The sequence below is a fragment of the Rhincodon typus genome, chromosome 19 (genome assembly GCF_021869965.1).
Source record: "Rhincodon typus isolate 14 chromosome 19, sRhiTyp1.1, whole genome shotgun sequence".
NCBI classification, from domain to species: domain Eukaryota; kingdom Metazoa; phylum Chordata; class Chondrichthyes; order Orectolobiformes; family Rhincodontidae; genus Rhincodon; species Rhincodon typus.
This window is the reverse complement of record NC_063350.1, coordinates 38,057,351-38,129,439: the sequence shown is the minus strand read 5'-3', so window position 1 is coordinate 38,129,439 and position 72,089 is coordinate 38,057,351. Positions and strand designations below refer to the sequence as shown.

The following is a 72,089-nucleotide window of genomic DNA, read 5'->3' as shown; positions in this document are numbered from 1 at the left end:
GTACAATTCTGGTCACCTTAACTAAAGAGGGACAAACTTGTATTGAAAGCAGTTCAGAGAAGGTTCACTGGGCTAATTCCAGGGATAAGGAGTTTATCTTCTTGCATTCATTGGAGTTTAGAGGAAAGAGATAATCTTATTGAAACAGAAGACTTTGAGGAGACTTAACAGAGTGGATACTGGCAGAATATTTCCTCCCAAGGAAGAATCTGGAATGTTGTGTTGCAGTTTCAAAATAAAGGCTATTGCATTTTAGAGGGAGACGATGAGGAATTTATTCACTTGAAGTTCTCTTCCCCAGCGAGCAGTGGAGGTTGGGTCATTGAATAATATTCAATGTTGAGTTGGACAGATTTTTGATCAATAAGGGAGCCAAAGGTTATAAGGGGTAAGTAGGAAGGGTGAGTTAAGTACATAATCAGATTTTTTTTTTATTCATTCTTGAGATGAGGGTGTCATTGACTACCATCATTTATTACCCATTCCTAATTGCTCAGAGGGCAGTTAAGAGTCAATGACATTGTGGATCTCAAGTCACATGTACTTCAAACCAGGTAAGGATAGCAGTTTTCTTCCCTAAAGGACATTAGTGAGCCAGATTGGTTTTTCCAACAATCCACAATGGCTTCCTGGTCGTCATTAGACACTTAATTCCAGACTTTTATTATTGAATTCAAGTTCCACTATCAGATGTGGGAATTCAAACCCAGGTCCCCAGAACATTACCTGGGTTCCTGGATTAATTGTCCAGCGATAATACCACTTAGCCATCTCCTCCCCAATTGATTGATGAAGCAGGTTAAGTGGATGAATGGCCTGTGTCTGCTCGCATTTCATATTTCTTACATAACTTTGAGCCTATAAATGCCATGATCATGATCAATCATTTCATTTGGCCACATTGACTGATTTTAAATCAATCACCCATAGATGTAATTCTTTCCCTAAAAATAAACAAACCAGAAATATGATTTTTATTTGCTAGAATAAGTTTAAGTGATCAGTCTAGAGAGGTCCTTTTAAAGCTGATAAATGGTAATGCATTTTTCATTAAATGTAAAATTATATTAACTCACTTTTATCTCTGGGATAGAGGAGTTATATTAGTAACAGCCTGATGAATCAAACTGGACACAGGTGAAATTACCTGAATTATGTTTGAGCTTTTTGGTAATATTGTTTTCTTAAAGGATTTAAAGTTTATGTATTGCCTTAAAAATGTTCAATTCTGTTCCTTTGAAGCACTGTCTTCAGCAGTTCAAAAGTTACATTGATCCTATTGGAATGCAGAGGCAGAACAAGTTAAGCTGCCATGCTGTCTTGCAACTGGACAAAAAAATTCAAACGCTTCATTTTCCAATTTAACCAAAACTTCAAACCTTCAGGAGCCACTAGATAACAATTCTGAGCACAAATCCTGATAGATTTGCATCCCCTTTCTCAATTCTCACATATCATCCTGGCAAAGATCATACCTGGAAGATTCAGATACCACAGAGTAAATTAGTTGAACATTTAGGTATGCAACTTGAGACAACTGTAATCATTAATACTCTTTCCCAACCAAAAGGCTTCAATTTCAATTTGTAATTTTCAATCAAATTAGTCTTTACAGTTCTTTTGAGAAGATAGTTTCCATTCTTTTTTCTATGATGAAATAATTTTCTGACGTTATGGGTGAACAACTTAGATTTAAATTTTTAGGTTACATTCCCTTGTCCTGTACTCATCCCACCTAAGAAGGCAGTTTTACTGTACCGTACCAATCACTTCTTTTAATTATTTTAAAATCCTCAATTAGATTATTTAATCTACTATATTAAAAAGATACAAGGCTAGTCTATAGAACCTACCTTATTAGTAAACCCTGTAGACTCAGTTTCAGTCTGATGAATATGTGCTGCTGCATCCCCTCCAAAGGCAATATATGTTCTTTTTGGGTTGTGGTGTCCAGAACCAAAAGCAGTACTCTGGATGAGATCAAACCAGGGCTCTGTCAAGCTGTTCCATAACTTTCACACCTTTATATTCCCTTGTGGCCCCAATAAAAGGCTATCATTCTATTAGTCATTTTGATTGTCTTTTGTGTATGTCATTCATTTGCACTGAATTTTTAAACTTGGCTCCCTAAAACTTCCAATTCATTCACTTCTGGCAATTCAGAAAATATCTATTGTGCCATTTCAACTTCCTGCTCCCACGTGGTGCACTTATTGTACTATTTAGACATAAAGCTCAATATTACTTTGTCAAAATAATTTCTGTAGAATCTGAAAAGCTGACTAGAACACTATACCAAAACCCCTCAAGTAACCACATGCTGGCAATTTGAGTACATACTTATTATCACCATTTTTTGCCTTCTACATCCTAACCAATGCCCTATCTAGGACAAAAGGTTGCCTCCCATTCCATTCTTATCTTTTTGTTAATAGTAGCTAATGTAGAACCATGTTGAATGCTTTCTGCAGTGCAATGTGCAAAACATAATTTTCAATAATTTTATATATTTAAGCATAACGAATAAAGCTGCATTTGGAGAGGTGGGGGCCATCTTTGATAGGTATTGGGAGAGGCATGGTGTCCTTTGGAATAGATTAAGGACATTTTGGGTGAGATCAAATGCTGTTTCATAATAATAATTACCCAATGTGATTGATGAATTTGCATAAAAATTGGATTAACTTATTGGAGCGATTACACTGTCCAGACATTTGAATCTCCAAGCACTTTTAGAAAAAAAAACAGATGGTTATCCACATAACCCTGAGGATTATCATTATATGATTAGAGTTGCATGACTGCTTCCTCAATCTTTCATTTTGACAGCAGGACGCCTGCAAGTTCCCCAGTTTGATTGATCATAAAGTCTTTGATGTGGAACTATGAATATATTTGATCGTTTTAAGGGATTAAGTTCTGGAAGGTTTTTCATTTTAAGTTATTTCCTGGGTTATCATTGAGGATGTTTATATAAAAATAGTGAAGTCATCAATAGACACTTAAAATTTTATTTTATGTCATCTCTGCATGTCTTCTGCGGTTTGCCAATGATGGATTAAAGCAGAAAATGAATGACAGTGGAAGTGCAAAGGGTGGGTGAAGGGTGGTGGAGTTTATGGATTGTAATGAGTTGACACTAAATTGGGAGGGAGCTCCAAGATTTTGATTCAGTGACACTGAAGAAATGGCGATATATTTCAAATAAAGACTCAGCCTTGATGATCAAAATCCTGAAACACCATTCCACATCGTCATTGAGTACGATTGTCCAACTGGGAAATTCTGCGTCATGAGTCGTGGGATCTGTGGACCCCATGAACTGCATCTCTGACCACACATTTGACAGGTAGTTCCAGGAGGTGGAAGTGATACTTGGCCTTGAGATCTCAGGCAATCCTTTCTCCAGTTCCTTTTCTGTACTTCCTCTTGCCATTGGCTGTTCTTGAAATAATTGTGTCGCTTCATACCCGAGTTTCCTCCAGGTCAGTTTCTTTTGAATGACAATCTCCAATGCATTGACATCTATCTTGTATTTCTTGACAGAAGTTTTCAAGGAATCTTTGAAATGCTTCCTTTGTCCTCCTCTCATTCGTGTGCTTTCCCTAAGCTGGGCAAGGAAGATTTGCTTTGGGAGTCGGAACTCAGGCATCGTAAGCACGCGGCCAGCCAAGCGGAGTTGGTTTCAGATGATAATAACCTCGATGTTGGTGCTATTGACTGTTTCAAGGATGCTGATGTTAATACACCTGTCCTCCTAGCTAATGCAGAGAATCCATCTCAAACAATGTTGATGATGCTTCTCAAGGGCCTTGAGGTGGTGTCTATTTGTAGTCCAAGTTTCGGAGCCACATGCAAGAATCAGAAGGATGACTGCCTTATACAGAAAGATCGTAGTATCAGCATTGTTGTCAAAGAAGCTCATCTTTAGTCATCCAAAAACGGGCTTAACAGATTGGATTTGATACGGGCAGTAGAGTTAGCACTGCTACCTCACAGTGCCAGGGACCTGGGTTTGATTCCATCCTTAAGCGATTGTCTGTGTGGAGTTTACACATTCTCCCTATGTTTGCATGGGTTTCCTCTGGGTGCTCCAGTTTCCTTCCACAGTCTAATGATTACATGGATTGGCCATGCCAAATGGCTCATGTTGTCAAGAGTGTGCAGGCTAAATGGATTAGCCAGGGGAAATATAAATTAAATTAATTTATTAAATATTTATTAAATTAAAGCAAATAGGTTGGTTCTGGGTGGGATGCTCTCCGGAGGGTTGGTGTGAATTCAATGGGTCAAATAGCCCGCTTCCACACTGTAGGGATCCTATGATATTGAATCTCTGCATCGAAATCAGCCTTAGACGAGAGGTAGCTTCCTATGAAGGCAATATGTTCCACGTTTGCAAGGATTTCTGCATTGATCTTAATAGAGGGATGGACCAGAACTTGGCCTGGGAAAGGTTGGTAAAGGATTTGAGTCTTCTTGAGGTTGAGGCTGAGATCAATTCTTCAGTATTCTTTCACTAAGGCATTAAGCAAGGCTTGAAGATTGCGTTCCAAGAAAGCAGTGGTGACGTTGTCAGCCGGATACTGAAAGTATCCACAGGTAAGGGTGGTGTCATTTTCTTCTTGGGTTTCAAATGGTTGAGATTGAAAATTTTACCATCTGTAGACAATGTCCACACCACTGGGAAGCTTGTTCTTGACAAGATGAAGAATGGTGGTGATGAAGATAGAGAAAAGAGTGGGGCAAATTACAGATCCCTGCTTGACCCCTCCCTTAACCTCAAATGATTCTGTCATATCACCACCACTGACATCTTGTCGTGGAGGAGACGGAGGATGTTGACAGGGTCTTCCATAGCATTTCCCCATTGACTGAGTCAAAAGCCTTGGTCAGATAAATGAAGGCCATGTAGAGTTATTGGAGTTGTTCTTGGTATTCCTGTTGGAGTTGCTGAGCAGTGAAAATCATGTCCATAGATCCACAGTTTGCTCAGAGGCCACACTGGATTTCAGGAAGAATTTCCTCAGAGATTGGGAAAAGGCGCCTAGAGAGGATTTGGACGATGATCTTCCCAGTGATGGAGTGTAAGAAGATTCTTCAGTAGCTGCCACAGTCCACTTTGTCTCCTTTCTTGAAAACAGTGGCAATGGCAGCATCCCTGAGATCGGGAGGGATTTCTACTTGGTTCCAAATTTTAAGGAACATTTGATGGAGATGACTAATAAGCTCTGCTCCTCCAAGGTTTGAAAATCTCCACTGGAATCCCATCTACTCCTGCAGTTTTTCCATTCTTGTGTCCGATGGCACACTGGGTGGGAGTCCAAGATCACCTTTGATGGGGAGTTGGGGGTTTTCCTCAAACATGTCTTCATCATTGACTGTATTGCAGTTTAGGAGTTCTTTGGAGTTTTCTCTCTATTGGAAACTGTTGTTTTCCCTGTCTCTCAAACGGGTTTATCCTTACTCCATACTGGTTTGAGGCCAAGCGTGTTGGGTCCATATATTGCTTTGGTAGCACTGAAGGAATCTCAGGTGATGTGCTTGTCAGCAAGGAGTTGCAGCTCCTTAGCTTTCTCAGTCTACCACCGATATCCCTAATTCTTCTTTGTAACTCTCCCTTTACTGTTTAATGAGTACTAATCTTTAACTCGCTGGTGATGCCGTTTTGCCAGGCATGCAGAGCTTTCCCTTCTGATCGATTCAATGATGTGGCCATGCTTGTCAATGCAGTCTTGGTGTTTCCTGGTCTTCACAGCATGAGATGACAGTTGTCCTTCGCTCTTTCCAGATTTTCTCCACTACATTAAAAAGAACTCTTTGGAGATTTTGGTGAAGACATTCACAGGGGGGTGGCACAGTGGCTCAGTGGCAGAGTGGTTAGCACTGCTGCTTCACACCACCAGGGACCCAAGTTCAATTCCACCATTAGGCAACTGTCTGTGTGGAGTTTGCACATTCTCCCCATGTCTATATAGGTTTCCTCTGGGTGCTCCAGTTTCTTCCCACAGTCCAAAGATCTGCAGAGTAGGTGAATTTGGCCATGCTAAATTGCCCATAATGTTCAGGGATGTTCAGGTTAGGTGGGTTGGACATGGGAAAATACAGGGGTACAGGAATGGTTTGGGATGGGATGTTCTTTGGAGGGGCAGTGTAGACTTGTTGGGTCAAATGGTCTGTTTCCACACTGTAGGGATTCTATGAAGTATCAAAACATTGTTGGAAATTTGCTAGTCTGCTTGATTCTTGAAGCTGTTCAACGTTGAGCTTTTTTCTGAACAATTTCTCCAACTTCAGCTGCTTCTAGTGGCACTTGATAGACATTAAGGAGTGGATGAGCTGGTGGTTTACATTGGTCTGCACTGGTCATTGCCTCGGTAATGAGAACAACCTTTCGGTCTCAGGATCGAACAATGACGTTGTCAATCATGCACCAGTGCTTTGATCATGGATGTACCAAAAGATCTTGAACTTGTCTTTTTGACAGACTGTGTGTCGGTGCTGAACAGCTGGTGTTCCACACATTTGGTGAGCAGGAGAATTTTATTGGAGTTGCAAATCTGGCTCCTTCCTTTGCGATAGTTCCTTTCCAGGGTTGAGCACCATTTCCAACCTCGGCATTGAAGTCCCCAAGATGATAATCTTACTCCCTCCTTCATGGCATTCTGAATGTACCTGCACCAAATGACTCCAGCAGTTCAAGAAGGCAGCTCACCACCACCTTCTCAAGGCACAGCAGCGATGCCCACATCCGATGAGTGAATAAAGCAAGCAATAAAAGAACCTTGAAGGTTGGATGGGGGTAAAAGTTGGCATGGATTCTATGAGGAGTCATGGGAAATTGGTGAGATGTATGAGAATAGCATGAGTTGGCACAGATAGGGCACAGGAAGTGTGTGGGCATGAAATGCTGGCATGAGAGGGCTAGAGAGCTGCTTTTTGCTTTTTTGTTAAGCTGCAACGAAGTCCTGGATCACCCAGGCAGGCCTTTCACACAGCCTGCCTTGGTATCCAGAACACCCAGTGGCTGCCTCTATACTGTTTTACTGTTATTTCAAACATGTTATAAAACTTAGTATATTCAGGTGAGAAAAGGGGAAAGACTAAGGCAGCAGGTAATACAGCACTAAAAAAATACCTTTGTAAAGACAGTGTCTTTTTAAAAACTGTGGAAGGAAATTAGAAAGAGCTGTTTTAGAAATAAGTGTTTGAAAGGATTTCTGAGAAGGGTCTAGGCCCAAAACATCAGCTTTCCTGCTCCTCTGATGCTGCTTGGCCTGCTGTGTTCATCCAGCTCTACACCTTGTTATCTCTCCCTATTTCAAAGTCGTTGGTTTTGAATGTTTCTTTTAACGAAAGCAAGAGCAAAGTCTTACTTTGACAAAGATATATCACATGCTGCATATTTTGACAAATTAATCCCCAGGTAGTAGGTTTGTTGAAGTTAGGAAATGGACTCAAAGCTCAACAATATGAGTCGACAATGAGAAGAAATATTTCATTGTCCCGTATATTTGTTATATTGACAGTTGATCAGAATGGGTTAGGAAGGATAATTTTGTCGTGCTTTACAGGTAACAATATGAAATTAAACATTTTTAAATAATGCTGTTCTATAAATATTGGGATTAGAGCAAAATAATATAATTATTTGAGATTCATTTATCTACTGTTTCAAAGGAAGGATGAATCTATTTGTTTAGTTGTTGTAGCATATAAAAAAAAGCTCCTATAATCTTCATATCATGTAGCAATACTCATACTGAATGTGTATTCTCCATGATAACAACTATGTGGAAAAATAAGAGGAAATTATACTCTAGGGAATCACACAAATATGTTAGTTGTTTGAATGTTAATGGTTTGCATGTTGCAACTTCAGTGTTTTTGTGTTTTTTCAAAGTAGATTAATTGAATTTTATTTGTTTTCAAGTTTTTTTCAGGAAGATTGATCATATCTACGAGGATCATACTTAAATCATGATTTTCAATAACGATTTTCAGTCACTACAAAGATAAATAAATCACATTTAATTAGTCTTTTTATAGTGTTCTATGTGTTGACATGACCTAATTTATAGCTTTGTACCTCTCATACATAATGCAATTAATATTTTGATTAATGAGTGTGAACATAATGCAATTTCCACAGAAGTTTGAAAAGGAAGCTTGAACCTTTACATCAAAAGATTATTGCTGTGCTGGCAGATCATGACATCTTTATGGAGAAAGCAACTCTTTTTTGGTTAAGTATCACATCAAGCTTCTTTGACAAATCAGTGGACAGGTACACTTTATACTGTGTAGAATCAAAAATACTAGCAATATTCAGAATTCAGTCCATATCCTGTGATGATTTATCTGCTCTTGAGTTGGACTACCAGAGAAAATATTACAATTACCCTGCAGCAGAGAAAGATGGAATCAGCAAGAGTTCCCACTCCTAATTGCTATTCAGGGAACCCTGCTGAAAGGTGTGGAGATCAGGTGAAGGCCAGTTGGCAGGGCTTTACAGTTATGTAGTTAAAATGGAATTAGTGGAATTTTATAAATGAGAACCTGCAGAATCTATACTTTTATCCATGCTGCATTAATACTAACTCTAACCTTAATTCATTTTAGTCTTAAAATTAACCAATAGGAAGTTTCCTAGCCAATAAATTGAAAAAGCTGGTTTAGGTCTGTGCCAGAATCATGTGTAATTTAGTGTACAGATGCAGCTGTCAAAATCAGATTGTTCCCCAGAATTTGACAGTTTAAATTAGATGAGGACAGAGATTTAGAAGAAATCTGAACGAAATATTTGATTACAATGAATGTTCTTTTTTGTTGAATCAATTCAGGCTCAATTTATACTGCAACACTGTTTTTCAAAGTCTTTAGATTCCCTAAGCAGTAAACAAACAAGACCTGTACATGCTGTGCAACTCTCCTGTGGGCCAGAAACATGATATCAATAGTTTTATTGTATGTTATATAAATATATCAAATTTTGACACATCTTATCACTGAGTGTATTCCTTTATCACAACTGAATTGTCTCTTATTTTATTTGGATTATTTTCTTTGCTAATTTTCCTCTGCTTCTTTATTGAAATTTTTCACTTTGTGCTGGTATTTGCAAACTAGATTTTTGCCTGCGTTGTTTGTTCTGGATCATTTAAACATACATTTCAGTAACAAAGGGGTTAAATCCATGTGGTTGACTGTAACCTATTCTCATGGTGGTTAACTATTGGCGAGGCAGTTAAAACAAGCAGGATGTTTAACATTTCGTACTTGACATTTTTCTGTCTTTCTGACTTAGGGCACAGGGTCTGCAGTTGATTAAGGTACTGCCTCAAACAGACAGGGACTTCATAGAAATATATGAAGCAGAGTTCTGTTCTATCACATTGTGATGAGGGATGCACAATTGCAATACGTACATGGTGATTGAATCATTCTCATGCAATTTGACCTCTGATGAGTAAAGTGGATCTCTTGTTTTCTCTCTGTATGTGGTCCAGCAAAGCAGTAGACTATACAGCTTCTGAAATGACTACAAGTTAATTTGTTATTTTATATGCTTAAACCATTGCAACTCTTTTTAGCAATCCATTGCTCTATTTAAAATGATATCAATACCTGGTAGCAGAAGGTGGCAATTTATTTAAGCTGATGTTCACTGTTTTGCTGGATGTCTTGGTATTGTGTGAGTGTGAAGGAAACCCAAGGCATTACAATCCATCTCCTACCGACCAACCTCATCCCGCCCCCTTGACCTGTCCGTCCTCCCTGGACTGACCTATCCCCTTCCTAACTCCCTACCTACACTCACCTTTCCTGGCCCCATCCCCGCCTCTTCGACCTGTTTGTTTCCTCTCCACCTATCCTCTCCTCTATCCCTCTTCTATCCGCCTCCCACTCTCTCCCTATTTATTTCAAAACCCCCTTCCCCTCCCCCTTTTCTGATGAAGGGTCTAGGCCCGAAACGTCAGCCTCTCTGCTCCTATGATGCTGCTTGGCCTGCTGTGTTCATCCAGCCCTGCACCTTGTTGTCTCGCATTACAATAGCCTCCTGGTCAAGCAGGGAGGCAATCCATCACAGCTAAAACTTTCCTGCTTAACTCCATTGCTATTTGCATTGAGTATAAAGGTGGCATAGGTGTTAATTCAAATTTTAATTTCACTTGTAAATAATTTGTCATACATTAGTTTCATATTATTCATATCCACATTATTTTTATTTGTTGAGACTAGCTTAGTTGGCTTTCTAAGTCTAAATGTTTGGCAGAAGGAAGAAAGTGGCATGGTGATAATGTTACTTGACTAGCAATCTCATACAGCAAGTGAAATTTGAATTCAAATAAGAAAAAATGGATTCTGAAACTAGTTTCCATAATGGTAAACATGATAACAATCATCAACTGTTGCAAAAACCTATCTGGTTCAGTAATGGCCTTAAATTCTGATTAGGCCTTTGTTGGATGTTGCTGTTTCACTCTACCCTATGCTTTGTATATGGTTATTGTGAGAACTTTATTGAAGTATGTTGCCTCACTTCCAGTACTACGCACAATATTCTGTGAGAAATACAAGAGATATTTGAAAGCAGACATCCATCAACAATTTTTATCCACAGGTTTTTCAGTGTTTGCCAAGACATAGGGATTTAAGCAGGTGATGTTATCATCTCACAACTGTAGTGCAATGACCATAGCTGAGATTTACTGTTGAGACTGTTGTTATGACCGCAGGCCAGATCACCAACCTTCTGTTTTGTTTGCGAATGAGTTTACCAAATTATCATACAGACATGTGTTGTGTTAGGGACTTTTATTTTTAAAATTGACAAAAGGTGAGATTTTGGGGGCTTACTAAGAGAATGAAGCCACAAAATTCCACAGTTTTGAACAAAGAACAAGACTTTACTATATAAGTTATAGCAATAATAACGCAATCTACGTTATGTATCCAACTTATTTACTACATGTTTATTCTGGTTCTTATAAATATGGGCAATATGATATGATAGAACACCCCACAGCACATACAAAAATATCAAATGTGATCAAGACAGATTCCATCGATTTCTCAATAACTTCCCCCAGATGATAATGACATTAAGGGTAACCAAATCTCATTAAACTTCACAACAGATTACAATCTTCAGATTTGCTGATCTAACCTTGAAACTTCCTCTCAAGAGTTGCTACATCATCGACTGCCTCATCGATTGTTCCTGTGCACAATTCCAACTTTTCACTCACAGCTAGTGCCACCAAGCTAAAATCTCTCCCTGGGTTTTCCCCGAGTTCTAATCTTGCTTGGCTGCATCAAGCAGACAGTGTATTTGGCTTTTCAACCCACGTTCTCGCACGTTTCTTCTGAGCCTCTCATGATTCCCTCGTCACACAGCTAGCAAACTTCCCAGATCCTCTAGATGACTACTGTTTCTTCACTCAACCCAGAAAGGCTGGATAGGCTGGGACTTTTTTCACTGGAGCATTGGAGGTTGAGACTGGACCTCACAGAAGTTTATAAAATCATGACAGATATAGATAGGGTTAATCCTCTGATGCTACCTGGCCTGGCGTGTCCCTCCAGCTCCATACTGTGTTGTCTCTAGGGTTAATGGTAGGTGTCTTTTCCCTCGAATGGGGGATTTTAAGAATGTGGGCGCATTTTTAAGGTGAGAAGAGAGAGATTTAGAAAAGACATGAGGGGCAGTTGTTTTACACAGAGGGTGGTTTGCATGTGGAATGAACTTCCTGAGGAAGTGGTCGATGTGGGCACAATTACAAAGTTTAAAAGGCATTTGGATAAGTACGTGAATGGGAACGGTTTGGAGGGTTATGGACCACGAGCAGGCAGGTGGGATTAGTTGAGTTTGAGACTACGTTCGGCATGGAATGGTTGGACCAAAGGGTCTGTTTCCGTGCTGTATGACTCTATGACTCTTAGCTACCTTCTAATTTCTCACACTTCTTCCTGCGTTCATTCTAACAGCACATCCAACCACATTTGATACCTCACTTCAGCTACCTTCCCTGCAGGACAAGTTAAAAATCATCACTGTTATCACAAGGCCTTCCGCTGTCTCTGTCCTTTTCTCCAACCATCTGAGACTCTGGAATTGCTTTTCAGTGATCCCAAATGTCCGATATGATGTATTGCAACTCTTGCAATAAGTTCCACCCCTATCACTGGGCAGATTTGACTGTTGCTACCTAACAACCTTATAGTCCTGAATATTACAATTTTGCCAGTTTCACAGAATACTAGCTTTCAGCACAAAGACAACTTTATAAAAAGAAGAATTCATCACACTTTAAGCACAAGGTACAATAAATCCAATCAGTGTTTCAAGCACGACTAGATAGCCACAACACCATGAAAGAAGATGAGAAGCAACCCGACAGAGAAACTTGTGTATCATAGAAGGACGATAGAATTCTGTGGCCTGGATGTCCAACAGAGCAAGAGACACAGGCACTTGTTGCCATGAAGCAATGTCAGTAATATATGAGAGATCGATAAACCATTTTAAGAAATACCTCCTTATGATTTGATACAGATGAACATGCTTGGCCAGTGTAATTGGAAAAGTGGTTCTTGTGCAAATATGCTGGGTGCTAGAAGTTACGATGTGCAATTTGGAGATTGATCTTAATGCACAAATTAGTGGTTTTTTTTAATCTATAGTGATGAGTCTTGTAAGCGGATCATATGAGTTTGAAGCCTTTTATGAAACACTGGCCCTCAGCAATTCTCTGACCTGTCCACATTTTGCAAAACAAGTGACACCAACAATGACATCAGTTATTCTGACGCCAATCACTAACCTTAGATCTGGAAGACAGTGTCAGTGTCCATCTGAAGGTTTATTTGAGTTTTATATAGTTTGCTTATGAACGTGTAATTTGATTTGGTTATATTTCTGAGTTGTTCTTTGTGTGCTTTTGCACTCTAAAATCGTTAGATAGTCCATAATTGTTTTTTAAGGGGAAAGATGCAATGCAGGGTTCCATTTTACTACATATTTGTGATGTTTGAGTTATTATCATAGGGCAAATCCTTTGTCTTTGGCTCTCACCCCTCTGTGTGCAGTTCAGCAAAGCAGCAGACTTGTGCAACTCTTGAAACTGCTTTTAGTGAAGTCGTTGGTTTATTAATACAATGTTAACACTCTTAAAACAATGCAGGACTATGTCTACTATTTAAAGACAACACAAATAAAGTGCCAGGGCATTTTAACCAAAATGGGAAATCCATCACAGCTTATCTGTTAGGTTGAAGCAAATCATCGTTGGAACTTGGTAAGGATGAAGATGAGTCAAAGAAAACTATTTTCTAATTAACCTGTTTAGAGATGTTAGTACCCACCTCTGCATCAGGGAGGATTTGAGCCTGGGCCTTTTGGCTGAGAGGTAGGGATACTACCACTTCCACAAGAGCCCTCTAACTTTCCATAAAGACTGCACAAGCAAAGCTACAGGACTTACTTCCCTTCTGCAAGATCCTTCTTTCCATTTGCTTGGTACCTGATAGGTGACTCTTAAGAACATAAGAACAAGAGTAGGCTAATTATCTCTTCAAGCCTGGTTGCCGTTCTGGGCATGAAGTTAAACAATCAAGGTGATTTCTTGCCAGAAGACCTCCCTGAGTTAAAATCCGCCTTTATGGCACAAAGTCATAGAATTGTATAGCACAAACAGACCCTTTGGTCCAACTTATCCATGTCGACCAGATATCCTAAATTAATCTAGTCCCATTTGCCAGCATTTGGCCCATATCCCTCTCAACCCTTCCCATTCATATACCCATCCAGATGCCTTCTGTCACCCATTAACTTTCTAATGATGCAGATGAGGAAGAGTTGCAGTTTGAGCAGTTCAAATATTGAGATGCTGGCACCATTGTTCTTTACTTATGTCAAGTGATGGGACTGCGAGCAGGAATCCTGAAACCAGTCAACTGGAATGAAGAGCATGTTAGGCCATTAGAAAAGGTTACTTGCATTCCAGATTCATGAAACACCATTCTGATTTATGAGAGGTGTATTGTCTACTCACAGTTCAAAGGGCACACCTTAGTCCGGGGTAATAACTTTGAATGTTTAGTTCTTTAAAGGACGGGACAGACCACAAGCTGGCTGACACAATAATTAATAGTTTATACAGACATTTCAAATTGCTGCTTTAAGGGGGTTATTGCCTGGAGGTAAGCTTTGGTCTGTCTCATTTATTCAAATTCTGCAGATAAAATCCCTGCTGTAAATATTATGAATCTAACTAAACTTCTCCTTCAAATTGAACTAGAAGAAGATAAACAGAGGAAACATGAAATAATTTGCATTTATTTATTACCTGTAGTGCCTCGGGATGTCTCAAACTACTTCAAAACCAATCATGAATTAATTACTTCTTACATAAATCGTAGTCCAGAGTCTACCAGTTTCTTCAGAGCTAGGAACTTGGACTGGCTCGTATATTCTGTTCACAAACCTGGTATCACATTATTTTCGGTTGGGTACAATGTCAAATCTAGTTTCTGATTTTGGGTTATTATGATCATAGTGAAATGGACTAACAATGTTCAACTTTCATCATTTGGCTTTAATGCCTGAGATATTCATGGATCAAAAATGATTTCGAAAAGGATACTATTGACATAAATTGATTGCTGTGATCATCTGATAAGTCCAGGCAACCCATTTGGAATACAAAACTAGCCACATTGGAATTACCATTTTAATCACACTTGCATGATAAATTCATGTTAGGAACTGAAAAGTCACCTGTGAAGTATTCAGTTTGAAAATGACAAGGGAGCAAGAATTTGGAATTTATAAAACTCAAATTTCAGCATCTTGCTTTAGAGCAGCAAAGAAAGAGAAAGTAACATAGACTTACAACAGCCAGCATACTGAAAGTTCTTCTCTCCCTCTCTCTCCCAAAAATAGAAACCAGTTCTAAAGCTTGCTGAAAAAAAAAGCAGCTTGGAACAATTGTCATTCACTTGAAATGAGAAGAAATTAGGTTCCTGAAAGGTTGGCAAATATCAGATGCCAAGCCGACGGACTGAACTGTAAGATACTGTTTCATGCTGAGCAACACAGAGGCTGTTTGCAGCCAGCAGTGAGTTGAAATTGCCAGGTCCTATTCTGACTTCCATCTCAAGAATTCTCGATGCCCAGCTTGTTTCACACATTGGCAAGATAGGAAACTGCATATTAATAAGGGAAGATGTGCAGTTAATCAGGCATTTAATTAGCAATAATCTCACTTAATAGGCAACTCGCCATTGCCTAGTGAGAAACCCACTGTGATGCCTGGAAGTTAAAAGATACAGCGAGTCACTCCTAATGTCATGATTAGGATTTGTCGCACGTCTCATGCGATTCTGTCACATATCTTACCACTGCTCATGTCATTTAGGCCCCTACATGATTCCGCACACTGTCTCTTGAAGGTATACTTATTATGGGACATTACACAACAAAATTTACATTTATATGCTTCATTCAACAATTTGAGTATTAGTGCCATAATTCTCATGACCACAGAGGTCATGTAATGCATTCTGATCAATATTCATTTGTCAAGTTCTCAGGCTCATTCAGCAATAGCAGAGATCAGTTTAAACAATTGTTTTGACTTCCCATAGAATTATTAAATCTATTAGCTGATTTATGTAAAGTCTTAAAAACATAATTTTGTACTGGATGTTTTTTTGAACACATGCTGTAAAAACTTTACAGATAAAATAATTTATGAAATGGTGTAACAATGACTAGAATTCTGTATTTTGTGGGGAAAAAATATTGTGAACTGGAGGATAAATATATGGATCCGATTATTTCAAAGTGTTCTGTTATTTCTATGAAAAGGATAAACCAACCATCAATGAGATGTTTTCCTAGTTTTCACCTGACCTAAATCATAGAATTCCCGTAGTGTGGAAGCAGGCCTTCAGAAGCACACCAACTCTCCAAAGAGCATCCCATCCAGACTCATGAACATACCCTATCCCATAACCTTGCATTTCCCATGGGAAATCCACCCAAACTACACATTCCTGAATACTATGGGTAATTTAGCATGGCCAATTCACCTAACCTGCACATGTTTGGACTGTGGGAGGAAACTGGAGCAACTGGAGGAAACCCACACCTGTGGGGGCGCAGCGAGAACATATAAACTCCACACAGGCAGTCACCCAAGGCTAGGATCCACCCTAAAGGCTGACTTCTACTGGAAAATTCTTTACAGGTACTCACCAGTCCCTCACTGACATGGCTATTTTTCATGTGGAAGGCTGGTTGATAATTGCTGCAGGCTATTTAATTATCGAGGCATTACAAGCAAATCCAATCCAGTCCACAGCACACCCTTTTCCAGTGGAGATCATTGTTTATCGATCAGAGGCTTATTTTCTTGCACTTAGCAGAGTGGTATTGAGGGCAACTATAACATAACAAAAAGATTAACTACTGTGTGCAGAATAGGGGTGGATCTCGGAGTCTCTTTGCCTCTATATTACTACGTCTAAGATTATCAACTAAATCTTTGGGAAATTTCTGTCAGCATGTACAAATTCTACTTTGCACCTCAGGCTGTGATTGGGATACAGAGATGGGATAGGTGAACATAGACTTAAAGGGAATTGTTTCCTGAGCTCTCTGGCTTTCCCTGATGAATTCCTTTAGCTTTGTGTAACTACAAAAAAAAAAGAAAATCAGCAAATAATTGCCAAAAATAAATCTTATGGCATTGTAGTGACAATTGTGTGAATGACTAGACTTGGAAATAAACTAAATTCTTTCTTTTTTGATCCAGTGTGAATAGAATTTGACATTTCCCATTAAAAATATTGAATTTCTTTTAATTCCAAGAAATAAATGCACATATTTAATATATTCATTGATCTATTTAATGATATAATTCCTAGAAATACAGTAAAATTATTTAAGGCTTATGAAATAATAAATGTGGAATACATATCATGACCTCTTTTCAATTAATAGAATTCTGAATTTTATACAAATGAGAGGATCATTCTTTAAAAATATAAGCATTTTGATAGTTAAATTCTATATTTTCAATTCAGTTAATTATATGCATGTATTACAATTCCAAAGTGGAACACAGTTGATTGATTCCTGATAGCCATTTACACAATACAAAAGTACCCCCACCTCCAACAGAGTTGAAATAGAACTCTAGAAGAGTGTAGGCTATTTGACATGACTTTCTGTTCTGCTTATCTGTAAGAGTCCACATGACACATCTCTAATAACTTTGCCTGAGGGAAATAATTGGGATGCTGGTACGATTTACCATGTCCTTCAGAAGTTAGAATTAGAAGTGGATTGTAAATGTGCACATTCTGAACTTGCACATATCCAACTGACCTTCATGCTGCATTACTTTATCAGTTTGAGCAATGCACTGGAAATCAATGTGATGCTTTCTTCTAATTCTTTAGATCTCAGGGTGCCTCAAAGCTTTCATAAGCAAAGCATTTGTATTAGCCTTCTCCACTAAAATTCAGTCAGTTCTTCCAAAGTACGAACTTGAAAAAATACAAGTGTTACAAATTTGAAACTGCCATAGGAACATTCTCAGGTTCACTGTCCTTAGTCACTCCCTGAAGCATTCTGAGTATCTTACTTTTAGCTAAGGAGCTGATTTACAAATCTCTGTACTGACTTCTATAATATAAAAGCCAGAGAGATGTAACAATACCCTTGGTCATCCAGATTAGCAAATCATGCCTTCTGTGCACATATTTCTTCAAAGATTCAAATCAGTTACTTTTGGGTGATATCAAGGCTTGATATGAATCATTCACCTGCTTTATTCGCAGTAAATTGAAAATCCAAAACGTAATTACAGATGTTTTACTAATTTCCATTGTGCAACTTGTTCTTATTAATATAGTAATAAGCATCATGTGGATCAGCTTGTTTAACAACACTGATTTTTAAAATCATCTATTTAATACCCCATTCTTCTCACAGTCTTTCATAGACCATCATCATCGAATCCCTACAGCATGGAAACAGGCCATTTGGGACAACAAGTCCACACTGACCCTCAGAGCATCCCACCCAGACCCCTCCCCCTGTAACCCACCTAAGCTACACATCCCTGAACACTACGGGCAATTTAGCATGGCCAATTCATCTAGGCTGTACATCTTTGGACTGTGGGAGGAAACTGGAGCAGCCAGAGGAAACCCACACAGACACAGGGAGAATGTGCTAACTCCACACAGTCGCCTGAGAATGGAATCAAACGCAGGCCCCTGGCACTGTGAGGCAGCAGTGCTAACCACTGAGCCACCGTGCTGCCACGTGTCTGGTTGTGTGTGCAACATCCTACTGCTAAAGATCAAGTTGCCCATGTGTGTTCATCTCAGTCTCTGCTTTTTTTTTGTTTGTTTCTACCTGGAATAAGATCAAAAAGTTGCTGACACCAATGGGTGTAATGACTTTTAAAAAATATACAAATTTCCCCAATTTATTTGTCTTTCGGACTGGCATCAATAGAAAGCACAGAATCACCATTTATTACAAGTAATTAAACTCGAGCAATGGTAAACAGCTATAATTCATTGTCTTATAATAGCACTAATTAAACTCTAATCCCTTTATTAACTCCTCCTTACACACACATATATGCACGTAACAGACTTTGTTCTTAGGTTCCGTTGTTGAGATGATCCTAATGGCTCTTCTTCTGGCCCCACAGTGCTTAAATCATCTTTCTCCAGACGCTTCCACATGTTGATAGGAGACACAATGTGGCTGGCACATTAAAAAATCTCTGACTTATCAGTTAAAGGTCACAGGTTACAGCAACTGTCACGGGAAAAATAAACTGGTTTTCTTCAGGTTACAGAGATAGTAGGAACTGCAGATGCTGGAGAATCTGAGATAACAAGGTGTAGAGCTGGATGAACACAGCAGGCCAAGCAGCATCAGAGGAGCAGGAAAGCTGACATTTCGGGCCTAGACCCTTCATCAGGTTCATCCAGCTCTACAGCTTGTTATCTCTTTCTTCAGGTTACTTTTTTTTTAACTGTTCCCGAGCTGGGAAAGAACTCGAAACTTCACTCTAAAATAGCCAAATTTGCAGATGACACAAAAATAGGTGGGAAAGCAAGGTGCAATGATGAAAAAGAAAATTACAAATAGATAGAGATAAGGTTAGGTGGATCGGCCAAAATTTGGAAGAATTTGAAAAAATTTGAAATTTAACATGGATGAGTGTGAGGTTATTCATTTTGCGCAGAGGAATAGAAAGGCAACCTATTATTTAAATGGAGAGAAATTTCAGACTGTTTTAGTGTAGAGGGATATGCATGAATTGCAGAAAACTAGTATGCAGGTACTGCAGGTAATAAGGAAGGCAAGTGGAATTTTGTCATTTATTGGTAAAGGAATAAAGTATAAAAGTAAGGAAATGAAACTATTGTTGATTGCTGAGGAGAGAAACCATCTGGTTCACTAATGTTGTTTAGGGAAGGAAACTGCCATCCTAACCTGATCTGGACTACAGGTGACTCCACATCTACAGCAATACTGCCCTCTTGAATGGACAATAAGTGCTGGCCTAGTCAGCGATGCCTTCATCCCATGAATGAATAAAACAAATATTGTTTAAACTGTACAAGGCATTAGTGAGACTGCACCGGAGTATTGCAAAAAATTTTGGTCCTCTTGAGGAGGAATGTAGTTGCATTGGAGACATTCAGAGGAGATTCACTAGATTGATTCCCGAGATGAGGGGTTTGTCTTACGAGGAGAGATTTTAATTAGTTATGTGTTGAAAGGTTATGGAGACTGAACAGTAAGATGAGTTGAAGCCGAGATGAGATCAGCCATGAGGTTATTAAATGGTGAAGCAGGATCAAGGGGCTGAATTGCCTACTTCTGTTCATAATTCTTGTGTTTTCTCTCTCTCTCGCTCTCTCTCTCTTTCTCTCCCTACCTGAGAACTAATCACATGGCAAGCAAGAAAGGTCTCTGTTCATTGATAACTGCCACTAGTCATAGACTAATTGATCTCTTGTTGCCAGCAAAAACTGCATCCTTACTCCCCCTCGAATGCAAATTGTCTGCAATTCAGCTTCATTTCCTGCTTGTTCAAATAGTTGCTTACGATACCTGGATGGGTGTCAAGTTACTTACTCTCAAAATTGCAGCCATTCTTTCAAACTTTCAGACTTTGAAATAAACTTGTAATGAAATAATTAAGCCACGTTTGCAAATGACTTAAACAATGGTTTATGAAGTTTGATGACATTACTCATTTAAATGAATTTCTGAGTACTGCACATATGATCCATCAATCTTCATTTCAGCTGACAAATAAAATTTATGAAAATTTTAGAGTGTGTATTAACATTATTCAGATATAAAGAACTCATCACTATTCACTCCCACACTGAAGTGCAGAAAGGACAAATTATCCTGCTTCCCCCACTTTTGGTATACAGTTAAGAGATTTACTTCCACCTATAACAACATAAAATCTTCAATGAATGTACTTAAAAATCTCAGTTTGTTAATAATAATGAAGGTTGGTGCAAGGTTATAGAAAGATGTAGGAAGAGCCTTGCAATGCAGTTTAATAAGAAACAATAATCAAATACACTTAAAGATCTCAGGGAACCCTGTAGAACAGGTTATCACCTTTTAATGCATCTAATTTGAGAAAAAATATAAAACACAGCATGACAACAAACAGCTTCTAGCTACTCAACAATGATTCAGCGGGGCTGATTTCATTGAGGATTCAGTTGGATACCCATGATAACCTCAGCAGATGATTGGAGATCTTTACCTTAAAACAGCAGACAATCAGCATATTTGCCAATCTCAGGATTTTGTAGTCAAGACTTCATATAAGGCAGAACTTCTACAAGGCCAGTGACACTAAGGGCAGTGTCAAAATAAGGACACCCTACACTGGGGATGCTCACTTTCCCTCATCTTGGACATGGTAGACCAAATAGGTCCTAAGAGGGAGATCCAGGTGAGGGATGGAAATTCAAATAAAAGGAAAGACTACTCCTTTTCCAACAGGTTCAGCCTTCATCCACAGAGGATCTGGGAGCACCATGACATCTCAGAAGATGTGAGCTGGACTATTCCCAACGCTGAGCCAGCACCAGATTTTCTAAGTGTATGAGGTAGGCAAGCAAAATTCAACAATGTTTGCTTCAGAAAGCATTGCCAGTTAGGGTCCAAGTGCAAATATTACGACAGTCATCCATTGACTTCTGGGGCCAGAAATTCTTCTAACATGAACAATTTGGAATTACATGGGGCCATTAACATTGCAAAACACCCGAAGGCACTTCACAAGAGAGATACAACCAAAAACATAGGTCATCAATATATCACGCGCAGGGCTAAATTAAAGTGTTCCTGTTCTTCAAAGAGTGCATTTTAGGCAATGCTGGGGAAAGGAGACAGAGATAAGAATTATGCAGCCAAGCTGAGTCCCTGGTTCCCAGAAGTGTGTCCTCTCATCTCTTTTTCTAATTTAAGTCTGACATTTTTAGATTTGTTTGAACATCCCCTGTGGCTTCATTTATATTCTGTGAAGTGCTAGGTTCCTAAATTTCCATTCAACTTGGATTATCAGTCTGAAGTATTCTAAAGGTTGAACACTGATAGTAGCAGACCATGTGTTAAAGTTAGATGTTTTCTAATCAATATGTTCAGCAATGTTATTATATACCTCTACAGTAGGTGGGACTTGAACACAGGCCTCCTTGCTCAAAATTAGGGTCTATACTATTGCATCACAAGAGTTGCTCGGGTACTAGAGTTAAACAAATCTTCTTTCCCAATACTAGCTGTGACATTTTAATACCAGGCAGCTAAGGAATTTGCCTGACTCAGGTCAGCTTATCAATATACAGTCATTGGGATTGAGACTCAGGATCAGAATACAGGACACAGGTCTACCATCTGGGCATCCAATCACTGCACATGTGCACATGTGCCCATTTACAAATGGCTACAAATTCATGATCTGCCAATATAATTAATTATAATGAGGACTGCAATTGTAAATACAACACTGAATTGCTTAAGTAATATTTGCTAATATTAACTTTTTTAATAACAAAGGTATGTAGTGTAATAACTAATAACAGTAACAATTTAACATCAATGATCCCACTGTTGGAACAATTAGTGTTTATACTTCTGTCCATTCCTGATAGCTTGCATAAGTGTATTATTCCCCTAGTATAGCCATTTCTCTGAAAGTTTTACACTGTCTATTTCAAGGCTGTGCTTTTATTTTCTCTAAATAGCAATCATCATGGAGCAAACATGTTCTGTATGAACGTTGCTGCATGGTACGGAAGTTATGTCAGAAGTGATTTTCTTAATGTTTGTCAATATTTCTCCCCAGGCTCTGCTGAAAAAAATTCAGATACCATTCCTCACTGCTCTAGCAATACTTAATCTCAAGCAAAGACAAAATGTTTAAAGTTTTTGAGAAGATTTGTAGCTCGGGTTGTGGATGAAGTTGGTAGACTAACTCGCCAAGCTGGTATGTTTGATTGCAGACGTTTCGTCATCCTGCTAGGTAACATCGTCAGTGCGTCTCTGCCAAATACTTCATACAACACATCCTTGTCAATTCCTTTAAGACTGTGTGCTTGAACACAGTCACAGGATTCTTCAAATGACACAGCATTTGCAAGTGCAACTTTGAACATTGTGTTGTGAAAATTGTTTTCGGACAAGTCTTATCTGTCAAACAAATACCTCTTGACTCTTTTGAAACAAATTTCTAAAGTCTCTCACATTCTCCTGCCATATCTTCATATTTCATTGTGAGCCTGGTCCAGAAGTCTTCCTTCAGGTTCCTCCTCATGTCACCCATCAGCTTGGAGACTGACAGGACACTGAATAATTTGCCCTCTAGAACTTCACTACAGCCTGTGGATACTTTCAGAGCATTACTGACAAAGAGAATGTAATGTTCAGCCACTTCATTAATAAACCAGCATCAAACAATCTTTTCCATAGAATTTCAAGGCAAGGTTGCTCACCTACACTCTGAAAGTAACTGGTAATAAGTTTCCAGCTTTTCAACAGCCTGATAGTAGCTGGCCTACAGCATCAATAGTTTGCATTCCTCCACTTCAACAAGGTCACTGAAATCCCTCAATTGTTCTACTCCCAGAAATATTTAAATTAAACCATCCCTTGAAAATAATGTTTTCTGTATCAACATCAAGGTTTCCAACAATGAACCACTTTGCATTGTGAAATATAAGAGCCAAACAGTTGGCTGTTACAATGTCTTTTGAGTTCAATTTTTGGTAACCTTGTATTTCTGAAATCAACATTTGTTGAATACTGGAAAGGCTCCCTAAGTTCTGATCAAAGACATTTGTTTTGGATATTTCTTTTCAATTGCTTCCAAGGTTTCCTGGCTATCTGTTGAAATCCAAAAGTAAATGCTAGACCCCCTTCTCAAAATTGAAATACTGTATCATAAAATTAAAGGGAAAAATTTATGAATCAGAATCCCTACAGCGTGGAAACAGACCATTTGGCCCATTGAGTCCACACTGTCTGAAGAGCATCCTATCCAGATCCAACTCCCTACTCTATCCCTGTAACCCTGCATTCCCATGGCCAATCCACCTCAACTGCAATCTTAGGACTGTGGGAGGAAACCGGAGCACCTGGACGAAAACCATGCACACACAGGGAGAATGTGCAAACTCCACACAGACAGTAGCCTGAGGGTCGAATCAAGCTTGGGTTGCTGGCACTGTGAGGCATCAGTGCTACCCACTGAGCCAGGTGCCATCCCCTGCCACCATGCTACCCATGTCACTGTCAGTTGCAAAGGTAGAAAAAGTTTATTGGCTTTAATGGATTCCAAGTTCTCTGTAGAAAATATGGCACTCGATTCGCTTAGTATTTCTGTGGTTTTCACTCTGACATATGAAGTGTCTCAACACAGAGGAGTCACTGTAGATTTCTTCATCAACTTCTACACCATGGTTAATATGCTCCTACATGACAGGTAGTTACATAGTTTCACACCATGGTAAACTTTACAGCTCATCATCAGTCACTTTTAAGAGAACACAGTTGATTTGAAAAAGGAGCTCAATGATGATGTCTCTGCATTTTGAGTGGTAAGTTTGTGCTTTTCTGATAAAACCTGCTGATTCAAATCTCCCTTTCCTCAGTGATTGATCTTGATATCACATTGGCACAAGGTATAGAATGCATAATGCTCTCCTTTTCTGCTTTTTAATATAAAAACATAATCTCTTGACCATTCTGAATTGAGCAACATCTTTCTCATATGCATTTTGAATTAGTGAATGGTCGTGATAGGAATAGCATGATAGGATCTTTTCTCATGGGCATTTACTGACTTCACAATTACTTTACATGACTGACATTGATATGAGCTAACGAGTCCCATAAGACAACTGCTCAATATTCTGGATGATTGTTTACAGCAGCATCTTAAGAATACATCCTAAGCAGTTCAAAAGAAAGAGAGGGAACAATGGATTGTTGTTCTTCAGGACGGTCAAATTTTCTCCCTTTGAGTTCAAAATGCAATAATCTTACTCCACCCACAAACCAGACCATGTGGTCTTTCATTGAAAGCTCTCCAGACTGTATGACTCCATCTGAGCTCCCTGATCACTTCTGGTGCAGGACTGTTGCTGTTGTGCCTAGTGCCTTTTCCTTAACAAAATATCCATTGTTTGAAAATTCGAGATATACTTTATGAGTGCGTCATCGTTTCAAAAACTTTTTAAAATTTCATAACAAATTTCACCAGTCAACATGATGAATGGCAGGTGGTGGAATTGAAATTCAATAAAAATCTGGAATAAAAATCTAATGATGACCAACCTAGCCTGGTCTAAATGTGATTCTCGACCCAGAGCAACCGTGGTTGACTCCTAACTGCCCTCTGGGCAATTAAGGATAGGCAATAAATGCTGGCCTAGCTAGCAATGCTGTTATGCCATCATTTACTTTTTCTAAAAAGTGCCATCGAATGACAAACCTTTCCCTCAAGCCATCGTGTTTTGAACTTAAAAGTACCGGATCTAATTGATTGGGTCAGACGCGCTGAAAGTTGACTATCTGGCACAACTGTAGCCACCTTAGTTGGGACTTCATTAGTGTAGTATCTTTAGGCAACTTAGCCAGCTTGCTGACTACAGTGACAGCAATGGTCACGCTGACCAGTGAAACCTGACAGACATTCATTTAAGCTTCAAAAAGAAACTGAAAAGATTTATTTTGTGGGGTCTGGAGTGCTTCTCCAAGTTCCATGTGCAAAGTCACCTGTCACACCAGACTCCCCTCCAACACTCCACAATATCCAAGGAGAAATCCTGCTGAAACCCCATTGCCCTCTCTCCCACAACCTACCTAATGGTCAATGGACAGCCTCTGAGCTACATAGTTTTTGCTGCATTGAATTTAGGCTGTCGTTAAAACTTAAGGCTGAATTTTCATTTTTAAACAGAAAGGAATGCTGAGAACAAGAGGATCAGGGAAATTATTTGTTAGCAATAATAACATCTTGCACCATTAATGCCATACATGGAGCAATCTCAAAGTGCTTCCCAGGGGCACCTGCATTTGCAATTGCATCACTTCTTCTGTTTTGCTAAAGTTATCAATAAAAAAGAAAATATGGCCCAATATGTGTTATACGTCTGTAATACATGAAGGAACTTTAAGAGTGTTGTCTAGTAGCTCAGACCAAGAAGGGCCCAAGGTAATTTCTTTCTATGCTGTTACTTGGTCTCAGCTGAGGCAATAGTAGGCGCACCTTGTATTCTGTTTTTCTGATAAAAGGATTTGAAAGGGGAGTTCTTGCTCCTGGTCACTATTGGATTCTGAGGAAAACATAAGCCCAGCCATCAGCCTCAGTTGCTTGTTAACAGCCACCAGTGAGTCTCACTCAAGAGTAATGGTCACTTTGCCAATGTACCAAAGGATATGCAACAATCAGTAAGCTCCTTCAGGAAAGGAGAATGAAAGTATGCAAAGTAAAATAAGATCATCTAGTCCAGTGTTTCTCATCCAATGGGATGTGTCGCACCTGATCGTCTGGGTAGGAGTCCAAGAATTGACATACAGCCACGTGATTCTCACTAATGATGAAATCATTACCTTAGCTTATTTTAATAACTTAACAATAAAATTTATTCTCAGCAAAATCATTGCTACTTTTAATATCCTTCCAAATTTTCATCAATGTTAAATGTAATGCTAAAATGCATGTAAACATAAAAATACATTTCTTGGAAAAAGTGAGGGTTTGTTTATTATGGTGGGACCAGGGTTTTTTGACAAAATGGTTGGTGGCACTTACAATGCAAAAAATTTGACAATCACTGATCTAGCCAATTGAGTCCATATTTTTCAAAAGAATATCTGTACATCTCATGAGCTATCTCCAAATTTTCAATTCTTTGAAAATGAATAACAACTCATCACCTAAACGCTCCCTAACCTGCAGTTACTCTTCTTCCAAGAAGTGAAATTTTAGTGAAATTTGTCCCTGACTGATAAGTGAGGGGAAGTTCAAGATATTGATCAGGTACAACAACTGGCGTTACTACTAATTTTCTACATCTGAAAAATTTTTAATCCCTCTCCTGAAGTTAAATGTTCAACAAAATATTTCACTGTTCATATCTACACATACATTTAGAACTTTCAATCATGTTTGTAATCAGATATTTGCACAGTATACTTTTTAGATGTCTTCATCATCATATCATGACTTTTAACTGTTCTCTGAAAAAGCCCAACAAGCCACCACCAGAATAAAACCGTAATTGAACCAAATGGACCACCAGAACTTAATTAACATCACTCGTCACCTAAATGCTCACTAACCTACAATTGCTCTTCTTCCAGAAACATTTCAATTTTAACCTTTTCATCCTCAGTTTCAAAGCCTCCATAGCTTCAACCCCACCGTATCTCTGTGATTTGGTCTATCAATCCTTTGGAATGACAGTATTCCTCCAGTTCTAGCCTCTGTGTAGTTCTCATTTTCATCATTCCATTGTCACCCATATGGTCAGTCACCTACTTATTAAGCTCTAGATTTGCCTTCTTAGACCTCTTTCGGTCCTTCTTTAAAATGCTTCTTAATACTTATCTGTCTGATAAAGTACTTCATCACCTGTTGTGGTATCTTCTTATGTGGTTTGGTATCGAATTTTGTTTGTCAGTGCTTCAATGAACCCTTGGAATGTTCTAATTTGTTAAAGGTGCTACATAAATGTAACTTGCTACTGTAAACACACCACTGACTTGCACATCTCAAGTTCCCACCAACAGTTTTTGAATATATAGTCTCTTTTTTGGTTATTTTTTATTCTGGAAGAAAAGTTATCCATGACATAAAGAATATTTCCCACTTTATTTCAAATGGTACTCCGGAGCTGTCATGACCACCTGAAATGGCAGACAGGTCTGAATTTAACATCTGCTGACAATAACATCTCTGACAATGCAGTTTCTGTCACTTGACTAGGTGCTAGCAAAGATTATGCACTCACGTTTTGCAGTGTGATGTAAGTCTAAAGCCTTCTAACTCAGAGAAAAAAGTGCCACTGAATAAAGCTAACATGGCCCTCAGTGGAAATGAAAAATAAACTGAAATGGTAGAAGCTGAAATGGAAACAAAATGCAGGATGTTCTACTAAAATGTTGACATTTGACCTTACAGATATTAATCCAAGAACCATGTGTTTCCTGTATTTTTGATTTTGCTGAAGACTTTTGATGATATAATTATACATTATTTTATTACTAAGAGCTTTCAATGAATGACCGTTACAAATTATTGTTAAATAACAATTCTGACATCTATTTATATGGAGCACAGCAAATTGCAGAAGGTTTCCTTAAGTTAATTAAAATGAATGTCATTACAGCTTGTAACTGTAAATCTTAATTTTGCTGTATGTTCTACCAAATTCCAATCTGCTAACTATGGGTTGATAACACTTTCCAGTTTTACTCCATATGCTTAGGTTAAATAAGCAAATGCAAAGGACAAATAACAGATTTTCTAACCTAGGCTGTCAGCTCATTGAAGGGTGTTAGCTGTTGGCTGATCCAGAGCTACATCCATGCTCTGCAAATTACAAGTAACTAAAAATAAAGCTGCACCTTAAGGAGAGCCATTTATAAACAACATTTGATGCACTTAGTGCAAGTCTTCAGTAAATAAACAGCAATTTGATGCAATAAGTTCATGTTTACTTGTAAATCAATCTGCTGTAAACATCATTTAGGATGATTTTAGGTTGAATGAATCAAGGTATCAAAAAGTGTCAAAAGCGTGACAAACGTAAATGGAACTGAACTAAAATGAATAAATACATACAAAGCTAAATATATTAAAACACAGAGGGAAGAAAATTAAATGTCTCATTTCAATGCCTAGAGTCAATTTGATCTATTTCTTATTATGTCCCTTTATTTGAAGCTCCTTTGTAATTCTCTACTTTCCATTATCCACCAAAGCACTGGCAATCCTGTGTTTTACTTAAGCATAAAAGCAATTTATTTCCAAAATGAAAAGTATGTACCTGGATGAAATGTAGCTCATCCAGGATACCACACCTCCGGTTTACGATGGGTTTAACTGAAAATAATAAACCGTAACGGTCATGTTTTGCAACATAACTCCATGCCAATTCTGACATAAATTATATTCATTAATCATAACACTCACGTTTTATATCTTTTGAGAACCAAACAACCCAATTGAGTCTATTGATATACACAGAGCGTTTACCTCGCATTGGCATGTGTGTCTCAGAAAATGCAGGGATGAGCTGCCCCTTTTAATAATGCAGTGTGAATTGTTGTTTCCCCCTCAGCGTGAATATTTCTATCTGGGGGGAATCCTCCATTCTGGAAGCACCGGTTGCCATGGATTTTACTCAAACCTTCTGAACGAACAAACGAACGAGCGAGCACGTCCTCCTGATGGTGGCGTCAGTGCAGTCTTGCTGGAGACGATTAGCCTGCAGCCTGTTGGCTCTGATCCTCCTTCTACTTTACATACCGTTTCCACTCTCAATACTTTATATGGGCAGGCGCTGGGCGCAAAGTGTAATAGCTGCGAGTTTTTAACTAAGAAAACTGCTGTCTAAAGTAACTTTACCAAACAGAAACCCGGGGAACTTTCGGTGCGTGAAGTTATTTTCCTGGTAAGGCGTAAGTGTTCAATGTGAATAGTTGAGTTACATGTTACAACTGTTTTTGTTTTATTTTCCTCTCTTTGGATAGACCGGGGTGGTATTTGAATAAACGAAGTCATTATTCCCGGTTTAAGAGGGAAACAGGGAACCTGTTTCAAACTTTATAGCTTCTTGACATGAGGAGGTGAGCGGGAGAAACACCTACACGTTTAGTGTTCACCGTTACGTACAACCAATTAATTCCAGTTAAATAAAGCTTCTTAATGTCTAACATGGATTCTTTAATCTTGACAAGACTTGTTACTCTGTTGATCAACTATCATTTCGTTCAGTTCCTAGTAAGTGACATACTTCACATCATGAAGTTAACCGAACAAACTGTCCTGCCGCTGTCTTTACTGTAGTTCGTATTAACCTGTTTCTTGAAGATGTTAAGATATTTTTTATCCTTAATCGCGGAAGCAGTAGTACCATCACAGCTAGTTTTGGATTATGGTGGCGGTGCTCGTTTCGCATGTTACTGTGTACCAGCTGTGGTGACAGAATATAATGAATCGTGCTTATTTTTGAGTGCAGTGTTTTAAAAAGCAGGCATCTCGCTCAGCAATCTGTAGGTACAACAGGTGGGGAGATATAAAATAAATGTGTTAGTGCTTTGACAATAAAAATAAATCTCTCGAAATAAAACCATTGCTTTAAAAATAAACTGGTGTGATTTGAAATTTAATTGAGTCAACAAACGAGGATCTCACTGGTTTGATTTTATTTATTTTTCTTTTCATTTGTTGTCGTCGTGAATTCAGTTTGACTTCAGTCAGTAATCTGACAAAATGATGCATTTGAAAAGCTGAAAGGTACACTGCTGTTTTTTGGCCTTGTTGCATGTGACAATGTTTGTTTAACAGAGGGCCTACAGAGAACTGCAAGCTGTCGTTTGTATTCCTTTTAGAATTAGAAATTTACAATAAAAGATCAAGTTCGGGCTTTTCAGCTGACCTGTAAGCAACGCTCTGTGATTTATTAATCTTTCAGAAGTTATTTCAAAATAAATGTCCACACCAGCTGGATGTTGTACTCAGTTCCTAGTGTCAGAAATTTTCTCTTAAATTACTTGGAGCTACAAGGTGGAAAAGGCTTCAGTGGGTACTGTGCAGCATCTTCAGAAGCAAGTTTTAAATTAAACAAAACTTGGATTTTCTTCATTGTGCTGTGCTTTCTTCAAAATCACAGAGTCTTTTGGAAAGTGTCCATACAAAATGCAAAATAGTTCATTGGTGTTGACTTCATTTGGACAAATTTATTGCAATTCATGCCAGATGTCATGAAAAAAATCCATTAATATTTTGGACCTAATGTGGAGTATTGTAACATGCAAAACTAAAAGTGCAGAAGCCTCTTAATCGATCATTCCAGAAAATTCTGCCTTAAGTATTTTATTAATCACAAATGAATATACATTGAATGGGCGAACAGAAACATACAACAGTAATGTCATTTTACGTTAACAGTTTTACAAATCAATGGAAAAAGAATTCCCTAAATGTATATAAGAGTTTTACTTACTAAACATTTGGAATTAACATGCTTTAATTTCATAACGATCTGTGTGGAATGATTTGTATCTCATGATTTATCTGGCATCATAATTCAGATTGAATTAATAATTGAAATAGTTCCAAACCGGCATAGTTTGAAAAGGAACTTGGTTTTGTGGACAGAGACCATTTGAAATATGATTTAGATTCTCTACTGCTAATGACTATTCCTCGTGAGTTTTCAAATAAGACCAATTACGATATAAATCCTATTGTAGGACTCTTTAAGACACAAGGACTACTAATCATGCATGATCTATAGTGGCCTCACATGCTGAATATAAATATTCACGAGTGATTACCTGGCATTGTCAGTCTCTATCTACTTTCTTCTAGTTTGCTGCAATTTCCAAATGCACTGGGCTCGAGTGATGTGAGGAGCTGTATTCAGGATGACGCTGCTGGCAGGAGACAGTTCAGATTATGATTACAGCGCCCTCAGCTGTGCCTCTGACAACTCCTTTAATCAAACAATCTACAATGAAACACAGACTCTGAAAGGTGTGTTTTACAGTAGAGCCCACCACATACATTCTCAAGAGTATTTGTATAACAATGCATTTCCAGAGGATCGCAAGCACCATGTTATAATAAATGTTGGGGGAATAAAATACTTATTACCATGGACCACACTGGATGATTTTCCTTTAACACGTCTGGGGCAGTTGCGATTTTGCCACAATTTTGATGAAATAATGAAAATCTGTGACGATTACGATGTGACATGCAATGAGTTTTTCTTTGATCGGAACCCAGGCACCTTTAGGACGATCTTGACTTTCCTTAGAGCTGGGAAATTGAGACTTTTGAGAGAAATGTGTGCCCTTTCTTTCCAAGAGGAATTGTTGTACTGGGGCATTGAAGGTGACAATTTAGAGTGGTGTTGTCGTCGCCGATATCTGCAGAAACTTGAAGAATTTACAGAAATGAACACTATTGAGGAAGATCTGGCAGAGGGTGAAAGGATGGGCGATTTTGTTGAACCATCAGGATGTAATCACTTCATGACAAAACTTAGGGATATGGTGGAAAACCCTCAGTCGGGGCTCCCAGGAAAAATCTTTGCCTGCCTTTCTGTTATTTTTGTGACTATTACCGTAGTTAATCTATCCATCAGTACCATGCCCGACCTCAGGGCTGAAGAGGATAAAGTAAGTTTGTTTTTACACTTTATATTTTGCAACGATTCAAAATTAATGTAAAAATTTATAGTTAAACATATATTTTCAAATGTTACCTTCTAAATCTAATTTATGGTTTAGTTTCAACACTTCATAGAATTATTCAATTCTACCATTTCGGAGTTTACAAATATAATCTTAACCCGGGTGAATAATCAATAATTTATTTACTACTACGTACAGCTGAAGTCATAGTTTTTTTTCTATTGCATAAAAGATTCTACATTTATCTATTAATTGATGTTACCAATCTTAGAACAGTACAGCACAAAAAGAAGCCATTCGGCACCCCATGCTTATGCTAGTTGTTTGGTAGATCTCTTAATCTCACTCCAATAGCCCAATCTATTTTATTGTTTCAAGTATTTATCCACGGTGGCTCGGTGGTTAGCACTGCTGCCTCACCTGGGTTCAATACCACTCTTGGGTGACTGTCTGTGTGGAGTTTGTACGTTCTCCCCATGTCTGCATGGGTTTCCTCCGGGTGCTTGGGTTTCCTCCCATAGTCCAAAGATGTGCAGGTTAGGTGGATTGGCCATGCTAAATTGCCCATAATATTCAGGGATGTGTAGATTAGGTGGATTATAGGGGAATGGATCTGGGTGGGATGCTCTGAGAGTCGGTTTGGACTTGTTGGGCCGAAGGGCCTGTTTCCACACTGTAGGGATTCTATGATGATGAATTTTCTTTTCAATATTACTATTGAACCTGCTTCCACCACCTCCTTTGTGGTACATTCTAGATCACGAGAACTTGCTGTCTAAAAATATTCTTCATCATGTTGCTTTTGGTTCTTTTGCCAATTGCCTGAACTCTACACCCTCTGGTTATGAACCCTTCTACCACTTAGCAGTTACTCCTTATTTACCCCATCAAATCCATCCATGCTTTTGACTATTCTTATAAATCCTGCTCTTTAACTTTGTCTGCTCTAAGGTCCATTATGTTCTCTCATATAGACATAAAAGATTCCATGACACTTACTTTAAAGAAGAGTAGAGGAGTTATGTCCTATGTCTCAGACAATAGTTATCCCTCAATCATACAGTCTATAAGTTATTACTGCAAGTCATTATTACATTGTTGTTTGTGGAAACTTGATGTGAGAAAATTGGCTACCTCACTTCTTACCTTGCAGCTGTGACTTCAAAAGGAGTACATTGACTGACTGTAAAGTGTTTTCAGACTTGCTGGGGCTGTGAAAGGAGCTTTTTAAATGCAAGACTTTCTTTTTCTTTAAGGAGAACCATTTTGAGCTCTCCAGTCTCAACACGTGCATGTGTGGGAAAGAAAGAGCACTGAAAATCACTGAATACTGAAATAGTATGACAAGCATGTTCCTTCATTCGTATAATCACATGAGCAACATCTCTAACAGACGAGGCCAGTCTGTTTTTATTTATTCAAGGGAAATGGGGTTTGCTGGACATCTATCATTGCCTGTCCCTAGTTGCCTTTGAGAAGGTGGTTGTGATCTGTCTTCTTGAACTGCTACAGTTAATTTGGTGCAGGTACATCCACAGTACCATCTGGGAGAGAAAGGTTCAGGATTTTGACCCAACTGCAATGAAGAAGTGGTGATCTATTTCCAAGTCAGGATGGTAAGTTGTTTTGAGAGGTGGTCCTTCATCTATATGCTCTCCTTGTCATTCTGGATGGTAAGGATTTGGAAGGTACAATCTAAGGAGTCTTGGTGAATTTCTGCAGGACATCTTGTAGGCGGTACACACTGCTGCTACTGTGCATTGGTGTGGAAGGAATCCTCGTTTGAAGATAGTTCCACTAGTTTCATAGTTTTTGAAAGATTAAATCGCCATGGATGTGTATGTTCTACAAGAGAATGAGTGTTTCTATTCAGTACTAAATTGGGGATAATATGAAGGATAGCAAAGACAACATTGACCTAAAGGATTGGAGACTTGGCAAAATTAAATACCAAGGATCGGGCATAAATCATTTGATCATTTGGAATGAAGTATTGCCCAGTTCTCTCATACATACATTTTCAGTCAGTGAATATCCTGTATTACTATCTTAATTAAGGCCATAAGTGTAGCTCAGACTCCAAAGTGCTTCAAATTCAGAAATTTGCATTGAAATATACAGTAATCCATTTAAGATTGTAAACATGTTAAATTTCTCATGCCTTGATTAAAATTTAATATCTTTGTTCATAATTCATTAAGAAATAACTTTGTGAAAAAAGTTTCTTTTTTATTTTCTGAAGACAATTTTCCTTAAGAAGAATAATCTAATTCTAAATGAACTTATTTAATTTAAAGATACTAGCCATTTTACATTACAAAATCTCTCCAAAATATTTGATTTTTGATTTTAAGTATTAATCATATTAGTCAAGGAAGAACCTTGACTTAGGTATCCCTACAAGCTAAGCTGCTCCAATGATGTCATCAATAAGAGGTACACATGAGCAGGCCTTTTGGAAATGACAAATCTGCAACTTCAGTCCAGCTTCAGACAAATCGAGAGGTGTATGAGATTCTGTGAAACTCCACTGTTAGGTGAGAACATTGTCTAAGTAACTCAGGGTTTCCTAGTGTATGGGCCTCTGTTTATTTTGTCACCACATTGACACTTTTTTAATAACTGACATCTTGGATTCAGCTAACAGGATTGAAATTGAAGGCTTGGGTACTTCTACAAAAACACAAAGTCTAATGCATATACATATCAACATCTGCAGCCCTTTGTTTTTGTATTAATGAGTTAACTCTTTCTTTATTAAATGGGGCTTATTTTAAATATAGGAATACATTCAACCCCTCAAGACTGTTTTATATATATATATTTATCTTAGTCATGAAAACTTTGAAGAACCCAGCAGCCACAAGCCTTGCGAGCTAGGAGAGAGACTTCCAGATTGTCACGATCCTTTGTGTGAAAAAGAGTTGCCCCATTTCCATTCCTAAATGACCAGGATCTAATTTTAAAGTTAGTCACCTTTGTTCTGGGTACCATGACCAGAGGGAAAAGTTTCTTTTGTATTTACCCCAGTGAAACTATAATAATTTAATATATTTTGATTAGATCTGCCCCATTCCTCTTACCTCAGTTGAATATAAGTCAACTTCATAGAACATGTCCTCATAACAACTTTTTAAGTGTCATTCTGGGCAATTTATGATGTGTCCCCTTGCATGGCCAAAATATCTTTGAGATGTAGTACACAAAGCTAAACAGCATATTCAAGATGGGTTCTGCTGATGCTCCGTCCAAATAAGGGATAGCTTCCCAACTTCTGTGTTTCTTCCTTTTTATTAAATGGCAACTTTCCATTACACTTAATAAACTTGTACACTCACATAGTGCTTTTGTATATGCCTTCACAAGTGCCTTGGTTTCTCACCATTGGGAAAAACAACCAAATCATTCTTTACTGTGAAGTGAGTGGACTCTCACTTCCCTGTATTGAGCTTCATCTGCTATACTTGATCCCATTGACTTACTCCGTTCAGAATATCATTGCAAATTGTACCTGCTATTTCAATCTTCAGTGTTTTGAATAAATTAGGAGACTCAAAGTCAATAGAGTCAGCACTTTTTTCAAAATGGGAGTGTAGATTGGAGTTGTGAGAACAGAGATATCAACATTTAATTCTCCAAATGACATTCGCCAAGAAGCCAGCTCCTTGAAGAGAATCATTTTGAGTCTCATTTTCCTAAGGAGAAATTAGCAAAAACTCATTATCATAACCGCTACCCATAGCCACAAGCTAATGAAGTCATAACATTCATAACTAATCTAGACACATTCTGACCTAGAAAAGCACTGTCACAATTGTGACTTTTATAGTTCTTCATGGATATGAACATCACTAACTAGATTAACTTGTGTGTTGCCCATCATGAATTGAACTGAATAACCTGACATGAGAGGGCACTGTTGGTTCCAGAGGTGTGTAATAACATTCCTGAGCAGGTTGATTAGGAAACTAGGTTAAGTTTTCGGAAAAAAAACCTGGTGGTGAGCTGTTTCCTTGGGCCTCTGCAGTTCATGTGGTGTAGATGCAGCCATGGTTCTGGTAGAAGGGTGTTCCTGGTTTTAAACTCAGTGATAGTGAAAGAATGTGGATATTTGTTGTGTAGTTTCAAAGGGTACTTGCACGCAATGGCGTTCCCATGCATCTGCTTCCCTTGTCCATTTAAGTGGTAGAGTCTGTGAATTTGAGAGCTGCTGTCAAAGGATGTTTGATAAATTGCTGCAGTGCATGTTATAGATGATACACATTGTTGTCATTGTGCACCAGAGGCAATGTTCCCTCTAATATCTGTTTCCTCTGCATGGATCTTAGGGATCCATGTACAGCAGCGCCTTCCAACAGCAGAAACCAATGCATCAGCCACTGATCAGCATGCACAACCTTAGAGGAAACATTGGTCTGAGGCCAGGGTAATGAATTTTTAAGATAGTGGATGGAGAAACGATCAAGAAGGTGCTTTGTCCTGGATAGTGATGAGCTTCTTGTATGTTGCTGGAGCTGCACTCATCGAAGCAATCGGAGACAATTCCATCATGCTCCTGACATGTGCCTTGTAGATGGTGAACAGGCTTTGGAGAGACAAGAAGTGAGCTACTCATCACAGAATTCCCAGCCTCTGATCTTCTGTTGTAGTCACAGTGTTTATTTGTACTGGTATATCTATCGTAAAGGTATTGATTGACTGCCCGTAAGTCAAACAAACACAAAGTCCATTGGGCTGCAGGGTTCCCAAGCGGAATATGAGGTGCTGTTCCTGCAACCTTCGGGTGGCATCATTGTGGCACTGCAGGAGGCCCAGGATGGACATGTTGTCTAAGGAATGGGAGGGGGAGTTGAAATGGTTCGCGACTGGGAGGTGCAGTTGTTTAGTGCGAACCGAGCGTAGGTGTTCCACAAGGTGGTCCCCAAGCCTCCACTTGGTTTCCCCGATGTAGAGGAGGCCACAACGGGAACAGCGGACACAGTATACCACATTAGCAGATGTGCAGGTGAACATCTGCTTGATGTGGAAAGTCTTCTGGGGGCCTGGGATGGGGGTGAGGGGGAAGGTGTAGGGGCAGGTGTAGCACTTCCTGCGGTTGCAGAGAAAAGTGCCAGGTGTGGTGGGGCTGGAGGGGAGTGTGGAGCGGACAAGGGAGTCCCGGAGAGAGTGGTCCCTCCAGAAAGTAGATAAGGGTGGGGAGGAAAAATGTCTTTGGTGGTGGGGTCGGATTCCAGATGGCGGAAGTGTCAGAGGATGATGCGTTGGATCCGGAGGTTGGTGGGGTGGTACGTGAGGACGAGGGGGATTCTGTTTTAGTTGTTTTTGCGGGGAGGGGGTGTGAGGGATGAGTTGCGGGAAATGTGGGAGACACAGTCGAGGGCGTTTTCAACCACTGAGGGGGGAAAGTTGCGGTCCTTGAAAAACAAGGACATCTGAGATGTATGGGAGTGGAATGCTTCATCCTGGGAGCATATGCGGCAGAGGCAAAGGAATTGGGAGTAGACGATGGCATTTTTGCAGGAAGGTGGGTGGGAGGTGGTGTATTCTAGGTGGCTGTGGCTACTAATCTCATCCCGCCCCCTTGACCTGTCCGTCCTCCCGGAACTGACCTATCTCCTCCCTAACTCCCCACACACACTCACCTTTACTGGCTCCATCCCCGCCTCTTTGACCTGTCTGTCTCCTTTCCACCTATCTTCTCCTCTATCCATCTTCTATCCGCCCCCCCCACTCCCTATTTTTTTCAGAACCCCCCCCCCCCCCCCCCCCCCCCACCCCCATTTCTGAAGAAGGGCCTAGGCCCGAAACGTCAGCCTTCCTGCTCCTCTGATGCTGCTTGGCCTGCTGTGTTCATCCAGCTCTATACCTTGTTGTCACAAAGTCCATTATGTATGCAATTGGAAGACGTAACACCCATTTGATGCAAATTTAACCAAATTCATATGCCTTGGAAGCATCTCAGCTTGGGAGGCTGGGAGTTGGGGGGATGGGGGTGTGCACCATTTTCAACAGGTGCAAAGGAAAAACCCCTCAGATTATTCATACATAGGAGGTCTCATCTCTTGCATTCCCTGGAACATCTGGAATAGGGCCTGAACCCATAACCTGGGGCAGGCCAATGGCTCCAATCCACTGTGGTGCTGCTTGACCCAGTCTTTCTTCAGTGTGGCAGGTGCCAGATACAATGGCAATGAGGAGGCAAGAGTAGAGGGCTATGACTGGGGAGAAACCAGTGACCAATAATGACCATTCATTTTAACATAAAGACAGGAAGTTTTAGAAAGACTGACTTTTTTTTGGTGCCAATCTGCAGCTCAATGACTCCTGGTCAGGCTACAGGTTAACTTGAACTTTCAGTCTGTAGGCAGCTGGAAGGATGGACCAAACCTACTTCCCACAATGATACTTGGGTGGAACATTCATGTGCCAGATGGCTGCATGAAGTCCACAGCAGAAGAATCTCTACACTGGTGAGTGAACCTTTCAACTTCAGTGAGTGCCTAAAGCAGCAATAGACAATCCACTGGATTTCTTGTACCATTGAGATCAATAAGAAGGAAACCTGGACAAGATGTATAACAGATGCCTAATCCTGTCTCTGCCAAAGTTGGAAGTTCAACACAATTGGAGATCATTAAGAGCTTAATATTGTCAGGGCTCCCATCTCGGTCCTCTACATCATTAAATTATATGTTAAGACATTATATTAAAAGTTATTTTAATGACTGCACTGATAATCTTGTTTATAACCCAGGATAAACAAAATGACTACAGATTTAACTAATAGCAGTTGTTAGATAACATAGATTGAAACCCTTGAATTGCACAAAAGTTCATGGAAGGCTGAAACCTAACACCACTGAGCAAAGTTATTGTTCCACTGGCATTGATCCCAAGAAGATATGTACTTTTCTCATTAGCAGTCTTTAAAATAGAGTTGCTCTACTGAAAATATTTAGGTGTTGTTGGCAGTGTTGGGCCCATAAGAGCATTGTCATAACATACAGTAGTTTATGCTTAAAATTCAGTCATAAATGAGTTCCAGTACTTTGAAATGTTCAACTCAGTTTACTGCGTCTTTGTGCAAAACACTTCTTTGAATTCATGGGCTTGAATTCCAAGCTTCAGAAAATGGTGTAAAGCTTTATCTTGTATTGCAGAGACTGAATCAGTAGGTACACCGACTGGGACTGAAGAAGGGGTAATGGGGGAAGACCTGATCTATTGTACATACAGACCATTAGAGGACCAAGGGATGGCTATGGCCCACTCACTGTTGCAGTGGAGCCTCGAAGAAAATTCATGCTCCTCCTGTCCCTGTAAAAATAATTATTTACTTAATTGGCACATCTTTTTCTGCAACACGTGGTTCAGGAAGATTGCATATAGTTATGAGAATCTGGGCAAGCCTTCTTAATGGAAAACCCCACAAATATGCAGAGAGGCAGTGCACAACAAACAGTTTGCTTTCATCGGGTGGGCCTCATTTTCTGAGAGAATCTTTTTAAAACACAAACAATGCTGAATATCTTTCAATTAAGGAGAGCTACCTTATTAAGTCAATGGTGTTTCTATTTAGCCTTGGATGTTGAAAAGATAAATACTTTTTTTGTTGGTTTGATTTGCAGACAATTCCTACTAGTACCTTGCATCCTTTATGTTGTTTAATTTGTAGTGTTTTATTTGCCTGTTCACCCATTCTGAAATCTCTCAGTTCTACAGTGATAATTGTTTCTTTTGTCAATGCTACTGCCCATTGTTTCCAAAATTCCCGGATTCTTTTTTAACAATCCTATTGCCTAGGGATTGAGTATTCAGGTTCTTTCTTAAAAACATCAGCAATTTTGTAGCAGCGAATGACATACATAAAGTTGAACAAATTGAAAGTCAAGAGAAAGGTTCATCCTACTCTGGGTTGAATCTCGGATATCAATTTGCTGAAGAAGCTTTGGTGTCCCGGAATATGAGCTCACCAAAGCAGAACGTTCGTGCTAAAGAGTCTTTTTTTAAAAAATGGAATTGTATGATATTTACAAAGTACATTCCTTCCCCTACCCCCTCCCATATATATATAGTACATCCTGTAGATTCTTAAAGCAGGATTTTGATCCCCTGCTTGGTCAGGAATGGAGGCAGATGAGAACTAAAAGTTCCCCCAATGATAGCATGCTTGTTTCTTGGCCCTAATCCTTCTTCAGACCATTATTGTAGATATATAATGGATGAGGTCGTGGGGTTATTCATCTACATCTGTTGGATAGTCAAAATGGCACATGAAGAGGCCTAACCATTCATTGGTCAGAATATCGAATATAGGAGTTGGGGCATCATGTTGCGGCTGTACAGGATATTGATGAGACCACTTTTAGAACACTGTGTACAATTCTGGTCGCTCTTCTATAGGAATGATATTGTTAAACTCCAGAGGGTGCAGGAAAAATTTATAAGGATTTTGCCGGGACTGAAGGATTTAAGCTTTAGGGAGAGGCTGAATAGGCTGGGGCTTTTTTCACTGGACTGTCAGATACTGAGAGGTGACCTTTATAGAGGTTTTATAAAATCATGAGGGGCATGGATAGGGTGAATAGCCAAAGTCTTTTTCCTAGGGTGAGGGAGTCCAAAACTAGACAGTATAAGTTTAAGGTGACAGGGGAAGGATTTAAAAAGGATGTGAGGGGTAACTTTTTCACACAGAGGATAGTACATGTTTGGAACGAGCTGCCTGAAGAAGTGGTGGAGGCAGATACAATTGCAACATTTGAAATGCATCTGGATGGGTAAATGAGTAGGAAGGCTTTAGAGGGATATGAGCCAAATGCTGGCAAATGGGACTAGATCAGATTGGCATGTCTGGTCAGTACAAATAAGTTGCACCGAAGGTCTGTTTCCGGGTAGTATGACTTTATGTATGGTCGTTTCTATCATATCCTTTCCACTGAATTTAAGCTCCCACCTCACTTGTTTTATTTCACATGTGTATAGAATCCTTAGCTGGGTAATTGTGCTCACACAACCCACATATACGATGGCCTTTTTCTCGCACATTTTGACTTGAACACGTTTCCCTTTCCCATCTATACCTAAGAATTATTGATAGTTAACTGTGGCTTGCTGAACTGACTTGTACCAACCTGCTTGGATTAGAATAGCATTTTTAAAAAATGCTTCCTTTGGGATCCACAGAATTTGCCACACAACTAAGTAACATGTTAAAAAGGAAATCAGATAACATCCTAAACTGACAATTGTTTATTAATTAGAATTGAATGGTAAATAATTAGTAGAAAGGTTATTTGTTTAAATAAGAGGTTCAAAAGGCAAGTCAGTAATCCCACATTATCTGCTTGCTGATCATCAATTTAGAGTTGATATTGGTGTTTGAAGTTTTTAAACCAACCTGCTCAGACAAGTTATGACACATTTGCATGGCTGGTGGGATTTGAACTTCTGACCTAGAAGTAGGGACACTACCACCTTGGCTAAAACCATTCTAAGTGGGGCTTCAACTCAGTATTATGTGAAACGCAGTATCTGATTTCTGTTTTTAATTGACTTGTTCAGACATATTTTGACATACCTCCTGGAGCAGGTGAAACTTGAACCGGGACGGTCTGAAGATCAGTATTTGAGACTGATAGAAATTCTTAAGATTAAAGCTTTCTGCAAGTAGATTGTCTTGCATTCCTTAGTACCCCGAAACAGATGTGATCCAAAGGAGTTTCAGTGTGCTGGAATAGAATTCCTCCTTGGATCTCCGAATAAATTAGATGAGTTGTGGATAGCCATGTGATTAAATTTTGAGGTGATTGAGATAGAGATAAGAGTGGGCATACAGCTGCCTTCCAACCCTGTAATCCTGCCTGATTTGAAATGTGCCCAATAGTTTTAACTCCCCATATCAACTACCACAAGAGGTTAGCTAGAATTTTTATATATTCACGAGGGATATTTTTACATTTTTGCTATTGCTTGTTTAATAACACAATGAAACATTTTTCTACTTATTGACACTCATTACATCTCACATACAGTTTACATTTATTCTGGTGCTGGACCTCATGACTTCTCTAGCTTCCCCGTCAATTGGAAGCAGTGCTGGGTTTTGACTCTTCCAATAAAAATTCTTGCGTTTTCCCCATTTTCACAATTTTTTGCTGTAGCTGTGATTGAATAATTTTTCTGTAACAGTAGTAAAATTTGACTCCTGCTTTAATCAATAACATAGCTTTTACAGTGATACCTTGCAACAAATTAAGGCCAGGAATACATATCTTGTCCATTGTTGTCACGGTCATTGCACTGCTGTTTTAATCATGACCCTCAACCTGTCTCAAACGTTCAGCAGATACGTGAATAATAATATCACCACCTGAGTAGTGAAGGTGAAAGATTACCCTATAAGCTTTATGTGTGGAGAAACCTAGAAGTACAGTTTTTGAATTTCTGGACAATTCCACTACCATATGTTGGCATTTTGCTGAACTGTGCTGATATTCACAGACTAAAGTATTTAAATGTTGTTGAAAGGTTTTCATTTAAACCCTGTGATCATAAGCTTCACTATATCATAGATCATAAATCATAGGACTCCTACAGTGTGGAAACAGGCTCTGCAGCCCAACAAGTCCACACCAACCCTCAGAGCACCCACCCAAACCCATCCCCCTATAACCCAACTAATCTACACATCCCTGAACACTACCGGCAATTTAACATTGCCAATCCACCTAGCCTGTACATCTTTGGACTGTGGGAGGAAACCGGAGCACCCGGAGGAAACCCATGCAGACACAAGGAGAATGTGCAAACTCCACACAGACAGTGGCCCGAGGCTGGAATCCAAAAAGTACGTTTTTAGTATTTTAGTTAAAAAGCTACTTTTTTCTAATATTTATAAGTCTGATAGGTTCTGAAACCTGTCGATCTATTTAATTTTTGCAATTGTCGGTAATATTCAAAATTTGGTTGAAAAAAACATATGATTTGTGTTGCAGAAGTCATAAGGACTGAAATGGAGCAATCACCCAAATAGAATTTTACATTGGAATAGAAGTTGAGTGAAATCTCCATCCCATTTAGAGAGCTACTTAATAGTATATGCTTATGAATGAAGGAGATTTTGATTATTAAAGACTGGATTAGGATAGAAAAAATGTTTGCGGTAAAAGAAAGGAGTTTATTTTACTGTGTCTTCTCAACCAAAGCATCAAGTTCAGATATTCAAATAAGGCCTTATTATATGAAACATCAGGTGTATATAGTTGAGAATTTTTAAATTAATAAATAAACATTTTAATGCTTATCAGGCAGAACATAAAATGAAAGCTAAGCACAACAAAAGAACACATTGAAAGTGAAATTAGCAAGAATAAGAGGAACATGAGAAAAAATGAATAAAAAGTATATATCAAGGGCAGCATAGATTTTTTGTATAGGCTCATTTAATAACCATCAATGCCAAGAATAAATCCTTCCACCTTTTAAAAGTCCTTTTGTAAAAAATGTATCTTTTCAACTATTTAACAAACCCTGGTTACCTCTCCTCACTCTCATATCCGTTTGTTTTATTGCTTATCTATTTTTTTTCTTCTCCTTCTCATAGCGGTATATCCAAGGCATTCACTACCTGAACCAGGACATGGGGTAAATTAAAGGAGGAGTTAGACAGATTTTTAATTAGTAGTGGATTGAAGGGTTATGGGGAGTCGGTGGGAAAGTGGAATTGAGGTTGTGGTGAGATCAGTCATGATTGTATTGAATGGCAGAACAGGCTTGAAGGGCTGAATCACCTACTCCTGCACTTAGCCCTCATGTTCTAAATAATATTAGAAAATTCTATATTTGTTTTTAATGGCACTGTTGGATTAAAAGAGCATTAAAAATACAGGTAACAAATAGACAAATGAGCAACAAAGAGACAAGAGAATGACATGTTACTAATGATGTAGATATTAGTATTATAGAATTACTGTCATGAAACATATTATCGAAAAGAAAATATGCTAAAGAGAGAGAGAATATGGTTGAGATTTTCACCTCTTTTGATAAACACTGCAGTTGATGTTCACAAGAACATTTAGACTAGTTTCACCAATGATAAGGAATTTAATTCAATCTCGATTTAACGTGTTTGCTTTAGAGTACAGTTGTTACATTTTGCTATGACGCGGACATCTACTTAATCCATCAGAATGGGATGGAAGTTGAAATAATTTGGGAAGTATAGCAGTTTTAGCTTTTAAGTGATGATCGGATTAGACTTAGCTGTGAAGGCTTCTCCTACAACAATATATTCTGTTACTATTAACACATGAAAAATGACTTTACGAGTAAGTGACAGTAAAGGTAGGTGACATACCACAAGAGGAATAAGCATTTTCAAAAAGCTAAAGAGCAAAAGAATAGAAAGTGACCACCAGATAAATATGCATACTATTACAACTAACAGTGGAAAAACAATTATATTTACCCAATAAAGAAACATCTGTAGTTCCTGAAGAATTTAGCAAAAATAATGTAAAGTATGACGAGATCTCAAATGTAAAAAGAACTTTTGAAAACAGTCATTTATTTATTGATCTTTACTTTTTTCTTTAATCTGCAGGGTGTATGCTCACAGAAGTGCTACAATATTTTCATTGTGGAAACTGTCTGTGTAGGCTGGTTTTCGCTGGAGTTTATGTTACGATTCATTCAGGCTCGCAGCAAATTTGTCTTCCTGAGGACTCCACTCAATATCATTGACATTGTAGCCATCTTACCCTATTACATTACGCTTCTGGTGGACACCACATCAGTGGAAAATGGAAAACCTGGAGGAGGAAGCAGTTACATTGACAAGGTGGGCCTGGTTCTGCGAGTCCTCCGTGCCTTGAGGATTTTGTATGTCATGCGCCTTGCCAGGCACTCCCTGGGACTACAGACACTGGGGCTAACAGCGCGCAGGTGTACCCGTGAATTTGGTCTCCTTCTTTTATTCTTGTGTGTGGCCATTGCACTCTTTGCCCCATTGCTTTATCTTATTGAGAATGAAATGTCTAGTTCGCATGAGTTCACAAGCATACCAGCATGTTACTGGTGGGCTGTTATCACCATGACGACAGTTGGCTATGGAGATATGGTGCCTCGAAGCATCCCAGGCCAAGTGGTGGCACTAAGCAGTATTTTAAGTGGCATCCTTCTCATGGCCTTCCCTGTAACCTCCATCTTTCACACTTTCTCTCGCTCATATGTGGAGTTAAAGCAAGAACAGCAAAGAGACCAGAGAAGATTACAGATTATGGTTAAACCTAAACCACCGATGAACATTATTTCACAAGAAAATGAGAACTTATTTTCAAGTCTCTCTTCAGAACCAAGAGAAAACTAAAAAGCAGTTGAAAAGCAGATATGAGAAACAACTTTCATTTGTGGAACATGGTGCATTTTCTTTTTGCAGGGAAAGAAATTTGAGTAGCAAATCTGATGTTTAGAATTCATACTTATGAATACAATCATTTTTTTGAGAATGTAGCAACTTACAACCTTCCGGACAAGAGGCCAAATACTTAAGTATAATTTCTAGGTATGTTTATTTAAATCTAACTTATAAGGCACCAGTGAGACAAATTTACATTGTGTTGAATGCTGGCAAGATTTAGCATGAACAAGCTGAACAGTTGTTTCAGCGTTGAATGTCACTCAGCAACCTAGAAATTGTTACCAAATTATAATCATAACTGTATATTTGTAATAACCCACAACACCTCACACCAAGGACTGTCAAAAGTAACACATAACCACTTACCATTATTCTACATTAACATGATGTTGATGAGGATTGCCTGAAATATTTGAGGAAGCAGCAGATCTTTTTTAGGAGATTGAATTCTAACCATTTACCTTCCCAAACATAAATTGTGGTTCACATGAAGCAATCTAATTGGTCAGGGGAGCATGGAAATAATCCAAAAACTGAAACAAAACAAAACTGAAATGCTTCAAAAAATTTGCATCGAATTTACATTCTCAGCAGACAAGGAACCTACGATAAGTACCTGTACTATAAACAATTTATACAAGATCAAGCTTTGAAAATAATCTGAACTTTGAAAGATATTTCACTCTTGAACACTATACAGTCAATTTTCAGAAAAAAAATCATGTGATTTGGCTGCTAACTGTTGCTACATTGTTTAAATTACAGATAGCTCTATTTGACCGTGGGATTTCTTTTGTTGAACTATTTGGCAAATTTTAAGATATTTTACAATTCCTGATGACTATCCTCAGAATAGGCCATATACTTAACTCTTCGTTAAGACGATTCATTTTGCTGAACTGCCTAAAAATAAAAATTATGTTGGAGACTTGTATGCTTCCAGTTTGTGGCCCTGACACAATGTCAGCTTTGAGTTGGTGGTGTCACAAGGTTTCTCGTGGATTTGCTTCATTGTTATTGACGTTAACATTGAATTTACATTTGCCATGGAGCATTTACGTAGCTAACAACACAGAAATAGGTCATTTGGCTCAAATGGATTGTGCTGTTACTTATCCTCCACACAAGCCACCTTCTAATCCTTTCCATCTAACCTTATCGTTTGTATGACATTTCTATTCATTCCACCGTCATCTATTTATCCAGTTTTCCCTTTAAATACATCGATGCCATTTATAGCAACTACCTTTTTCTCATGATTGCAGATTTTATGTTCCCATTACCCTCTGGTTAAGATGCTCCTGTTGAATTTTTATTAGGTACTATTGTGTATTTACGGCTGCTAGTTCAGCTCTCTCCCTTAAGACCACAAAACACAGCAGCAGATTTGCATAGAAACACAAATGATAAGACCAAGGGTAGGCCATTTGACACCTCAAGTCTACTCCATTCATTATGATCATGTCCAGCTCATTCGACACAATGAATCATGGATCAAACTTAATGAAATCATGGCTGATCTGATAATCCTCAATTCCCACTTTCCTGTCGTATCCCCATTACCTTTGATTCTTTTAGTGATTCTAAATTTTTCTATCTCAGCCTTGAATATATTTAAAAGTCCAGCCTTAACTGCCTTGTGAGATAAAGAATTCCACAGATTCGCTACCCTCTGAAAGAAAAAGTTCCTCCTCTGTCTTAAAGAGAAAGCCCCTTACTCTGAGTTTATGTCGTCTGGCCTTACAGTATGCCCCAAAGGGAAACAGCTTCTCCACATCTAACTTGTCAAGCCCCATAAGAATCCTGTATGTTTCAATCCGATCTCCTGTCATACTTCTGTATTCCAATGAGTACGGACCCAACCTACTCAACCGTTCCTTATAAGAAAATCCCTCTATGCCTGGGATCAGCCTAGTGAAAGTTCTCTGGACTGCCTCCAATGCCAGTGTATCTTTCCCTTTTAGATTAGGGGCCCAAAATAATCCACAGTATTCCAGCCATGATCTGACTAGTCTTTTTTTTATACTTCATTCCCTTTGAAATAAGGACCAACATTACATTTGCTTTCCTATTACCCACTGAACTTAGATGCTAGCTTTTTGTGATTTATACACTAGGAACCCCAAATACCTCTGAACTGCTGCTTTCTGCAGTCTTTCCCAGTTTAAATACTTGGTTATTCTATTCTTCTGTTACATAATATTCACCTATTCTTCATGCAAAAGTCCTTAACTTCACACTTTCCACACTATGTTTCATCTGCCAAATCTTTTTCCTCAGTCACTTAACCTGTCTATATCCCTTTGTAGACATCATCTGTCATCCTCATTACTTACTTTCCCACCTTTTTTTTGACCATAGACTTAACGATAATAGTTTAACTTTTGTCGTGCAAGTTATTAATATATACTGTAAATAATTGTGGCTCCAACACTGATCCCTGTGGCAGTCCACTAGTTCCATAGAAACATAGAAAACAGGCACAGAAGTAGGCCATTCAGCCATTCGAACCTGCCCTGCCATTCAATCTGTTCATCCAACACAATACCCTGTTCCCACTTTTTCTCTATAACCTTTGATCCCTTTAGCCCAAAGAAATATACTTAACTCCTGGAAAACTTTCAATATTTAGGCTTCAACTACTTTCTGTGGTAATGAATTCCACAGGCTCCTCACTTGCTGTGAAGAAATTTCTCCTTATCTCAGTGTTCTATTCTTTGGCTGTGACCCCTCGTTTTGGACTCTCCGGTCATCAGGAACAAGCTTCCTGTATTTACCCTGTCTAATCCTGTTGGAATTTCACAGGTTTCTGAGATCCCATCCTCATTCTTCTAAACTCCAGTGAATATAGTCCTAATCAATCCAGTCTCTGTCTTCATTCGTTTGTCCTGCCATCTCAGGAATTGGTCTGGTAAATCTTTGTCATAGTCCCTCCATAGCCAGATCATTGTTCCTCAGATAAGAAAACTAAAACTGCACACCCTAGGTGTGGTCTCACTAACGCCTTGTAGAATTGCAGTAAGGCATCTGTGCTCCTGTACTAGAATCCTTTCGCTATGAAAGTCAATATACCATTGTTGTCTTCACTTTATGCTGCACCTGCATGCTTCTTTTCAGCAACAGGTGTACAAGTACACCCAGGCCTCGTTGCATCTCCCCTTTTTCTAATCTATCATCATTCAGATAATCGACCTTCATGTTTTTGTTACCAAAGTAGATAATGTCACAATTATCTGCATTATACGTCATCTGCCATAGATTTGCCCACTCGCTCAGCCTGTCCAAATCACACTGAAGTATCTCTGCATCTTCCTCACAGTTCACCCTCCTACCTAGTTTTAGGTCATCTGCAAGGATTGGAAATAATGCAGTTAGTTCCCTCATCTAAATGATTAATGTATATTGAGTGTCAATGCCCCCTTTATCCCAATCCTCTGTCTTCTGTTAGTTAGCCTAAGCTCTACTCGTTCTAAGATACCACTCTTATTACTCTTACTAAGTAGCATCATTTGCAGTACCTTATCAAATGCCTTTCTGAGATCCAAATGTATCAAATCTACTGGTTCCCCTTGTCTACCCTGCTTGTTACCTCTTCAAAGAACATGTAAATTTGTCAGGCATGATTTCTCCTTTATGAAGCCATGCTGACTGTCCTTGATTATAATTTTTTTTTCTGAATGCTGTGCTATTACACCATTTAACATTTTTCAATGACAAATGTTAACTAGTCTATTGTTACCTATTTTTGTTTCCCTCCCCTGTAAATAAGGGTGTTAGACTGGCAGTTTTCCAGACACTTTGGGACTTTTCCAGAATCTAAAGATTTTTGGAATTTTGCAACCAGTGCATTCACTACCTCTTACTTTAAAATCCTAGCAGACTTATCAGCCTTCTGTCTCATGAGTTTCCCTAGTACATTTTCTCAAGTAATAATTATTGTGTACACATTTCCTTCCACCACTTCCCTCCCTAGCCCACCTCTAGCCTTTTGATTATTTGGTATTTTTGAATGCTGTTGGAGTGCTTTACCATGAAGATTGATGCAAAGTATTTATTCAACTCATCCTTCATTTACCGCATCCATATTGTTATTTCGTCAGTCTTATTATCGAAGAAGCCTATGTTTACTGTTGCCTCTTTCATTCTTGATATAAAAATAAAGCTCTTATTATCTGTTTTTATGTTATTGGTTTGTTTGCTCTCAGGTTTATCTTCTCCTTCTTTATTTTTTGCATAATTTTTGTTGGCTTTCAAAACTTTCCCAGTCACCCAATTTACTTTTAATGCTTACCACACAATTTTTTTTTCTTTCAATTTCATACTTCCCTGCTTATCCACGGATGGTTTATCCTTCTTCCTCACTGGGATATATCTTTGCTGTAAGACATAAACTAAACTATTTTAAATATCTGCCATTGTTCCATCTCTTCTGCTAAACTCCTTTCTCAGCCCACTGCAGTCAATTTTGCCCTCATTCCCATGTGATTATCCTTATTTAAGTTCAGCACGGTTGTTCCTGACCCAAGCTGTTCACTTTTAAACTGAATGCTACCATGTTGTGGTCATGTTCCCAAGGCAATTCCTTACTGTGAGGTCATCTGTTAAACCTGCCTCATTACACATTAATGTAATGAGGCAGAGAGACTGCCTTGTCAAGCTATTGCATAATCTTAACCTCTTTCAGATCACTCCTCTGCCTTTTTTCTTTCCATGAAAAAGAACTCCAGTCAATCCTAATTGATACTATTCAAATGTTCTGGTCTTGTCTTTAGAAATTAAATTTAATCAAATTTGCTGTAAAGTTGGTAGGAATCTCACCCATAATGCACATGAAAATGATATGATAACAATGCCTGATGAGAGAGCTTCATACTGGGCTGCATGAAATTAGTACTGGTTTTTAAAATTCCAATATTTTAAGAAATATTTAGATATGCACTTGCAATCCTAAGGCATACAAAGCTATGGACCAAGTGCTGGTAAATGGGTTTAGAATAGTTGGGTGCTTGTTTTTGACCAACACCGAGTCAATGGGTGAAGGGCCTTTTTCTGTGAGGGAGACCTCTATGACTCTATGATTTCTATGTTATCTACTGGAATTATATAATCTGTCCTAGTGTGTAGACATTACTAAAGAAGAATCCCCAATAGTGACACAGTAAGCAAACAGGATATTTTAATGTGTCGAGAATCAATACTATATCAGAGAAATAACAGTTAAACTGTAGATTATACGTGGTGCGTTGCTAATACAATAGTGATTTTTACATTATTGAACTCAGCTGAGAACATCTTTACATAAAATTATCCAATTAGTCTGGATCCCTTAAGAGATCATTATCAAAGGATTTTCTAAGATATACTTAGAACAACAGAAGTTTGCAACAGGAAAGGAAGTCCTTTGTCCTTTTGTCTCATTTATGAGGCAATCTAAAACAAATTTCATTCTCCCCATTTCCACACTCTGATGTATTCCAACGCTTCAAATATTTATCCAGTTCCTTTTCTTTAAAAATTCAATGGTCTCTTATGTGTCACACTCTTAATGACACTTTTAAGTTGATGACACCTTGTCATCAATTCCCCAACCAAAGGAGATTTTCTTTTTCTATGTTCACTCAATCAAAACCATTATTAAATCTCCTCTAATCCTTCTCTGCAGTTGCAGTGTCTCAAGACTTTCAATCTAATTGTAGTTTCCTATCTCTGTCAAGAAACTTTACACTTTAGATTTAATGTTTTTGTAATGGAATACTTAAAACAGCAGAACATACCCTATTTATGAGTTTTGATACATGATTTGATTTAGTGGAGAAGCTATCTTTTTAAATAATTAGATCAGAAGATCTACTCTAAAACAAATCGCATTTTAAAAAGGTGTCTTTTATCCTGCACATTGTTTCTGCTTAAATAATCCTCCAATTCATTTTTGAATGCCTCATTTGAACCTACCTCCACTATACTTCTAGGTAGTGTACTCCAGTCCTAACTACTAAGTGAAAAGGTTTTCTTTTGCCTCATTTCGCTTCATTTGCAAAATACTTTAAAACTGTGCCCCTCTGTTTTTTGATCCATTTATGAGTGGGAACAGTTTCATCCCTTCCATTCTGTCCAGACCCTTCATTACTTTGAAAACTTCTATCAAATCTTCTCTTCGCTTTCTCCTCTCTAAGGAAAATAGTCCCAACTTTGCCAATCTTTCTACATAACTGAAGTGTCTCTCCCCTGGAACCATTCTCATAGACCTCTTCTGAAGTCTCCTTCCTCTAGTGTTACAGCCAGAACTATACACTGTATTCTAGCTGAAGTCTAACTAGTGTCTTATATACATTCAGCATAACTTCCCTGCTGTTATATTCAATGTTCCTATTTATGAAGCCTAGAATACTGTATGCATTATAAACCACTCTCTCTGCCTATTCTGCCACCTTTTATTGACTCATATGCATCAAGATCTATCTGCTGTTGCACACTTTTTAGGATAGTATTCTTTGTTACTCCATTTTCTTTATACCAAAATACATCACCTCACACTTCTCCACATTGAACTTCATCTGTCACTTCTCTCTCCATTCCACCAACATGTCAATTTCCATTTGAAATTTTATAATGTCCTCACGGTTCACAATTCTCTCAAGTTTTGTGTTGGTCACAAGTTTTGAAATTGTTTTGTGCATACCACGATCTAGGTCATTTATACATCAGGAAAAACAAAGGTTCCAATACTGACCCCTAGAAATTTCCACCATAAACTTTCTGTCCAAAAATATCCATCATTCTGTGTTTCCTATTCCTCCACCAATTTTGGATCCACTTTTCTTTTCTTCCATGACCTATTATTTTTCTCACAATTCTTCTATGCGGCGCTATTGGAAACCCATGTGCGCCATATCAACATCCTTCCTCTTATCAACCCTTTCTTTTACTTTGTCAAAAAGTTCCAGCAGGTTAGTTGGACACAATTTGTCTGTTAACAAATCCATTCTGACTCTTCAAAATCAATCCACACTTTCCATGTAACTATAGTTCCAGAAGTTTTTCCACTACTGATGTCACATTGTCTGGTCTGTAATTGCTGGGCTGACCTTTACAATATTTTTAACAGAAGCGTAACATTTGCATTTCTCCAGTACCATCCCCAAATCCAGGGAAGGCTGAAATATAATTGAAAGTGCCTCTGTAATTTTTACTCTTAATTCCTACATCTCATCTGGTCCAGATTTCTTATCAACTTTCAAGTATCAATAGCTTTTCATCACTTTTTGATCTTTCTAGTGACTGAGATTTCCTCTTCTGTCACCATTGCCTGGGCAGCATCTGACTCATAGGTATAGCAGATGCAAAGTATTCATTTAACACTTTAGTCTCTGAGTGTAAACCTCCATTTTTAGTCCCTAATTCTTCCTTCAACCACTGTTGTTGGTGTGCCTATTGAAGACTTTGAAATTTCCTTTTAGGTTACCAGCCAATCCTTCTTTTTCATAATCCCTCTTTGCTGCTTGTATTTGGTTTTTCACCTCCTTTCTGAAATTTTTGCATTCAGCTTTGGTTCTCAACTGCATCTACCATTTAACACCCACCATAAGGACAAGTTTTCATCTTCAACTTAATTTCCATCTCCTTTGTCATCCAGGGAGCTCTGAATGTGTTTGTCCTCACTTTTCCCTTTGACAAATTATACTTTAAAACTGCCCAAAGTATCTTCTCCTTGAAGGAATGCCATTGTTCAGCTACTGTTTTTCCCACTAGTCTTTGGTTCCCATCTATCTGGCCCAGCTTTGTTCTTGCCTTTTGTTGAAGTCTGCTCTGCACCTGTTGATTATTCTTATTCTGGACTGACCAATGTCACTTTCTACTATTGTCCTCAACCTTACAATATAGTGATCACTGTTCCATAATGTTCCTCATTGTCATTTAGTCTAATTGGGCCACTTCATTCCTAAGAACTAGGTCAAGTTTCTAGGTGTGTATGACTCACTACTTTCCTCTATATGCAATACCGTCATTTTTTTTTCCACATACCCTGATGCAATGCAGTTAAACTTGAAACATCATTGTAGTAATTTTTCAACTTCTTATATAAGGAAGCACTCACTTAATTGGAAAGAAAATATTCCTTAGAAAGAACATACTTCTAAACCTAACATTGATCTCATAAGCTATTAACACTTTTAATAAGATAACAATGTTTATACTAACCTGCTGGCAACTTGTGTAATTTAGTTTTCACACATATAAAGTTTAAAATCACAGACACCTTTATTTTCTCTTTTCTTTATAATGTTTGTTGATCAAAGGCTGTAAAGCCTTTTATAATTTCAGCAAAGGGGAGATTGCACCTCTAGTCAGCTGTATCAGTGTTGGAGTGAATATTCTTGAGTTGAATAGTACAACTGCTGAGCAACCACTGCATATGCACATTCTGTGCCTGATTGTAAACATGTCATTTGAAACATAGAAGCTTTGATCTGAATCATCTGTTTATATATTCTGTAGTTAGGTAAGCAACAAAATAGTCTATCCACAAATGCTAAAGTTATTTATTTATTATGTGTACAGTAAATCAATGGAAATTAAAATCATTTAAGAATGACTCATCAGCTGTAGAGTCAATATCCAAGAATGAACTGTTTCTGTTTTCACATTCCTTTTTTTTTCCTGTTGATGGATAATCACCATAGCTGTAAATGATGCATGCAGAAAATCAGTTATTTAGATAATCTGTGTACCTATTCTACCAAATGATCAGTTATTGTAATTGTTGCATCTGAACTTAAAATAAATCAAATAATAAAGAACACCCCTTTCATTATTGTGCTTCCCACATTTCTTTTGAAGAATGATTTGCATTTCTGTTAAAACAGAAATGTATTTGATAGTAACCTTTATTAGAAATTACTTGCAATTTTCATAAATTATTTCCTGAATAAGCTTTTTCCTAAGGAAAAGGAGTCAAGAGTGGGAGTTGGTTAATTGATGAACACTTTTATACGTATTAAGTTGTAGTTAGTAGGTGAGTGGCTCCATGTGATGTGCCCTTACCCTTTCAATGGAAGGCTGAGAGTTCTGGAACTGCTTTACAGGCTGACTCATGCATCAAGTAGATGTTTATCCATAATATGAAAATGAAATTTAGTGTTAAAATAACACCCAATCAGTATCAGAGTAACACTAATACTGAATTGAATAGCACATTTATTTTGGTTGCTACAGGTTGCCAGCATTTGAAAGGTGAATATTTTATATGAATGCATTGCTGTATATTTCCAAAATTTTCTGTCTGACTAGACTTAAGTAAATCCATAGAAATTTTAAAAGGGTGACCACTTTCTCATCTATGAGAACTTTAGGGTCTGAAAGTTACACAAACTAAACTCATTCCTTGAGGTAGCTTATTCCTTTAACTGCTCTGAACAATTTTCTTTTCGAAAGAGACCAAACTTGCATTTGACTCCATTTAGATCTGTTTCAAACTGAACCCAAAGCTTTTCAACATTTTTTAAAACTTTGCTGTTCCTAGATTTGCTACAGCTAATGGCTTAATATTTTCTCTCTTACAAACCCCACAGTGTAATCAAAGTTCTGTTAACACTCCAGGAAGTTTTGCAGTCATCTGATCTCTCACAGGTACTGGTTTAATATTATTCTTCTGCAAAAGCCGACCTAGTTCATTCTTAAACCCACTCACAAAAAAAAAATCCATTTGCTGCTAGTTTAAAGGCAAAACTGTTTTTAAAATGGTATATACAGCTTACACTGTTCATCACAAGATAACCATTGATGAGAACTTTAGTAACAGGCTGAGGCAAGTATAGAGGCAGGTATTATAATGGAATGTCAATGTACTAGCTAGGACGTGATGCTAGATCTGCAGTATCAGTCCTATATAAATGCCAGCAAACACATTAGTCTGTTTTCTTGATAGAAACATGGTCAGTGGACTTGAGTCTTCTCAATGTTCCAACAAGGGGAAATTTCAATTCATCCAGGATTTGTTGTTGGACAATCAGTCTGGCAGCAGAGATGGTAGAGGGTTTGAGAGATGATGCAGAGGGAGATCTGGGTGTTGTCAGCTATGGATGCTGACTCCATGTCAAAGGGTAGTATGCAAATGAAGACCAAGTCAGGGTCAAGGATAGAACTTTTGGGTCTGAGGACACTGATCTGAATTCTTGGATCAAACATCACTGCCAGTATGAGACAATCCAAGTACTTTGCTACATTGTGCACCACAAAGACTGGATTCTTGTTGAGATAGTTTATTTGGAAGTTAATTAACATTATTAGCTATTTATAGCATTATAATGTCACAGATAATTCACATTGTCCAACTTCCGTGCTTACTCATTATTACTGTTGCATATATGTAATTCCCTGACTAAATATGGTACATTGACTTCATTGCACTAACAAGGGAGTGACTAAAGATGAGGAACATGTTGTGATGCCATGAAACTTTCTTAAACGTACACTGTCTGTAAAGGGGAAAATATAGCAAGGTTCAGAAACAGTTCAAATACAAGTTGCTAGAACTGGTTCAGACAAGTATGTTATCACTTGCTGGCACAAAGGGGTTAAGAGACACCATATAAATATAGTTAGTACCTAATCTGGAATGTGATTGTCAGTAAGCGATGTAAGTAAATTCCTAAGGTGTATATGGTACAGCTACAACTAGTCAGTACAATGTATTCAAATGAACCTAGTGAGATTGGTCAGTGATCGTGTATTTACTGCACAAACTAAGTGTGCAAGGTCGCAACTGGATGGTGTGAAACAGACCAGTTGGTAATGTGATTGATATTAATAAAGCATAAAGCCTTTGTTTACAATTAAATCAATGAGATCATGTTCAGTTTGACTGAGATACCTACTACCCGGTATATACCTGAATAAAACCAGTGAACAAAATAACTCAAGTCCCCTATGATCACTGCAGATACGGAAGGAGGAAAATCTTTCCATTTTACTGCCTGCCTGCTCTGGAATCTATGCAGTAATAGTCCCTTTCCCTTTAAAAAATGGGAACCCTTTTCTGATACATATGTACAAGATATCATGTACATGCACGTGGACACATTGTCCCTGTGTCTTTAAATAACACCTTAGCGGATGTACTACACAACCAGATCTAGTCTTTATACAGTTATCATTTGAATTTTTGGCTTCAGTCTGCATAGTGCTAGCCACCATTATGGATCGATGTGTGTCATTTGTCACAGATACAGCGTTGGAATGGTCATCCTGGTCATTGATTATGCGCAGTTCAGAAATGTCATTTCTTTCTTTACAGGAGTTGACCATTGCTCATTGTAATATCACATGATCTAAGCTGAACACAAAACATGGCATTGTTCATGAACCTATGTTTGTATTAAAATTTCAACCTTTCATCCTTTGATGTAGTTCAATTTTGGATAACTATCTGCGTGCTCATCAATATGCTCTTGTGATATTCCTTTCCTTCTTTCCAACAATGTGTCATGCACATGGGGTTGAATGGTTGGAGTACGGGTGGAAAGAACTGTGTGGATTTATCTTCCAAGCTAGAGAGCTCCAGTAAATGAAAACCATCGCCTTGTGCAATGGCACATAAATTTAGTATAGCTATCTGAAAATCTTGGCAAGTTGCTTTTCATTTACTGATCACAGATTTTACTGTATGAAAAATGCATTCTGCAAAGCTATTCGACTGAAGGTAAAGAGGAGATAATATGTTGAACACCCCGTTTCCTGCACTTGTCTTGGAAGGGTGCAGTAGTACACTGTCAGACACAATTGGTTTTGAAACATTGACCACCTTTTTAAGAATGTTCAATGTGTCAACAACTGTAGCAATGATTGCCATCTTTGATTTGTCACGTAAAAGGGAATTTTGTGAAGTAGTCAGTCATCAGAATGCAATTGTTACACTGGACATGGAAAATATCAATGGCAATCTTGCCTCAGGTAGGTGATGACATAGTGGTATTGTCACTGATTTGTAATCCAGAGATTCAGGTAAGGTTATTGGGACTGGGTTTTAAATTCCACTATGACAGAATTAAATGCAATAAATAGCTGTAATTAAAAGTCTAATGTTGACCATTGTTGATTGCCATTAAAAAACACCCCTCTGGTTCACTATTGTCCTTTAAGTGAAGGAAAAGTGCTGTCCATACCTGGCCTACATGTGACTCCAGATCCATGGCACAGTAGTTCACTCTTAACTGTCCTCTGAAATGAGCTAGCAAGCCTCTCGGTTGTATCAACAACTAGAAATTCTCAAGAAAGAAACAAAACTGGATAGACTACTTGGCATTGACTCAGGCATTGAAAACAACACAGTCCTCCTTACTAACATCTGGGGGATAGTGCCAAAATTGGGAGAGCTGTCTCACAAGAGGCCAAGAAACAGCCTGACATAGTCATACTCACAGAATCATATCTTACGCACAATGTGCCAAACATCACCATCACCATTCCTGGGTATGTCCTGTTCCACCAGCAGGACAAGTCCAGCAAAGATGGCAACACATGGTAGGCAGGAGAAGAGACTTGCCCTGGGAGTCCTGAACATTGACTCCAGATTCCATTACAACTCTGGTATCATATCAAACATGGGCAATGAAACATCTGCATATTTCAGATCACATACTTCAATGACTTCAAGTCCACCACCTAAAAGTGACTTGGTAGCACCATTACTGACCAAATCATTTGAGTCTTAAAGGCCATAGCTGCTAGAATGAACTGCAGCAGGTGGTCAAGGAATGGACAAGAGATAAAACCATACTTGAACTCATCCTTATCCTCATCAATCTGCCTTCCATGGATGATTCTGTCTAGGATAATATCTACAAGAGTGAGACCACATAGTCCTTATGGAGTCAAAGTCCCACCTTCATAATGAGAAAACCCAACATCATGTTTTGTGCCACTATCACTGCACCAAATGGGATAGAATGTAATAGATCTAGCATCTCAAGACTAAGGTTCCATGAGGTAATTTGGGTCATCAGCAGCAGTAGAATCAGGCTGGGAATCAACCCTCGTTCAATAAAGACTACAGGAACAGCAGTAACAACAGTCATAAATAAGAATGTCAAATCGGTGAAAATACAAAGCAGGACTACTTGTATGCCAAACATTATAAGCAGCAAGTGATAGAGAGAGCTGAGTGATTCTGCAATCAATGGATCAAGATTGCAGATAAAGAGAAAGCAGCTCGTTTGATTGGCACCATATGTACAAACGTTCACTTCCTCCACTAACAAGGTGCAGCAATGACAATGTGTGCCATCTACAAGAAGGACTACAAAAGGCTTCTTAGAAAGCACCTTCCAAACACATGATCACCTATATCTAGAAGGACAAGTGATCAGAAACATGGGAAGATCACCCACCTGTATGTTCCCCTCCAAGTCACTCACCATCCTGACTTGGAAATGTGTTGGTGTTCATCTTGCCGAGCTGGTGGGTTTGGTTGCAAATGTTTCATCACCCTGCTAGATATCATCGTCAGTGCATCTCCGGTGAAGCCGCGGTGTCTTGTCGCGCTTGTTTTTTATATGCCTCGGTTTGCTGGGATAGTTGGTATAACTTCCAGTTTTGTTTCTCAGTGGTTTGTACACAGGGTCTAATCCAGTGAAGAAGGGTCCCGGCCTGAAATGTCAGCTTTCCTGCTCCTCTGATGCTGCCTGGCCTGCTGTGTTCCTCCAGCTCCACACTGTTAGCCCAGACTCCAGCATCGGCAGTTCTTACTAGGAGATAGTAGGAACTGCCGATGCTGGAATCTGAGATAATGAGGTGTGAAGCTGGATGAACACAGCAGGCCAGGCAGCATCAGAGGAGCAGGAAAGCTATACTATCTCTGTCTAATCCAAGTGTGTTTGTTGATAGAGATCCGGTTGGAATACCAGGCCTCCAGGAATTCCCTGACGTGTCTCTGTTTGGCTTGTGAGATTATGGAAGCATTGTCCCAATTGAATTCGTGTCCCTCGTTGTCCACGTGTAGTGAGACAAGTGAGAATTAGCTGTGTCCCTTGGTGGCCAGTTGGTGTTCATGTATCCATATTGTCAGTTTTCTTCCGGTTTGGCCTATGTAGTGTTTCTCACAGTCCTTGCATGGTATTTTTTATATTGCACCAGTTTTGCCGGTTTTGGGTATGGGATCCTTTACTTATGTCAGTAGCTGTCGTGGGGCGGTTGTTGGTTTGTGGACTATTCCGATACCTAGGGGTCTGAGTGGTCTTGTGCTCATCTCTGAAATGCCCTTAATGTATGGTAAGGTGATTAGTGAGTCTGTTCATGTTGTGTCTTCCTGTTCTGGTGTATCTCAGAGATAACAGTGGATTGTGCTTTTTGAGTATCCATTTGTTTTGAAGACTCCAAATAGGTGCTCCTGTTCTGCTTTGCGTAGTTCCGGATTGCTGCAATGTGTTGTGGCTCATTTAAATTGTGTCCTGATGCAGCTCCATTTGTGGGTGTTGGGGTGGTTGCTAGTATAATCGAGTGTCTGGTCCATACGTGTGGTCTTCCTATATACACCAGTCTGGAGTTCCCTGTTGTTTTTGTGTTCTACCATCATGTCCAGGAAGGGTCGTCAGTTGTTATTCTCTTCTTCTTTTGTAAGGATGTTGTTTATGAATCGGTGGGTTTCTTCTAGTTTTGTGTGTTTGATAATCACGCAGATGTCATCTACATATTGGACCCAAAGTTTGGGTTGTATAGTGGGGAGTGCTCTTCATTCTAACCTTTGCATTACTGCTTCTGCAATCAGTCCTGATATTGGGGATCCCATTGGTGTTCCATCGATTTGCTTGTATATGTTATTGTTGAAGGTGAAGTCGGTTGTGATGCACAGATCTAGTGGTTTCAGGGTGGTGTCCTTATTGATGTTGGTGTCTTGGGTTGCCTGCTTACTTGATTTGTCCAGCGGTGTGGCAATTGTTTCTTTGGCTAGGTCAATAAACATTCATAAACATCAACATGTCTACAATCTCATCCACAACCTGAGCTACAAATCTTCTCAAAAACTGTAAATATTGAAGTTTAGAACATAAGAACTAGGAGCAGGAGTAGGCCGTCTGGCCCTGTTCCGTTTCTTCAGTGTTACTGGGTCAAAATCCTGGAACTCCCTTCCAAATAGTATTGCTTGGTCTTTTTTAAGAAAATTGAATGTAGTGATTCAAGAAGACAGCTTACCATGCCTTCTCAAGGGCAACTAAGCAATAACTGCTGGCCCAGCCAATGATGCCACATCCCCTGAATGAAACCTTAGAAGGAATCTCATGTGAAATGATTGGTTTTCTTAATTGTTATGACTGATGGAGCTGATATTTTTCATATGTTTGATTAGTTGATCAATGTCTTTCTTGTTACCGAGTAAATAAATGGCTTCATGTGCCAACCTCTTAATTTTGTTTCTGTGCCGGTGTGACCTGTGGCATTGCATGTTTTGACGCAAAGCTTGTAGAAGCATCACTTATTTGTCCTTAAATATTACATTCCTGGAGAATGCTAGTTCATTTTAGTATGACCAGAATGAATGTCCTTGCTCGGGCATCCTTTGGATGCATTCAGGCCACCTTTTGACCTTTTTGAACTGTTGCAGCTGGCCATCATCTGATATAGCTTGCTTAGGCTACTGTGCTTATCTATGACCAAAATGATAGATATTGCACTCTGAAATCTTCTGTGCTGCAACCAATGTGTTCATTAACACACAGATTACAATAGATCATTTGGTTACTTTTAGACCAATAATCAGCAACATTATTGGTCTAATACAATAGCCCAATAATACCTGGACCAGCTGTTTCAAGGATCTAAAGGTTTTGGGTGTCCATCCCAAGCAGGCATAATGGCATTGACAATGAATAAAGGATATCAGACCTGTTGTAAACAGTTAAATGATCATGTATGGACTGTACCATATTGTACCAGTTTTCTGAGTACGTCTCATGACAGATGTTAAAGGATGATATTTGCACTTGCAATGGTGTCAATTTTGGCATTGTTACAACTGTGATGGGAGGAATGCACTGGTAATAGAGCTCCAATCCACTGTGAATTGCACCATTCATATTTTTTCTTTTGATGCCTTCGCCAAAATTGTTTTCCTTTTGATACTGCAATGCAGAATATAACAGACTTTCACCAGGACTTTTTTTAATTAACTCAAAAATCTGTTAACTATAAAACAAAATCAGTTTCTAAAAGCAACTGGCAAAACTGGTTAACAACTAACCTATAATCCATAACAAGAAAGAAGATTGTTTTTAATCCCAAAACAAAAACACTCATACAATACCAAAGACAACACAACTGTGCTGAAGTTATATTTAAAAAGACAATTGAGAAAAAATTGTTTATTGATCAATTGTCTGAATTGCAAAAAATAGAATTTGATGAATTCTCATAGTCCACTTGTTGACATTGAATTGCTGACTACTATTGACTGATGAAAGGTCTTCCAAACAAGACTTTAATTTGTTGAAAAGCAGGGTGCCCGAGATCTTAGAAGCGATCATAGCTTAGCTTTTCAGGTTTACAAGGCAGTCAAGAGATTGAGGTCTGATAACTTTATGAGGTTCTCAATTACTTTGGCCAAGAATGAATTTCAGGAAAGAGACAGATTGCCTTTACTGCAAAATTTGGAGGGTTTTTTTTTTCTCCTTCTGGCTCCCTAGGTTTTTGAAAGAGAAAACAAAGATCAGGTAAAAGTGTTAGACAATTGCCTGCACCAAGCCCTATAATTTCTTCCAACTTGGTTTTCCATCAATTAAAGAAAATACACACCATTTTTTAACTCCACAACACTTTACTTGGCTGTTTTCCAAGTGTAACTTGACTTTCTGTAATCAGCAGGTGCCTTATTGCACACATTAAACAGTTCACCTCATTTTTTCATAAAACTATTTAATCCAGAAAATGTCCAAACAGTTAAATGTGTTCCAGTTTTTCACAGTTTATAGATATGTAGCCACAAGGATATGTGCATGGTGTCCGTAGTTTTTGGGATATATCATTTGAGATGAAGGCAAAGGATGAGAGTGAATTTGTGGAATTCTTTACTGCAGTAGGGCTATAGAGGCTGGATTGTTCAGTATATTCAAGGATGAGATAGACAGACTTTTAATCAGTAAGGGAATTAAGGATAATGGGGAAAAGGCAGGAATGTGGAGTTGAGGATTATCGGATCAGCCAGAATCTCGGTGAATGGCAAAGCAGACACAACAGGTTGAATGGCCTACTTCTATTCCTACATTTTATAGTCCTAACAGCACAATTTTTCTGTACATATAATGTGTAAGATTGACCACATATTATCTGACAGGGGTCTGTAAGTTGTGACACTGCAGATGTTTCACAGAAGTTATTGATAAGATTACATACCATGGATGGAACTTTAGAAACATCCTTGACATTATTCTTTGCTTAACTCTTGTTCACCTGGTGCTGTGGAGCACTGTAGCTGTATGTGGTGAAGGTCTGACCCATTGCCTGAGACTGTTATCTTCCAGTTCATCTAGAGGTCAAAGATGGACCGTTCTGTGGATTGCCACATACAACGCTCTGGATACGTGTGGTGAGAGAACACATCCAATGCCATCCTCTTCCCGGTGGCCACCTTTGAGTGCAGCTGCATCAAGATGTGCATTGCCCTTCAGTACACAAACATCAAGTGTCACTACGTACTGATGTTTTAACTGTCCCTATTGTTACAAATGATGGGCTTTACCATAGAACAATCCAAGTAGTTGGACCACACCGTACCACCTGTCCCTCATTGAAACATTTACAAAGGAAAACACCCGTGACGATATGTCGAACAGGCAGTGGTCAGCACTGAACATCCTCAAAGCCCTGGAGGAAAAGGAGCAGCTTTATCCTATCGGGTGGTTCCCTGGCACAAAGACTCATCACCATAACTTTCCAATAAGCACCAAGACAGAGCTTGGTTCGCAGTGAGAAGATCAGATCCTATCAGATCCTTCATATACTGTCAGATACTCTCTGTCACCACAGACTGCCCTCAAAATGGCTGCACTGATGAAGAACGTGTCCTTCTGAAATGTGCCTTTGTGAGAAATGGTCTGGAGAGAGAGAGGTGCAGTGGGTGTTTTTTGTCAAACTTCATAATGAGCAGCTCCCTATTAGGGCGGCACAGTAGCTCATTGATTAGCACTGCTGTCTCACAACATTAGGGACATAGGTTCGATTCCACCCTCAGGCAAATATCTGTGTGCAGTTTGTACATTCTCCGTGTCTGTGCAGTTTTCTTCTGGGTGCTATGGTTTCCTCCCACAGACCAAAGATGTTCAAGTTAGTTGGATTGGCCATGCTAAATTGGGACATGCAGGCTAGGTGAATTAGCCATGGGCAATGCAGGGTTACAGGGATAGGGTGGGAGGGATGGGTCAGTGTGGACTTGATGCGCTGAATGGCCTGCTTCTGCATTGTAGAGATTCTTTGATTCTACCACAGGATGCACACTGAGACAAACATCAATTGCGCCTAGAAAACCATTAACTCAGTTGAAAGATGTTCTTTGGTCTGCCTAAAACTTGTTGGTCTTCCAATGCAAAGAGTTAATTTAGACAAGTGTTGCTGACTTGTGCATTCTAAGGTCGAGGACTACATGCTGTGGGACGCACTAAAGCATGGTGCACCTGCTGCCAAGGCATAGTGGGGAAGACCACAAACTAAGCTCTTTCTGCCAAAATATAACAAGGGTCTGTTAAGTTTGAGAACCCCTTATAGCCTATATGGGAGTGTAAATATATTCCTGTCATATGTAGTAAAAGTTACTTTTTCTGCAATTGGATTGCCACCAAAATAAAAATTGTTATAATCTCACTCTATTCCATGCAATGTCTGAATTGAACTATTTTTGTATTGTACCTATAATTTATCAAACAAGAATATTTTTGCAAAAAAAAGTATGCATTTGGCTGCTTCCAATGGTACACTGGGGACATGTTTGGGATCTCTCAATTCTCCACCCACAAATGTATTAAGGCTGTTACTAATGCAATTTTTGCCAGATCACATCGCTCATCTTGTTTCCCTTGCTGAGGTCAGTGCTACAGACCAGGTTGAGCAGTAGGCTTTGCAAGCCATTCCCCCAGGTGCACACCACTATAAACTGTACACACATTACACTGAGAAAACCATATGTTGCCCGTTTCTGAGACACAGCAGTACATACGTAGATAAAGATACAGCGGAGACACTTAGAGCTCTATAAAATACAATTAATTTATTAAGTACTTAAACGAATAACACACACTTCTAATCACTAGAGAAATCTCAATCATTGTCTTTCACTAACCTGATTTCTGTAACTAAACCAAAATGTTATTACCTGGGACAGTTGGTAGCTGGCCAAGCTGAAACACTGCTCAACCATCTTCACCACGCCTCCTGACGTAAGGTATCTTCTTACAGTGTGAATCTTTGAAGTGCTGCTGAACAAAGGAATTTCTTCAGGATCTTCATACACGTCTGTGTGCCAAGCGTGTGCCTTATTTGGAATTATCCATGCACATGAGCAGTCTCGAATGTTTTGTCCAAATGTATGTCTTATTTAGTAGAGACAACAGTTACTGATTTCCTGCAGTTTTTGTTCTCAGCAGACCTGCATGACTCAGTGTAATTCTCTTCACACAACAGCCCATTGTAAAGCGTCTTATCAGTTCCTGTTATCTTCAGCCATATCCAACACATACCATAATGCAGCAGGTTTCATGGACCAAATGGGGCCCTTTTCTATTAATGTCCAAGTTATCTGTGATCATTGCTACTACATCTAGGAGATCTGCGCCAGGTACACCAAAAGCTGTCATGATGCTTATATCCTTGATAACCATCAGGTCCTGCTTCATTTCAAGGGCCTTACAAGGATGGCTACTCTGGGAGACAAAGGCTATTCTGTCCCACCACGGCTGAGGACTGTGTTACATAACCTCCAAATGAAGCTAACTATAGACACAATGCAGCTCTTTCTTCCATCAGGGCCAATGTGGAGCAAATGATAGACCACCTCAAGATGATGTTCCAGTGTTTGGATCAGTTTGGAGGAGCCTTGAAATACACTCCAGAGAGAATATGCCACATAATTCAGCATGCTGTGCTCTTCACAATGAAGCAGGCAAAAAGGGAATGTGATGGAGGCTGAAGAGCTGGGAAAGCAACAGTGGTTTTCAAAGCGGGGAGATAAGGATGTTTAGCAGGAGGAACATCACCTTCGACATGTTTTGGGCCCAAGCCTGAGATGATTTAGTTAAAGGCCATTTCCAATAGAATTGAGTTGGGTGAAATCCTCATTCGTTGACTGTTAACTTGTTGCTTGAAAGGAAGCAGCCCTATTTAGTTCCAAAAACAAATGCAGTTTTTATGGCTGTTCTTTCCTTGCTTTTCTTATTGTTTAATAAAGGTTAATGTTAGCAACAATCCGAAGACATAACAACATCTGATGTTCCCATGTTCAACAATGACAAAACGCTGCGCAATGATTGATGATAGGGAAAGAGTAGCACTCCTTCAGACAGGGTTCTAATAACTACAGAAGAATATTCTTTGTAACTCCATTCTTGTACTTGGAGCTAAATGATAATTGATCAGATAGATGATAATTTAAAGTGCCAATATATTTAGAAATGTGACATATGTTACAATGTAATGGCACCCATGCCATCTATGTGCCCTCAGATAGTTCTTTTTGCCCTCTCATTATGTTTAGTCCTAGGGTTTGCAACTGGTTTGGTGGGAGCCTGTCCTACAGTGGGGCCCGTTGGCCTTTGAGGTTTGGGCAGATGAGCCCTGTGTTTGTGGCTAGAGGGGACAGAAATATCGAATGTCATAGACAGATACGACCTCACTCTCTTCGAAAGGATTGAACCTCAACAGGGTTGGGAGTCACAGAGAAGGTGAAGTGGAGGTGCTGGGTATTCTTGAGAAAGACTTCTGGTGGTTCTATGGTTCCTCCTCTGGCTGGATGCTCATTGGCCCCACCCTGTCTCTTTGCAAGGAAAGAGCACTTGGAGTGAGGTTGAAGTCTGTCATCCCCCTGTTATTTTGCTGTTGATGCTCACCACTAATGGCTACAGTGATGGAGTGCTGGCCTGCATACATCTTTGGCAATCATTGTGCATTCTGTTGGACATATCTTTCTATGGCAGCTGCCAACCTTCCCATGTAGAAATCCAGATGTATCCAGAGCCAGCATGGTACTGGTAGTGTTAGTGGACTCCTCCAACTGTTGATCCAGTTTACCAAGTGTTTTTGACAAGGCTGCTTTCTATTCTTGCATCTGGTTGTACATATGTAAGAAGTTATTAATGGCCAACACCACTTGGTCGTCTCCTGCTTGGGGCTGAGTGGGACCCTGGTCTCCAGGAAGCCTCTGAATTGCTTCAACCTAAGGCTTTTCATTCCTCAGCTGGCTACTGAGAGATGTCGCTGTTGTGTTGAGCAGAATGTTCTCCTGAGTCTAATTTAGGTAAATATCCATCTAGGTGTCAGTATCTGAGCATGTGGAGGGCACATCAGACAGTCTTATACATTTCAGAGGGACCTATGGCTCCTTCCTCAGAGTCGGAGGGGTGCTGGTCTCTTGCAGATGAAGGCTGTTTGATGTTGCTGATGCTTGAAGTAGTTAAGAGAGGGAATGAGTTGCACAACAAGGAGAGAAGCTTGAGCATATTAGGAATGCGTTCATAGCAGTGGTAATGGGTGACCAGCACAACACATCACCTTGCCAGCACATGAAGGACTTGGCATAACCAAGTGAGCACTGTCTATCCTCTCCCATGGGGTCAAGGATCTTCTAAATCCTTAAAAGTACCAAAGTTAGGCTTATTTTTCTTGCAGCAGAGAAGATCAAGAGGTGAATTGACAGGATAGAAAAGGATATTCTCTTTCTGCAAGTTGGTATGTCAGTAACAAGTGGGTCACAGTTTCAAGATTTTCAGCATAAGAGCTAGGAGTGAGATGTGGAGAAAAGTTTTTACTCAGAGAGTTGTTAGAATTTGGAATGTGCTGCCTGGGAGAGTGTTGAAGGCAGATTCCATAGAAGTTTCAAAAGAGACCTGGATAGAGGGCTATGGAGCTAGGGCAGGAGAATGGGACTCTTTCAGGAGCCAGTGCAGACATGATGGGTCAAATAGCCTCCTTCTGTAAAATTCTATAAGTCTATGATTCCTCAGATGGGCAAAGTCACCAGGTTATAATCCAACAGGTTTATTTGAAATCACAAGCTTTCAGAGCGTAGCTCCTGATGAAGCATGTCTACATCATGGCTATTATCCAGCGGACGTGGTAGAGGCGGGCACGATAGCGTCATTTAAGATGTATCTAGACCGATACATGAATGGGCAGGGAGCAGAGGGATACAGATCCTTGGAAAATAGGCGACAGGTTTAGATAGAGGATCTGGATCGGCGCAGGCTTGGAGGGCCGAAGGGCCTGTTCCTGTGCTGTAATTTTCTTTGTTCTTTGTTCTTTGTTATAACTACAGCTCAGATTGATCATCACCATTGTGAACAGGCCGGTATGAGACACAGCCACAAAAGCTGACATAACAGATTACAAAAAAAAAATTAATCCAAGGTTGCAAAGCCAAGCACATTGCAAAGTCAGTAATTAAAGTGTATCATTGAACAGATTAGATCTGGAACTAATTAGATCTGGACCAAATAGACAAAAGAAAGTTTGGGAGATGTCATTAAGGCTGCAGAAAAGGTGTGAGATCCTTCATAAGGCAAAGGTTTCAGTCATTTAAAGTGGAAGAAGTAGACATAATCCAGTAAAACAGTCAAGAAACAGGTTCATTTTATTTTCAATCAAACTATGTGGGCATTACTAGCTACGCCAGTATTTACTGCTCATCCCTAATTACTCTTGATAAGATGGTGGTGAACTGCCTTCTTGGATTGCTGCAGATCATGTGTTCTGGGTCAAACACAGGAGTTTCAGCAGGATTTTGATCCAGTGATAGTGAAGGACCAGTAACATAGTTCTAAGTCAGGATGGTGGGTGTCATGAAAGGAAACTTACTAGTGGTACTATTGGTTCTACTATAACATGTGTTCTGTCAACGTGAATTGGCTGTAACACAATTGATGAATAGGGGAATACTATTTCTAAAACTCGAACTTGTGTTGGCTATAACATGATTCCAACAGTGCGCAGAGGAGTTAGTGCCAACATCATATGATCATTTCATTGGCTTTGTCGTGAATACATATAACATTAGCGTTGAAAGAGTCTCTGCGCTGGCATCACGTGATCATTTCGCAGGCTTTGTCATGAAGTGCTTTCTGTGAGAAGACACAATCTCCTCCCCCATCAGGTCATCTTGACATTTTTTCAAGGTAAAGTGTTCAATTTACTTTTATTTCATTATTAGATATGAATTAAACATTTATTCAAATTGTGCTATCCTTTGCGTTAGGCTTGTGAGTGATTTTTGAGCAATTTTGAGTGATTTTTTTTGGTGGCCTGCCTCTAACCCCACTTTTCCAATAGACAACGTTATTTCTATCACGCAGTTTTCTGTAATGCGATGTTGCACAGGAACGCAACTATCGCGTTATAGCAGAACCGACTGTATTCCCATATAACTGCTGCTCTTGTCCTTCTAGGTGGTAGTGATCACAGGTTTGGAAGGTATTACTAAGGAGTCTTGGTGAGTTGTTACAGTGTATCTTGCAGATAGTACATCTACTGCCATTGTGCATCAGTAGTGAAAAAAGTACATGATATTAGATAGGGTATGAAACAAGTTGGCTGCTTTGTCGTGAATAGTGTTGAGATATTTGTGTTTTTGGAGCTGTACTCATTCAAATGAGTCAAGAATATTCCATCACACTCCTGATTTGAACCTTTTAGATGGTGGACAAGTTATGAGGAGTCAAAAAGTGAATTAATTATCGCAGAATTCCCTGTCTTTGACCTGCTCTTTTATCCACAGTATTTATATGATTAATCTAGCTCAGTTTCTAATCAATGCTGACTTCCAGGATATTGATAATGCAGGATTCAGCAATGCCATTCTGTGTTGAGAGATGATAGTTGGATTTTCTGCCACTTGTCAACTTAAACATGCCTGGTTTTCAGGATTCCTAGTGCAATGACAATATTATGTCACTGCTTCCCTTCAGCCGCAGACAGTGAAAATCATCCAGTAAAAACTTTTTAAGTTCTTAAAGCTTAAGTTAATGGGAGTTATTTAGTGAAATTGTTAAAGCAGCAGGAACATTTAGTAAGGCCACAAACAGCTGGATTTATACAGTGAAGCCACCTAGTAGATGAGAATCATCCATTTCACTTAGGAAAGATGAGGATCCACCAGATTAGCTGCAAGAAAATGGGCATTAATATTTCAGCTGCAGTACACTGGAAAACCCTCCAACAGGACATGGCAAAATAAAATTTATTCAAGTAAGTAAAATATATAACCATGTTAGGAAGATACAGCATCAGCATAATATTACCAGGAAAAAATGATTTCAGAGATGGGCTCAATAGAACACAGTGTTGGACATCTTGGAGAAACGATTACTGATATTATGACCGAGGCTGGAGGAGTGCACTTTTATTCTAGTCCCACTCCTCCATGTGTCACAATATGAAATAAAATACTGTTTCCAGTTGCCAAGCCAACAAACGTATACAAACCAGAGAAACAAATGTACCATTCCTACACATCAAACAGCTACGGTTGGAAGTAACTTAAGAAGTGAGAAGTGGAATTGTTTTACCTTAAAGTCTGATTCAGTGCCACAAGAGGTTCAAGGATATTATTGGGACAGGAAAGGTGATTGACATTCTGTATTCAAGTGTCAAACCCCCACACTCTAAATTCTTTCAAATTCTCCTCCACAGACAATCCCAGGATGCAGCGAAGACTGAGATTCAGGAAGTGAGATCAAAGTGAGTAAAGTCCAAGATAGCGCTAATGATCTCCAAAATATTGAGAATTGCCTCTAAATGGCCAAAGCACATTTTCAAACTAAGTTCTATAAGCAAAAGTCTTTCACCTAAGAAAAGGAACAGCAGTATAATTTTTAAAAAATAAAATGCCTTTCCATTGTGCACTCACCTTGTTGGCCTTGATAGCTTCACACAACTCCGGAAACTTGTGTCTTGGCTGATAAAGCCAGAATGATGAGTTAAATCAATTCTCAATTGCGTTTTTTTAAAAACATACTTAAGACACTGATTCACCATTCTAAAAAGGGATTCATCGTATAAGTCCAGATGCTCACAGATTGAAAGTGGAACTGAGCAGAATCATGTCTGTTTCTGATATGTCTATATGTTTTGATTTTAATAATTTTCCCCAAACACTGATAGTAATTCTCTCTTTCAGGTTTAAATTCTGCACATAAAACCCACTTCTCCCTCCGGATCCTGCCTCGCCTGTTTTGTATTTTCATATTCCAGTACCTGCATATTTTGCTTTTGTTTGGTGAGAAATTTGGCTCATTATCACTCAATATAAGGGTACCTTCATACTGGTACCTTTCGAGCTTCAAAATAACATCCATGGCATATAATGAGCGGAAATCATCCTGATGCCATGTTGAATGCATGCCATGAATCTCTACTGAAGCAGATCACAGCAGGCAGAATAGGACACCGAATTGGCATTCTACACTCATTTGCCACTTGTGCCATCATTTTGGAGCCTTCAGTTAAAAAGAACAAAGAACAAAGAACAAAGAAAATTACAGCACAGGAACAGGCCCTTCGGCCCTCCAAGCCTGCGCCGATCCAGATCCTCTATCTAAACCTGTCGCCTATTTTCCAAGGATCTGTATCCCTCTGCTCCCTGCCTATTCATGTATCTGTCTAGATACATCTTAAATGATGCTATCGTGCCCTCCTCTACCACCTCCGCAGGCAACACGTTCCAGGCACCCACCACCCTCTGCGTAAAGAACTTTCCACGCATATCTCCCTTAAACGTTTCCCTACTCGCCTTGAAATCATGACCCCTAGTAATTGAGTCCCCCACTCTGGGAAAAAGCTTCTTGCTATCCACCCTGTCTATACCTCTCATGATTTTGTAGACCTCAATCAGGTCCCCCCTCAACCTTCGTCTTTCTAATGTAAATAATCCTAATCTACTCAACCTCTCTTCATAGCTAGCACCCTCCATAATAGGCAACATCCTGGTGAACCTCCTCTGCACCCTCTCCAAAGCATCCACATCCTTTGGTTCTGTCTGAACTATTACAAATGTACATCGTGTTCAGCTCCCAGGAATGAGCCTGTCCAGTCAGCAGACACACACACCTGATCCCAACGCAACCAATAGTGTGCTAGTAGACCTTCCCTGTGTAATACTGCCTGACTTGGAGAACTTGGAGAATGAAAAGAGTCCATGCTTTTGGAAGAAATGTACATGAATCACAGGCCATATTCACAACTGCAACTCTCAAAAGCAACCAAGAACAGCATTGGCAATGACTGCACAGGTGACAATAGCGAGGAACTTTTATATGTCTGGCTTCAACTCTTAATGTATTCACAGGACAGCTTTAAGAACTGAATCCCACTTTGTTCACTGGCAAGACAAACATTAATTGTCCATTCCTAATTGCCCTTGAGGAGATAGAAGTGAGCCACCAGCTTAAATTCAACTAAATGGCTATCTAGGGCAGC

At 39.0% G+C, this 72,089-nt stretch overlaps 1 protein-coding gene across 1 annotated transcript; it reads left to right on the top strand.

Annotated features, from left to right (window-relative positions):
- Nucleotides 1–22,466: 22,466 nt before the first annotated feature.
- Nucleotides 22,467–46,364, top strand: kcng1 (potassium voltage-gated channel, subfamily G, member 1). The gene is made up of 4 exons (XM_020512481.2): nt 22,467–22,565; nt 28,927–29,259; nt 31,182–31,996; nt 44,616–46,364. The coding sequence occupies exons 3-4, from the start codon at nt 31,238–31,240 to the stop codon at nt 45,378–45,380; spliced, it is 1,524 nt and encodes a 507-aa protein (XP_020368070.1). The 5' UTR covers nt 22,467–22,565; nt 28,927–29,259; nt 31,182–31,237; the 3' UTR covers nt 45,381–46,364.
- Nucleotides 46,365–72,089: the final 25,725 nt, after the last annotated feature.

Excerpts from the sequence above, each read along its gene's own strand:
- kcng1 (XM_020512481.2), top strand. The coding sequence starts at position 31,238 with ATGACGCTGCTGGCAGGAGACAGTTCAGATTATGATTACAGCGCCCTC. Across the intron at positions 31,997-44,615 it reads TCAGGGCTGAAGAGGATAAA|GGTGTATGCTCACAGAAGTG; the intron begins GTAAGTTTGTTT and ends TTTAATCTGCAG.